Source organism: Pelmatolapia mariae, linkage group LG18 (assembly GCF_036321145.2).
Source record: "Pelmatolapia mariae isolate MD_Pm_ZW linkage group LG18, Pm_UMD_F_2, whole genome shotgun sequence".
In the NCBI taxonomy this organism is placed as follows: Eukaryota; Metazoa; Chordata; class Actinopteri; order Cichliformes; family Cichlidae; genus Pelmatolapia; species Pelmatolapia mariae.
The window spans coordinates 31,859,059-31,927,753 of NC_086243.1; the positions used below are offsets into that span (position 1 = coordinate 31,859,059).

Sequence of the window (68,695 nt, forward strand, 5' to 3'; positions counted from 1 at the left end):
GAATTTGTCTGGATGATCCAAAAAGGATTGTTGTTGATTCATTAAAGTTACTCTTCTGTTACCCTCTGATAATAACAGCTGTTTGTGTGCTGTGTTTGGATCCAGTGTGATTTTGCATAAATATTTTAAGAATTGAGATCTGATCTTTGGCTCTGGTGGATCTGACACTAAAACATCCACTAATGGGGTGTGGGGAGGCACTACGCGAGGGGGGTGAAATGCACCCACAGGGCGTCTCTCCTGACTAGGTAATAAAACATCGTCTTCAGTGACTGTAAGTGAGATGTTTGTCCAGTCCTCTCTCAGAATGTCCTGTAGTTTATCTCTGACCTCTGACACAGCTGCTGTCACATCCTCAAAGTAGCTCACAGGACGGATATTGATGCTGGATGAGTCTGTAGACTCACTGAGTGCTGACAGTGAGGGGTAGTTGTGTAGAAACTGGATGTGATCCTCTGTGTGTGAGAGCTGCTTCAGCTCAGCATCTTTCCTCTTCAGCTCAGTGATCTCCTGCTCCAGCTTCTCCTCAAGCTCTTTGACTCGACTCACTTCAGTTTCCTGCTGGGATCTGATCTGCTGCTTCACATCAGAGCTTCTTTTCTGGATGAGATGGATCAGCTCAGTGAAGATCTTCTCACTGTGCTCCACTGTTTGATCAGCAGACTGATTGATGGCCTCCACCTCCTGTTGAAGCAGCTTCACATCTTTCTCTCTGTCCTGGATTCTCTGCTGGATGTTTTGTCGACTCACCTCCAGCTCTCTCTGCCTCTCAGTCCTTTCTGCTGCAGCTGAGACTGTGTCGTGGCCTTTATGTTCATCCACAGGGCAGAGATAACAGATAATCTGCTGATCAGTACGGCAGAACATCTTCATCACCTCATCATGACGAGAGCAGATGTTCTCCTGGAGCTTCTTGGAGGGCTCCACCAGCTTGTGTTTCTTTAATGGAGCCAAATCATAATGAGGTTGAAGGTGTTTCTCACAGTAAGAAACCAAACACATCAAACAAGATTTCACGGCTTTTAGTTTCCTTTCAGCACAGAAATCACAGGCCACATCTTCAGGTCCAGCATAGCAGTGATCAGCAGGAGCAGCTTGGAGTCCAGTCTTCTTCAACTCCTCCACTAAAACTGCTAACATGGTGTTTTTCACCAGGACAGGTCTCGGTGTGAAAGTCTGTCTGCACTGAGGGCAGCTGTAGATTTTCTTCTCCTCCTCTCCATCCCAAAAGTCATTAATACAGTTCATACAGTAGTTGTGTCCACAGGGAATAGTCACTGGCTCCTTCAGTAGATCCAAACAGACTGAACAAGAGAAGGTTTCGTGGTCCAGCTGAACTCCTTTCTGCGCCATTTCTCCTCTCAGTATCAGTGACTTTGTGAGTTTCACTTTCTTTTAGCTGAAATTAGTCTGAGCTCTGATCTAAACAACCAGAATTTTTTTTTTTTTACAGTGAATCATTCCTGTCACGTCTTCTGCGTCACTGCACGTTGGTTACAGCCATGTTCAAAGTGCAGACCTGAAGGGGAGGGAAGAAGGAAATATATGGACAGACAGTAGGTGCTGAGTCAGAGCAGGAAGAGGAGGGAGGATCATCAGGCAATGATTAATTCTAAGAAGAGGAAAAATGTGTGATTAGTACTTCTTATAACAGAGCTCGTTTCTCATTTTAAACTGTTTTAAACAGTGTGTTTTAAAACCTCTTTTAAATAATCTAAGTCTGCTAAATTAATTCATCTTTTTATTAATTTCAGTCATTCAAATACTGCATAAAAAGAGAGAGAGAGAGAAAATACTGAATAACTTGTCAAAACTGAGCTGAGAGAAAATACAGACCATATATTTTTAGTTACAAAAGAGAAAATTCTAATTGCTCCTAAAAGAAAACTGAACAACAATAACAGAGATTTATAAAGTCTTTTCCTTTGTCCCCTGTTTGTTGTTCAAGTTCCTTGTGACAGTTAGTTCTTATATTAACAAATCTTGTCTCATGTGTGAGAATATAGAGCTCATGCCTTTATTGTTCATAGCAGGAGGTGTTTAAATTTTCCCTCTCTGACTTGGCCTCAGGATGTCTAGAGACAATAATCAAGTGCACTCAAAGGAACTTTGCGTCAGTGACCATGCCCTTAGCACACAGGGGAAATTAGTAAGGGAGCAGTTGAAGAGTATTGCAGCTCTCACGCAGTTTCATATGATGTGCATTAATGAATCAGTAAGTGTTATTTCATTGGCAGGTTAAGTAGCATGATACTGGTTGTAACTGTTAAAATTCTATGTCTCATCTATAGATTATTCCAAACTTTTCATACTGTGTTGGTAAATAAAATTATTTAGCACTAATTTAATAGCAGCAGCTGTACTCTCCTGTGACAATTACACCCAGCTGTATTAGGAATTAAGTTAAAGGACTGTTCTGCTTTTTAGTTTAACTGTTGCTAGTTTTGCCGTATTTGTGCCTTACTATTAGCAAATTTGCGAGCCATAAGCTATGAGGCGAATTTATTGTGTACACTGACCCCTTGTGGACATTGTGAAACATTGTTTCTGCTTTCAGAAAACCCCACTTTGTGAGTCTTTTAATGTCAACCACACTGACTAAACTAGTACAGAGGGGATCGGTGCAAAAGTCTACAGTCACTGCAGACAATTAGGTGCTCTGATTTTCACAGAATCTACAGTCTGTTCATACAGTTTAAGTCTGTTATTTAGTACCACTGAGCTTACTGTACATATTGTAAATAGTTTTCTGTAATTGTTGACAGTTTATTTCTTATAACATATCTGACTATCAAGCTGAGACTAATTTTATCCACTAACATAATCTTAGAGAAAGAATGTGTCTCTAAATGTTACTTAAAGGGATATAATTTGTTGAACTGTGAGTATTTTTTTTTATATTTCAATTACATATAATTGTTAACCATACTTTTGTAGTTATGTGCTCAGGTTATATGCTATTTATCCAATAAAGAAGTAAATATTTAATTAACAGTGAATTTTATTAGTATTCTCCATTCATCACTTATAAGTACAACACTGATGTTTATATGTTTTAACAATAAATGGGGGCACAGAAATGGAGTTCGATTAGTTTCAGTTAAGGATATTTGCAAGAATTAACTTCTTTTTGCTATCCCCCCAATACTGCTAAGGACCTTCAGAATGACACAAATGATAAGCGTCAGTAAATGTAAATTAGAAAAAGACAAAGCATTCTGTCACATATTTGATTGATTGTGGTTGATGATTCTATTGCGTTATACATAATATTTTTTGACTAAACAGACTCAAACACCATTACTCAGTGAGACAAGAGATCTTAACCAGAGCAGTGACATAAAGACAAGAAAAATCAAGAAAAACACCTGTTGGTAAAGAGTTTGTGTACCTTGTGCCTTTGGAAAAGCTTCAGTGTTTCAAGGTATTCATTCTGCCAGTGTCTTAAAATCTAAACAAGAAATTAATACTATTTTTTAACATATATTACCTCATTTTGTGTTTTGATATAGTGGTGAGAGCACTTTCTTTTATGTTAGCACAACATGTGCCAGAGGTGTTCAGCTGGGTTGAGCTCTGGTTACGGTTATAGCCATCATTGTTAGACTCATCAAATATTCAGTGACCCCACTTCAGTCCAGGCCGTCAAGATCAAGATCGATCAAGATCGAGCAAGCAGCAGTTCTCTTGATGAAAATGTTTAGTTGATGTCAGAGGTCAAAGGAGAATGGCCAAACTACTTTGAACAGTTAAAAAGGCAACAATAACCACTCATTACAAATGAAGGTATGCAGGAGAGCATCTCTAAACACAAGATGTTCATGCTTGAAGCTGATGAGCTACAACTCACTTGAGCTCACCAAAATTGGACAACAAAAGATTAGAAAAACATTGCCTGGCCTGATGATTTTTAATTTTTGCTTTAGCATTTAAATGGTAGGGTCAGAGTTTTCCCTAAACAACATGAGAGCATGGATCCATCCTGCCTTGTGCCAATGGCTTAGGTTCATGGTGGTGTCATGTTGTAGGGGGAGTTTAAAAAACGCTTTGGATTAGTACTGTTAAATACCCCAATTCTTTGATCTTCGGACTGAAGGAAGAACAACACTCAGTGTATAATGCGTAATCAACAATCTCTTTAATAATTTCACAATTTCTAAATCAGAAGTATAATGCAACCTAAAACAAGGTAATGATTCTACAACATAGAAATCAACAACCTTTGTCTCTCAAAACTAGGTGCCTGCTGATTCCTCTTTATCTCCTGCCTCCCTATCTCGTGTCCTTGCTGCCCACTTCTTCGCACACTATGTTCTCCTTGCTTTGGCTTACCAACACCTTATCCCACTAACGGCAGCTTAATGTCGCTTCTGCTTCTTACATACACCTCTGACCTATTCCCCCAACTCTCTGTGTGTGCTCTATCTGTGAATGTTTAGCAGCTTAACCTATGACCTACTTAAATGAATAATGAATATAATGTTTTACTATGGCTAATACAACTAAATCCCTAATACTACGATAATCTATTCTTACAGTACCAATTGTCATGGGTTTAATTCTGTATGCTAGTATTTGTGTCCGATTTTATGTAGGTGGTGATATTTGTTTTGATCATCCATAATGATATTTGATGGTAATGACACCAGGAAATCTCCCCAATATAACATGAAGTTTTTAAAATAACATTCCATGAATTGACAACAGCATAATTGTTATTGTGCTATATTAGTAATATTTAAAAAGAATGACTATAATTTGTAGAGTGTTTTGTAGTTCCTACATTTTCAGCAGATACTGAAAGTCATGTGATTTCTAAAAGTATACACTGTGAAGCAGATCTCAGCACTAAGCCTTTCTTATCATGATGAGTAGGGATGGGAACTGATAAGACTTTACAGATTCCGAATCCTTTATGAGTGTCACTTATTGATTTGATTACTTATCGATTCTCATTTGGTTCTCACTGGCTTCTCTTTGAGATACACCACCGTCGTTAAGCAGCATAATAAAGAGATTACATTCATGAAATTAACTGCAGGTATTTGCCCTCTTTGTTGTGATAAGTGTTAAGGTCATTACTCCAAAAATAAGACTGACAGCTGATCTCTGTGCAGATCAGAGATGTCACAACAATTATAGAGAAACACAGAAAGAAAATAAAATGGAAACAAAAAACAGATTTAAACCCACAACAATATGAAAGAATTCAGTCTATTTCAGTTTAATGAACTCAGCAATATCTCCATAATTATTGTAAAGCCTCAGTCCAGCATAGAGTGGCCGAGTGAATGTGGTCTGGACTCTGTGGAGGAGAGTCATGGTTTCAGATACTCTATAGAAGGACAAAATACCTGCTCTGTGATCCAGGTACACTCCTACTCTGGAGGACCCATGACCTGAAACTGCAGTTTCCATGTTGTTATGGCAAAATGTGTAACTGTTTATGGAACAATCTAATGCCCAAGATTTGTCATTACGACCGAATCCACACACTTTTCCACACCCTGCTCTGCAGATCTTCTTGTATGCGACTGCTACATAAACTCGCCCTTTCCTCACAACCTCCCAGTAACAACGTCCAGTCAGACGCTCTCTACCCAGGACTTGACAACAATGAATCTGTCTAGATGATCAGGATAAGACTGCTGATATTTCACAAATGTAACTTTTTTGTTCCCCTCTGATAATAACAGCTGTGTGTTTGCTGTGTTTGGATCCAGTGTGATGTCACGGGAATAGTTTAAGAATTCAGCTCTGGTCTTTGGCTCTGGTGGATCTGACAGTAAAACATCCACTTCAGTGACTGTCAGTGAGATGTTTGTCCATTCCTCTCTCAGAATGTCCTGTAGTTTATCTCTGACCTCTGACACAGCTGCTGTCACATCCTCAAAGTAGCTCACAGGACGGATATTGATGCTGGATGAGTCTGTAGACTCACTGAGTGCTGACAGTGAGGGGTAGTTGTGTAGAAACTGGATGTGATCCTCTGTGTGTGAGAGCTGCTTCAGCTCAGCATCTTTCCTCTTCAGCTCAGTGATCTCCTGCTCCAGCTTCTCCTCAAGCTCTTTGACTCGACTCACTTCAGTTTCTGCTGGGATCTGATCTGCTGCTTCACATCAGAGCTTCTTTTCTGGATGAGATGGATCAGCTCAGTGAAGATCTTCTCACTGTGCTCCACTGTTTGATCAGCAGACTGATTGATGGCTTCCACCTCCTGTTGAAGCAGCTTCACATCTTTCTCTCTGTCCTGGATTCTCTGCTGGATGTTTTGTCGACTCACCTCCAGCTCTCTCTGCCTCTCAGTCCTTTCTGCTGCAGCTGAGACTGTGTCGTGGCCTTTATGTTCATCCACAGAGCAGAGATAACAGATACTCTGCTGATCAGTACGGCAGAACATCTTCATCACCTCATCATGACGAGAGCAGATGTTCTCCTGAAGCTTCTTGGAGGGCTCCACCAGCTTGTGTTTCTTTAATGGAGCCAAATCATAATGAGGCTGAAGGTGTTTCTCACAGTAAGAAACCAAACACATCAAACAAGATTTCACAGCTTTTAGTTTCCTTTCAGCACAGAAATCACAGGCCACATCTTCAGGTCCAGCATAGCAGTGATCATCAGGAGCAGCTTGGAGTCCAGTCTTCTTCAGCTGCTCCACTAAATCTGCTAACATGGCGTTTTTCACCAGGACAGGCCTCGGTGTGAAAGTCTGTCTGCACTGAGGGCAGCTGTAGATTTTCTTCTCCTCCTCTCCATCCCAAAAGCCAATAATGCAGTTCATGCAGTAGCTGTGTCCACAGGGAATAGTCACCGGATCGTTCAGTAGATCCAAAGAAATCGAACAAGAGAAGGTTTCTTGGGTCAGCTGAACTCATTTCTGCGCCATTTCTCCTCTTAGTGTCAGTGACTTTGTGAGTTTCACTTCCGTATGACTGACACTAGTCTGAGCTCTGATGTAAACAGCATGTATCTGTAGTGAATCGGGTCTGTGAGCTCTTCCACGTCACCACGTTTGTCACACTCATCTTCAAACTGCAGATCTAAAGGGGAGGGAACACGGAAACATGTTGACAGAGAGGAAGTCTTGAGTTAGAGAGCAGGAAGAAGACGAAGGGTCTTTAGGCTGTGATTCGTTTCAGGAAGAGGAGAGATGCTTGTTGAACACTTTGTAACAGTCACAATGGTGTGGTGTCCCTTTAAGACACTCAAGTCGAGGGTTGATGGTGTCATCAGTTTGTGCCACTACTCTCTCTCTCTGGGATTATGAGGACACGTGCCTGCACGCGGACGGATTTATGTTTTCTTCTCCAGATTTTTTTTTTGTTTGCAACGCTTGGGTTGTATGAGCGCTGGGCGTTATGTTGTTGAGCCGCAGCCGTTCAGCCGGGCTTTTATATGGTTGTTGAAGAAGGCGTATTAAAGAACCACCGTGGATTACCGATACCAGCGTGGGTGTGCGTTCTTCCGACTAGCCTGCTAGGTGTTTTGCCGCCTCCTCTCAACCACGCAACACAACCCAACGTTACAACTTCTTATAACAGAGCTTGTTTCACATTTAAAAAAAAAAAAAAAAAAACTTTTCAAAACTTGTTTAAGTCTGCTAAAATAATTTAAGCTTCTTTTCCTTCATCCCAGTGCAGACATCACTGGTCTTTTTCTGTTCACTCCTGTGTGTCATTCATATAAAAGGTAACTTTTGACAGAAATAGACCATGTCTCATGTGAGAATATAGCGCCCATGCTTTGATTGCACGTAAATGTAATATAAAAAAAAAAAAAAAAAACAGGCACATGACCAAACAGGCTCAGACGCCATTATTCAGAAAGTTATCGGAACCGGAGCAGTGAGATACAGACAGGTGACAAATTAAAGGAAAAAACCTTAGTGAGGTTTTTGTGTACCATGGCCCTCAGAACAGCTTCAGTGTTTCATGGTATTGATTCTGCAAGTCTCTTAAAATCTACAGACGAAATGAAATCGATTACAAAATATATACTTTTTAGAGTTTTGATGAAGTTGTTAAGATCGCTTTATTTTATGTCATTCAAAAGATAATGATGAAATCATGAATCATGAGATGTTCAGCTTGGTTGAGACTGCCTGGCTTTGATGGCCAAAGCGCATGATTCACACCATTTTCATACTCCTGAAATATTCTATGATCCTGCTTCAGTCCAGTCCCATCAATATAAAAATGTTTCACATAATCTGTTACTGTTACTATTTTTACCATTTCTTCTTGGAGCAACTGTAACTCACATAATTTCCTTAGGGATTAATAAAGTATTCTGAATATGATTCTGATTGTTTCAGGATGACCTGCCATTATCCAATGACACATCTGCTTACCTGTATCTTTTGCTTGTTTCTCCTCCTCTTCTTTTCTCTTTTTTCTAAACTGAGCACCTGATGTCTTGATGCATTCTCAATCATCCAGGAAAGTAAATCTCCAAAAGTTGAATCTGTTCATCTGGACGTAGCGTTTTGTGGGAGAAACGTTTCGTCACTCATCCAAGTGACTTCTTCAGTCTCAGCTGACTGCAGGTTTCCCCAATCTTATAAACAGTACATTTGCATAATGACTGAAACCAGCTCACTGAAGGAACAATGGGCTGTGAGGTCAGTTCCTTAATCATAATTATGCAAATTCCCATGACTGCTGCCCAAGCGAAAACCTGTAGTGATCCCGTATGTGTCAGGAGTATCGGAGCAGTCGAGACGCATTTTTTCTAAACACCGGGTCTCTGTGGCTTTTAAACCCCAAAATACGCTGCGCCAAAAACTGGTCCACCCCAAGGATTGCGTCCCCCGACACAAACAGAGTAACATAGTGTACGCTGTTAAGTGCCAGGAGGATTGCCAGGATTTATACATCGGGGAAACCAAACAACCTCTAGCGAAGCGGATGGCACAACACAGAAGAGCCACCTCGTCAGGCCAGGACTCTGCAGTCTATTTACACCTACAGGCCAGTGGACACTCTTTCAATGATGAGGATGTACACATCCTGGACAGGGAGGAACGCTGGTTTGAGCGCGGAGTCAAGGAGGCCATTTATGTGAAAAGGGAAAGACCATCTCTGAATCGAGGAGGGGTCCTAAGGGTACATCTTTCGCCATCTTACAATGCTGTGATTGCAGCCATTCCCCAATTCTCTGTGAATGGTACTCATGGCCATTGATCAGTGTTCTTTGATCAGTGGGTTTTGGTCAGTAATTGTTGGTCAACGGTCATGGGAATTTGCATAATTATGATTAAGGAACTGACCTCACAGCCCATTGTTCCTTCAGTGGGCTGGTTTCAGTCATTATGCAAATGTACTGTTTATAAGGTTGGGGAAACCTGCAGTCAGCTGAGACTGAAGAAGTCACTTGGATGAGTGACGAAACGTTTCTCCCACAAAACGCTACATCCAGATGAACAGATTCAACTTTTGGTGAGCACCTGATGGCTTTGAACTTTTCTTGTCCATCTTCCATTGGTTTTAATTTTGCACTCCAGTATGAACACCCATCCCCCAACCCGAGGATCATTACAGCATAACCTAATAGACCTACACCTTAGTTCACAGATTCACTTTGTCTAAGGTGTATTTCTGGGATTTCGCACAACCCAGGATTCAAATCATGAATACATAATGAGCTTGGATTTACAACATTATGAATGAAATGTGCTCTATTTGGAAGCAGCCGGCCCCTCGCCTTTCGACGGGTTGTGTGTGAGACATTAAATCATCAATCTGTAAATTATAAATTTTAAATTGTTGTTGATCCCTTTACCCCTCGTCTTGCAGTGTATATTTATTTTCTTACTCTTCTTATATTTATTGTTTGTTTACTTGCACTGCTGTAACTGGAGCCTCGTCGTCTCGTCTCTCTACATACGGGACTGTATGTAGCGGAGATGACAAAGTTTACTTTGACTTCAGCAGCGAGCAGGCGCACCGAGGGCTCTCGCGCTCACTTTTCGCGTTTAGAATTTCGAAAAAAAAACATCGGTGCAGATTATAAGTCTGTATCATAATGTCTGGTGTTTTCGTGTTTGTTGGTTTGTTTTTATTTTGTTTTATTTTGCGAGTTGGTTATTAGATGCCGCTCCAGCCCCGCCCTCTCCTCCCTGTGCCGCAAGCAGCAGGCGCACCTCGCAAACGGAGGGCGCCCTTACCCCCAGCAAATGGGCGATAGAAAACCGATCGGTGCCTATGCAATTTCCAATATGCGCTGGCATGACGTCGGGGCAGCATGAGTACGAGCAATTTTTTTAATTTTTTTATTTTTTTTGGCCGATGCCCGTGATGCTGCCCCCACCACGATGCCGCCCTGGGCAACCGCCCATGCCGCCCGTATCAAAAACCGCTACTGGTTATGTCCATATCCACTCTTTAGACTGCACCCTATTTTCCTCATCTGGCACAAAAACTGTAGCAAGTGTAAGTGAAACTGATAAGCAGAATCAACAGGCAAGGAGATTACCAAATCCAAGGAATTTAACTGTTGGGAACCAGTTCGTGACTCCCATCCCTAATGATGACAGATTTCATTTACAGAAAGTAAAACACAAGCGAAGTGAAATCAATCAAAAAGGTTCAAAAGTATTAAAAAAAAATACAGATTTTTTGTTCAAAGGCCGAACTTTTTAGTGAGTCTGGATGTGTGGGGGCTGTTTTACACAACTAACTTATACTTAGCAAAATCCTAAAATATTCCAGAGCTTTGTACAATTCAGATTTTAAAAGATAGCTCAGTTTAGGATTATGGAAAACCAACATCTCATGTCTGTGTCGTTTGAAAACTAAAGGGAAGCCAATACAAATTTTTGTGGGAAGATGATAAAGTGTTGTAATGATTACCACAAACACCACTGGTGTTATTCATTGTGGATGTAATGAAGAAAAAGACAAGAGGGTTGGCATAACTGAAGAGGATGCTAGAAACTGTGTGAGATATTGGAAGATGAGTCACTCTGGTGACCCCTAAAGGGAGCAGTTAAAAGAAAAAAGAAAATGATTTAAATCATTTTCTTTTTTTTATTATGTTGTTGTTGTAATTTTCCTCCCAAGAGCTGACATACTGGTTTAATGATGCTGACGTGTCTCCTGTAGTTTCCATCAGTATTTCTGTCAAACACTCTCAGATTTTAATAATATAATGTCAAAACTCTAAAACGAATTTCACCCAAATCTGTAAAACTAAAACAAATAAAAAGAAATTGAGCAGATTAAAAAATGAAGCAAAGGACGAAAAATCCATTCATTAACTTAGCTGATTAACTACAGTAGGTAAATTTATTTACATAGCACTTTTCACAGACATGTAATCACAAAGTACTGCACAACAAAATTGATAAACTATTAAAAAAAATAAACAAAAATGAAAAATACAGTAGAAAATTAAAATAGAGGTAAAACAAAGCCAGTTACCAGTATTGTGCAAATGTATTGAGCACACCTCTTTTCTTTACATTTTACTTTCAAGGAGCCAGAGAGTAATTTTTGACAGTTGGACAGGTAATCCATTTCTTCCACTTTTCTGGGTATTGGTCACAGTGGCAAGTATATCAGCAGGCATAAGCAGAGATACCCAGAGTTGAATTTTTCCAGCCATCTCCTCCCAGCTTTTCCTAAGGGACACCAATGAGTTCCCAAACCAGCTGAGAAATATAATCTCTCCATTGTTTCTCCTGGGGCCACATCCTGCAGTGCCCAGAACACTTCACACTGGACACTTTCTGGTTATATGCCCAAAATCACCTGAAACAGTCCATTCAGAGTCAGTGTCCCTAGCTTTCATCAGAATGCTGTTAAAGCTCTCATAGTTGAAGATCTTGTGAACTGGAACCTCTACCAGGTGCTTTCAGCACATCTACAGAATGGATATGCTAGGTCGTTCTGGCATCCTTCCCCACCACGTCCTCCAACTCACCACTAGCTAATGTTTAACTGACAACTGTGCTCCTCTCATAACCTGACAGTTCAGAACATACAGCTGCAGACCTGACTATATGATTACAAAATTGATCAGCAATCTATGGCTCAGGTGCGATGTGCACTCATAGACACACTTGTTCGAACATGGTGTTGATTATGAATAAAGTATGATTATCACAGAAGCCCGACAGAAGTACTGCTTGGATTTAGACTGGACAGGCCATTCCCTTCAATCACACCCCTGCAGGTTTTGCTTCACTTCTTATGTTGAGTGTTGGGGACCCTAAGTAACCCAGGTACATGTTGAATAGTTCTTGGATAGTATTCGGCATGTAAGCACAGACATCAGCCAGGAAATGTTTGCCAACCCAAAGGTGCAGGGAACAAACTGTTTTGTTCATTGGAAAAAAACATCCAGAACAACTGTTGAACCAGAAGGAAACAAGTATACCTGGAAAACTCCAGAGTAGAGTAGTAGAGTAGTACTTTCCCAGAGACTGGTTGCACAACCCAAGCTGTGCATTGAGGGGAGCCCAACTATATCTAGAGGTATATCTTGACCTCAACCACCAGCTCAGGATTCTTCCCCACCACATGTACCCAGTCAATCCAGTACTATCTTCAGTCAATTACTCATCATAAACTTGGAAAAAGTTTATGTTGCATCCTGCCTACTTCACATTAACAGCAGTTATGTCACTTTCTATGTTCTCTGGTCACCACGTCACATTTTATTTTATTTTTTTAAAAAGTAAAATAAAATAAAAGGCTCCCATCATAACAATAAGCCAAATAAACAATTCTGAGAGTTCTGTACATGTCTCAACCTGAATATGAGGTCACATTTTCCATTAGCTGTTGCAGTGATTTGGTTTGTCACCAGTGTGGGCTCTATCATCAGCACACTGCCATGTCTGACAGCTCTCACTCATTTGTAATCTTTAACCAGTATGAATTCCCATGTGTCGTTTCAGGTTTGCCATCTGACTAAATCTTTTCCCACAGATCGCACAAGAATGTGGCTTCTCACCTGTGTGGATTCTTACATGAGTTTCCAGTGTTGATTTCTGACTGAATCTTTTACCACAGGTGCTACACGAATGCGGCCTCTCACCTGTATGAATTCTGATGTGAGTTTTCAAGTGTATCATACGACTGAATCTTTTCCCGCAGGTGCTACAAGAATGCGGCTTGTCACCTGTGTGATTTTGCACGTGAGTTTTCAAAGTTATCATGTGACTGAATCTCTTCCCACAGGTGTTACAAGAATGTGGCTTCTCGCCCGTGTGAATTCTCATGTGTGTTTTCAAGTTTGCCATCTGACTAAATCCTTTTCCACAGATGCTACAGGAATGTGGCTTTTCACCTGTGTGCGTTCTCAGATGTTTAGTCAGGTTGGATTTACACTGAAAGGTTTTTCCACAAGTGTCACATTTTACAGACTTTTTACTTGTATCAGTTTTACACTGGCTCTCTAAAGCCTGAGAGTCATTTACTCTGCTAATATGACTTCTGTCTATTTGATGTCTCAACAGATCTGCACATCTAGTCGATCCTGAGTCCACAAACTTGCTTTCTTCCTCGCCTCGGCTCTCTAGTTCAGGACAGTTGTGAGAAAGGAGCTGGTCACGGTTTGGTTCACTTTCCTCATAAGTAGAAGTCACCATAAAGGTATCAGTCTCCTCTTTCAGTATAAGGTGCTCTCCCTCTTGACTGGTGTAGAGTTCCTCTGGTTCCTCTTTAATCTCTGGATGCACTGGGTCCTCCTGATCAAGACTGGAGTTCCTCTCTGGGATGCAGACCTGCTGGAGGAGACCCTCCTCTTCCTTACACTCATGTTGTTGTGGGATTGCTGAAGGAACAAAAGGACACAAGAAAAAAATAAGGTTTCTAATGTTATGACAGTGTGAGTACAAGAAAATTATTAGAATGTAATGTGTTAAATTTGTTTAGATTAGATGAATAGGAAAGGATTTGTCTCTGTGTTTCAGTTTGGCTTAGCTGTAGGCCAGAGAGTGTGTAACTGTTTAGGGAGAAAGGAATTTATTGACACTGGGGGTCTGCTGTCATAAAAGGAGACAGGAAGCTACAGTTGGGGGTTGCTGATGCTGATGCTTGTACCTTTAATAAAAACTCATAATTGCCATAACTTAGAAGCAGGCTTGCAGGAGACTCTCCACCTTATCTGTAAATGTAAGACAATGGCCCAGTGGATGCAGAGTGGGAGTCTCAGTGTTTGTAATATGTTAACTCTGTTTTCTATGTTGTGTAGATGAATTTGGTTTAACTTGGGTGAGGAGATTACTTTTATGGCCCCTAGGAAGAGACACACACCCACAGTGTTTTAACTGATACACTCACACATCCACATGCACACTCACTCACGTGCACTCACACATACACACGGGAACGCACACACATAGGCACTTACGTGCTCGTGCATACACACAGAGACAGAGTTTGCAGCACACTGTGGGGGATTTATGATAGGGTTGCCTCTATAAAGCTGGCTGTGACTAACAAAGGGGTGAAGATTGTTGCAGAGGGACACCGGCCTCGTCTTCCCTTCTAGAAGTGCATGCTTAAATGAAGATGAATAAAGATGAATAAAGATTTTGTAAAAATGACTACTGAGTTCCGGTGCCATTTCTGGATCCCTCGACGAATAAAAAGAACCGGGGCAAAACTGATTTCGTAACAACAGGAAAACACTAAAACAGTATGGTATGTCTTTCAAAATATTAAGCCTGACCTGTTTGCTTCAAAAGTCAATCCTATTAATTCCAGTTTGCATAAGTCATTTTTTGTTTCCAGTTTAGAAGTCAACTGCATGTGATCTTAATGTTCTGGATCTTGAGACCTGGCTATTTCAAATTTGACAAAAAACAGAGTAGCGCGCACTGTAAATTGTGCCGAAAGCAAGTCTGGAAATACAATAAACCGGTGCATGCTCAATCTCTGACTGAAAGCGCTAATTCGTCATTCGGCTTTTGTCAGACTAAAGTAACTGTTAAAACTGTTTGAAAAGCTAAGCTATACAACAAGGAGAGACTGAGAATTTCCTTTTAGTTCTCAGTTTATTTGATATTGACAAAAGTTAGTCAATTTTGTCTGTTCTTCTGTAAAACAAACTAAGATTTATTTTTAGAATTAATATTTTGTTTCTAAGTGGAATTGATAATTTAGTAGTCTGTTTTGTTTGTTCTATTTTGGAACTTAAACGCTTTAGCGGCTGCCTTTTGTGTAGTTTGCAATATTTGCCTTTATTTATCTGAAAAAGTCTCATGTTCCTTAAGTACATCTACCCTGTTGAACTTATTATGGGAAATAAATATTTAAATCAAAACAAGCTGCTGATTATTTCACATTTTACTTGTGAGCAACGGCACATTTCAATCTTACAAATATAGTTATTTGGCTTATATCGTGATATATATCGTTATCGCCTGAAATGAAAAAAACATATCGTGATATGAAAAAATCTTATTGTAGCTGACGCTGAAATGTTTGTGTTGGTTGCCATGACAACACCAGTAGCGCATCTGAGATCGTTATGTTGTTTTCTGTTTGTTTTCGTTATTTGGTACTCATGTTTGTGTACATTGCAGTAGGAAAAAGATCATCTGTCAATCCAGTAATACATCCTGCTTATAAGAAACGTTTTTGTTAAAATTATTGTGAAGTAGTCACTTCCTGTGAGTCGCGGGAACCGGAAGTTGTGCGCGGGAGAGACAAGACAGAGCGGTAACACGGCGGACTTTTTGGAATGTACATCTTTTCTACTGCTGGTTTACGAGGCGTACACGGTAAAAAACATTATGCTGTTATTTGTTTAACACTTGTGCACTTTGTGAAAGGAAATAAGTGGCTGAGATGAATATCATATGTGCTATTGATATTATTTTACTTGTTTCTAGTTTTCACGGTGCTCCATGATTGTGAGCGGAATAAAAGTATTGTGGACATCAGTACGAAGCGTGGATTCTTTCGAGCAGAGTAGATACAGTGAAAACGTGTCCCAATCCATCTGGAGGCTTCGGTGTACAAAGCTCTTCTCATCCTGCAGCAAGCTACAGGTCTCGGTTTGCAACGCGCTTCTCTTCCTGCAGCAAGCTACAGGCTTCGGTGTGCAAAGCTCTTCTCATCCTGCAGCAAGCTACAGGTCTTGGTTGCTTCTCATCCTGCAGTGAGCTACAGGCTTCAGTGGACACGTTGCTTTGCATTTTGTAACAACCAATCAGGAACTGCAGATTCAGCGGACGCTCCAAGAAGCGGTTTCAAGAAGCGTGAGTCCTCAGGTTATATTACGAAGTTATTATGCCTCCTGTGTTGATGGATAGAACATGAGCTGCAAATTTGCTATAATGGACAAGAAATTAATAGTGTTCAAATTTCAGACTGTGTAAAGAAAAAAAAAACAAAAAAAAAAAACAGGACAATCTGTTGAAGTTCTGAAAATTATTGTTGTTTTCTTACATATTGTTGCAAGTTTTAAGAAGGCTGAAACTGAAGTTTTATTTGCTGTCATACGTAAGAATCTAAGCTAAGGTGCCTTTGTGTTAATTTTAATAATTCTCCGCCTATTGCATCCATTCCATTCTTGTAATTACCTTAGATATCTTGTCCTCTTCATAAGATACCCCTTTTAAAGTCTGAAAATGTCTAAAGATGGCCATAGTCACCCTGATGTTATGTCAGAAGTACAAGACGCAGGGGATTTGGAAGAGGAAAAAAGTGTAGTGTCTGAGAAATCTGAGACAAAAACAAGAAAATCCTCTCGTGAAAGGCGATTAACGCCAAAAATGCAGGAACTGAAAGATCAAGAGTTAACTCAAAAGGAGAAAAGGTTCAAAGCAACATATGAGAAATGGAAAAGCAACGTAAGAGACATTCGCACAAGGTTGAAGCAAGTATGCTCTGAGAGTGACACGTATGATATGATGGATGAGGCTGAGAAGCTAGAGTCTGAATTAAAGGAACAGTATGACAGAATTCGACTCCAAACCTCACCAAGTCAAGAAATTCGAAGAAAGATTGATGCATGCTCAGCCGTGACGGCCGACTTGCTGCAGCTGATGAGAGTACGTCTCACTGAAGATGAAGGTGAGTTTGACACAGTGGCAGAAAGATCAAGGTTACGCATGCTACTTGATAATGAATATGCTAGGTCCATATATGGATCCACAGCCTCCAGAGTCACCTAGCATTTCAGCTATGAGGGCGGAAGCGGCTGCTCAGCTGGCTGCAAAGAGAACCGAAATTGATATGGAAGCTGCCATCGAAGCTCAGCGTCAGCAGTTGAGAAAACTTGAAAATCAGAGGGACATTGATGTCATTCAGGCAAAGCTAAATGTCTACACTGAAGAAGAGGGAAGGGATGGGACACGCAGTCCTCCATTCAGCAAAGTGAGTGATGCACGCCCCTTCACTCGCCACATCCCAGATGAAGAACGGCAGGTCGAACAAAACGAGACATCATTGGTCCAATCGCTACAAGAGTCATTAGCCCTCACTCGCTTGCCAACTCCAGAACCTTCTGTATTCTCGGGTGATCCTCTGAAATTCACAGAATGGAGCATAAGCTTCAAAGCCCTTATAGAGAGACGGTGCTCTGACCCTGCAGACAGGCTATTCTACCTGCAAAAGTACATAGCAGGTGAGGCAAAATCCTCTCTTGAAGGCAGCTTCTACAGAAAAGATGAAGAAGCCTATCAACAAGCCTGGGATAGGTTAAATGCTAGATATGGCCATTCCTTTGTAGTGCAGCGGGCTTTCAGAGAGAAGCTAAATGGGTGGCCGAAGATTGGTGGAAAGGAATATCTCAAGCTAATAGAGTTCAGTGATTTCCTCCAAACATGTAGTAATGCCATGCCTCACATAAAGGGCTTACAGGTTCTTAACGACTGCGAGGAGAATCAGAAAATACTAGTCAAGCTTCCTGATTGGGTGTCATCTAGGTGGAACCGTTATGTCACAGAGCAGCTGGATCGGGGCAACGACTATCCAAGCTTTCATGAGTTTGCTTCCTTTATCTCTAAGGAGTCACGCATAGCATGCAATCCAGTGTCATCCTTACTTGCCTTAAGGCACTCTGCAGAGGCACCATCAAGAGAGATGAAGCGTTCAAAAGCAAACACGTTTGCCACAAATGTGAACCCCCCAATTCCATCAAACTCCACTGCCAAATCTGACCTTGGTGAATTCAAGTTGAGAGATGCGGAGAAACCAAAGAAATGGAACACACTAACACAAAATTCCAATAATAGCCAGTGTGTTTGCTGTGGTGAGAACCATTCCATACATAAATGCAAGAGGCTTATGGACATGTCTGTAGAGGATAAGAAAAAATGCATACTTGAAAAGAAGTTGTGTTTTGCATGTCTAAGAAAGGGTCACAATTCTAAAGACTGTAGGAACAGGGCCATGTGTGGCATATGCAGAAAGAGTCACCCAACGCCATTGCATGAAGATCGTTCTACAGCAGCATCAGCACAAGGCGCAGTTGGAGAAAGTACGTCATCATTATCATGTTGTGTGAGTGGCGGTGAAGGTGGGAGTACATCGATGATAGTCCCAGTGTGGATCTCAACACTTAGTGCTCCGGACACCGAAACCCTAGTATATGCACTATTGGACACTCAAAGCAGTCACACATTTGTTGATCAGGAGGTGTGCGAAAAGCTGCAGGCAACAATGGAACCAGTGAAACTTACACTTTCCACCATGATGGGGAGAGACTCCGTTGTGAAGAGTCAAAGAGTATGCGAGCTCAAAGTTAGAGGATTTTCCTCTAACAGGCTAAAGATGTGACTGGTTTTTGCCATCGAGTGTCTGTCAGAGAGGTGCCACCCATAACACCATTTGCTGTCATCAAGGCCCTCGAATCCGATTTTGCAGACACAAAACCTGGTGACAGAAGCATATCTCAAGAAGATATTTGCTTCCTGCAGATCTTGAAAGACAGAATCCAACAAAATAAGGATGGTCACCTGGAGATGCCTCTCCCTTTCAAAGCTCGTCCGCATCTCCCAGACAACAAAAAGCTGGCGTTAGTACGGCTGAAGCATTCTAAAGAGGAAGCTGGACAGAGATCCAAAATTCAAAATAGACTATGTGAGATTTATGGACGGCATCTTCAAGGATGGTGACGCAGAGAAAGTGGAAAACCAAGCAGAGCTGGGGAAAGTCTGGTATATCCCACATCAAGGAGTCTACCACCCCAGAAAACCAGGCAAAATCAGAGTGGTTTTCGACTGCTCTGCAAGGTATGAAGGCACCTCCTTAAACGACCATCTACTAACAGGACCCGACCTCACAAATAGCCTAACAGCTGTGCTGTGCCGCTTCCGTAAGTATCCCATCGCAATCATGTGTGATGTGGAGAAAATATTCCACAGGTTTCATGTGAGCGAGGATGATAGAGACTACTTGCGGTTTCTCTGGTGGGAAAATGGAGACACAAACTCTGAACCCAGAGAATACCACATGAAGGTTCACCTGTTTGGTGCATCATCCTCCCCTGGCTGCGCCAATTATGGGATGAAACACCTTGCCAGTGAATGTGAGAAAGAGTACCCCTCCGCAGCTAGTTTCGTCCGGAAACATTTCTACGTCGATGATGGTCTCATAAGTGTGGAGTCGGTGGGTAATGCAATTGAACTGGTCAAAGAAGCCCAAGCTGTGTGTGCTAAAGGAAAGCTGCACCTTCACAAATTTCTCTCCAACAGCCGAGAGGTCCTTGACTCTGTTGATGTTGCAGAGCGTGCTACAGAGATAAAGAATGTTGATCTTAATCACGATGATTTACCAGTCCAAAGAGTGCTAGGTATAAGATGGAACGTTGAAAATGATAGCTTCACCTTCAAGGTGTCGCTTGAGGAGAAACCAGCAATGCGTCGAGGGATTCTCTCAATTGTGGCCTCCTTGTATGACCCTTTAGGGTTTCTAGCCCCAGTCATTCTTGAAGGAAAAAGAGTGCTGCAAGAGATGTGTCAGAGAGGCACAGGGTGGGATGAGCCACTACCCAAGGACCTGAAGTTAAGGTGGGAGACTTGGATGAAGGATTTGGAGAACCTGGAAAGAATTGAGATTCCAAGATGCTTCATACCTGACAGCCTTGGTGAGATTCAGAGAGCCGAGCTTCATCATTTCTCTGATGCAAGCAGTCAAGGGTATGGCCAGTGCTCTTACATCAGAGTGGTAAGCAGAGAAAGGATATGCTGCTCCTTGGTCATGGGCAAGGCAAGGGTTGCACCAACCAAAATAGTTACCATACCGAGACTTGAGTTAACTGCTGCAGTAACCTCGGCAGCTGTGAGTAGCATGTTAAGGGAGGAGCTGGAGCTCAAGATTGACGACGAATATTTCTGGACAGACTCAAAGGTCGTGCTTGGTTACATTAATAATGAAGCAAGAAGGTTCCATGTGTTCGTGGCAAACCGCGTTCAGAGAATTCGAGAAACCACTGATGCACGGAAATGGTATTATGTTGACACAGGAGAAAACCCTGCTGATCATGCCTCTAGAGGCCTCAAAGTAGCTGACCTCATCAAGTCAAATTGGTTCTCTGGTCCCAGCTTTCTATGGGAAAGAGAGATAGCCACAAAACAGGCTACTTCAGATTTGCTGGTGGGAGACCCTGAGGTGAGGACTACTCAGGTGTTGAAGGTTGATGTAGCAAGGCAGTTTGACATCCAGAAGCATCTGCTGCGGTTCTCAAGATGGACTACAGCTGTCAACGTCATTGCTCGTATCCAGCGGCTGGCAAAGAGGATCAGGACCGCTGAGCCTTTAAACGTGGAAGAGAGAAAACAAGCTGCACAGACTCTTGTCAAGCTGGCACAACAAGATGCCTTTCAAGAGGAGTTAAACGCACTCAGCCAGAAACCAGGAAGGCTGCCTTGCAACCACCAACTCTTTCAGCTTGACCCATTCCTCCAAGATGGCATAATGAGAGTAGGAGGAAGGTTGAGGAAGGCATCTGCGCCTCTCGAGTTAAGACACCCAGTGATCCTTCCTAAGGATGGTGCTGTTACAAACCTCATCATTGCACACCATCATAGCAAGATACAACACCAAGGGAGAGGACAAACCCTCAATGCACTGAGAGCCAGTGGTTACTGGATTGCTGGTGGAAGTAAGGCTGTAGCCCAATACATCAGGCAGTGCGTACAGTGCAGGAGAGCCCGTGCACCACCAGAGGAGCAACGGATGGCAGATCTACCTAGTGACCGTGTTGATCCCACACCACCATTCACTTATTGTGGTATGGACTGCTTTGGTCCTTTTCACACCAAACAAGGTCGCAAAGATCAAAAACGGTACGGCCTCCTCTTCACATGTTTTTGCTCAAGGGCAGTGCATATAGAGATGTTGGAGGATTTGACGACTGACGCGTTCATCAATGCTTTGCGCTGCTTCATTGCCCTTCGTGGAGCTGTTAGGCACATTAGGTCCGATCAGGGAACTAACTTTATGGGGGCAAGAAACGAGATGGCAAAAGCTCTAAAAGAACTTGATAAGGAAAGAGTGACTGCATACCTAGCAGAAAATCAGTGCGACTTCCAGATGAATACGCCCCACTCTAGTCATGCTGGAGGTGCATGGGAGTGTCAAATCCGGACAGTGAGAAGCGTACTGAGCACGGTCCTTGCCTGCAGTGTGGGAAGGTTGGATGATGCCTCATTAAGAACATTCCTTTATGAAGCTATGTGCATCGTGAGTAACCGCCCACTCACTGTTGATAACATCAACGACCCCAGAAGCTTGGAGCCACTCACACCGAACCACTTGATCACCATGAAATCCTCAATCCCACTTCCACCTCCAGGTAAATTTGTCAAGGAGGACCTGTACGCCAAGAAACGGTGGAGAAGGGTCCAGTATCTGACCGAGCAATTTTGGCACAGATGGAGAAAGGAATACCTGGCCAATATTGTTCTGAGACAGCGATGGCATACACCAAGACGTAATGTGGAGGTGGGTGACATTGTGATTCTCAAAGAGGAAGATGTTCCTCGTAATGAATGGAAACTCGCTAGGGTTGTGGAAGCACATGAGGATGATGATGGACTTGTTCGGAAGGTGACAATCCAGACTGGTGATCAGAGGTTAGGAAAAGGAGGCGAACGCCTCGCCCAACCTTCCATCATTCAAAGACCCATTCAGAAATTAGTGGTCCTGGTAAAAAACAGCTAAAATTGGGAAAAATGTCATTCATTGATTACATTTTCCTTCCAAAATAGAACTTCTTGTTATGCTGTAGTTCATGCACATGTTATGGAGATGTAAATTCTACTGTTCAAATTGTTGAATTCATTTGTTGAGAAAAGAATATTGTTTATGTCAATGCAAGAGTGTTTAACAACAACAACAACATGGTGCTTGGGAATTACCATTGATTTAATGAACAATGCAAGTGTATTTACATTCACAATTGTAATAATCAAAGGTAATTGGTGGGAGTGTAGCTGACGCTGAAATGTTTGTGTTGGTTGCCATGACAACACCAGTAGCGCATCTGAGATCGTTATGTTGTTTTCTGTTTGTTTTCGTTATTTGGTACTCATGTTTGTGTACATTGCAGTAGGAAAAAGATCATCTGTCAATCCAGTAATACATCCTGCTTATAAGAAACGTTTTTGTTAAAATTATTGTGAAGTAGTCACTTCCTGTGAGTCGCGGGAACCGGAAGTTGTGCGCGGGAGAGACAAGACAGAGCGGTAACACGGCGGACTTTTTGGAATGTACATCTTTTCTACTGCTGGTTTACGAGGCGTACACGGTAAAAAACATTATGCTGTTATTTGTTTAACACTTGTGCACTTTGTGAAAGGAAATAAGTGGCTGAGATGAATATCATATGTGCTATTGATATTATTTTACTTGTTTCTAGTTTTCACGGTGCTCCATGATTGTGAGCGGAATAAAAGTATTGTGGACATCAGTACGAAGCGTGGATTCTTTCGACCAGAGTAGATACACTTATATCACCCAGCTCTATGTTATAGTGATCTCTACAAAGCTGATCTGTGTGCTGTCTAAAAGCCTGCATGTCCCGTGTTGGGAAATGAGCTAAATTTGTTGTATTTTTAGTTGTAATGAATGTTTTTTGTTTGCAAGCCCTTTTTGTGTATGTTTGGACAAACTGTGTAATTTCTCTCTATAGTTTTATCATTAATGTCCATTTTGTATCTGAGGAAGTTGGTGTTTGGATCAAAGATTTTATATTTTTGGCTCTTTCTGTGTGAAATACTACCTTTAAATATTTCAGATATCTGCTCCATGTTAGCTTTTTGCTTATTCAAACATGTTTTGTTACTCAAACCAGATGACTTATATTTTCATTAAGTTCATCAGTGTTAATTTATTTTATCTTTGCTTTGTAAAAAGCTATCATTTTATTTGTTTGTCTTGTGACCTTTTGTTTTCTGTTTGCTTGTCTTATTCATTCTGTGTTAGTTGTGTATAGTATATATTGTTCTCTTATCATTTGTTACATGAATTTTTGTTTGGCCCCCTTCAACAAAGAGATGCTACAGCTCAAGAGGTTTATCAACATATAATGAATCTGATTCAGGTGTAGAGCTGTGTGATGTCATGTCGTGTAATGAGACTTATGACTATGACTCAAACTAAATGACTAATATTAAAGAAAGAGGTGCGATATATGGTCATCTCCATAGAAGCTTCCAAAATATTATTTATTATTTGTGGTGCACTTTGTAATTTTCCACAGTTTAGTATGCAGCCAGTCTGAACCAGTTTGCTCATTGTAGCTCTTTTCATTCAGTCTCAAGGTCTGTCTTTCTTTATCAGGCAGGCTCACTCAATAAATGTCCCTCAGAGGGCAGTTCTTCGTTATCCAGCCTGCACAAAATGCTTTGTGTGTCTGTTCATGCTGGTCCTCCTGCAGCTTTAATGAAAGACTCAAAGACATTGGAAGTGGGCTTTTTCCCCCAGATTTCCACCACACAGCTGAATCATTTTAGTCTGAGTTAAAGCTGCTGCAAAAGCTTACAGCAAAATTCATAATCATGATTATTTTTGGTCACATAAACCTATTGCAGTTTCACTTATTTAACAGGGTAAATTTTGAAAATAAAACTTACATTTAAGTCGAATCGATTTGTTTGTTTAAAAGAGACGAGAGTGATGGGAGACACAGCGTCGTCTTGCAGGGAGTTTGGCCCTGATTAGGCGGTGATTTTGATCACTAAACCCATCTCAAAGGATGAAGATGGGGGGGTAGGGAGCAGAGGACTCCTGCCTCAGGACCCACTGGGTGAGGGACAGGGAGATCAAGCTGTCAGCCAGCTGTGGCACAAGTTTTGTCTCACATTTTAACCTCAAAAGTGACTTTCTCTGCGCCTTACTCAGTGTTTAATGCTAAAAGTTTACATTTGTGTCATTTATATATATATATATATATATATATATATATACATATATATGTATAGCTGCACCTTGATTTTACTCTATTAGCCTAAAACTGAGCTCTGATCAGGGTCCTACATGATCATCACTGTTATACATACCTGTTATGTGTAACTTTGTTTCGGGTTTCCGGCTGATATCCAGCAGTCTGCGCTGACGGTTGATCTCCTCCTCATACTGGACCATCGTTTTTTCAGCCTGAGAGGAGATGTCTTCAGCTGTAGCAGTTAGTCTCTCCCTGATAAACTCTCTCAAATGCTGAACTGAAGACATTGTTGCTTCAGTAACTTAAATATTTGTCAAACCTAAATCTTCCAGCTAACTGCAGACATATATGTATCACACCTGAAGATAACATCCATCAGAGCCCTTGAGTACTAAAGCGGTGTCCCAATTCAGGGGCTGCATCCTTCTCCGAGGCTGCTTTAATTGAGATCGTCTAGCCTACGACGCGCTGCTCCTGTTGCTTAGCAACCCTGACAGTAGCAGCTGAGAGCCTTTTTTACAGCATTGCTTGACGGATGTGAAAATGTCAATTGTATCTCATTTACTTAATTTTTACAGGAGATGTGATGTGCCTTACATTGAGAGAGGACCACACCCAGATGCAGTAATTTTAACATTAGGAAACAACAGTTAGGTATGTAGATAAAAGCAGAGTCATTTAATTTGACAATATTTAGTTAATAAAGGGATTCTCCTTTCTTTGCTTTATTTTAAACCTGTTCAGGTTAATTTTATTTGTTTTATTTTTAACAGATTTGGGTGAAATTATTTTTGTCCAGAAGCTCTGACTGTTATGTGTTTGCAGGAGCCAAATGCAGATTCTCAGACAAAGTGAGTCAAAAGAAAATACTTTTAATTTTATAGGTGGAAGTTCAACCTCTCTGGGTACTCCGGCATTCCTCCCACAGTCAAAACATGCAATTAGTGGGGTTAGGTTAATTGGTGATTCCAAAATATCCATAAGTGTGAATGTGAGTGTGAATGGTTATATCTCTCTCTCTCTCTCTCTCTCTCCTGTTTTGCCGGGGCGGAACTCATGGTGGGTTCACGCCCTCAGCCCACGCCTTCCTGGATTGGGAACACCTGGGTCTCATCAGACTAGGTATTTAAGAGGGAGAAGGTCTGCTGTTCGACGCTGGATTGTTGTAAAGACTCTCATTAGTACAAGTCTAGCCGAAGTTTCCCGTGCCGACATATCAGACGTTAACGTGTGTTTCTGTGTCTCTAGATTCCCCATGTTTCCCCGTGTGGAGTGTGGAGAGAGGTCGGCGTGGACGTGTGTGTGATTTCCTTTTTTCCCTGGAACCCCGCCCCTCACGTCTTGTAAATAGCACAATTCTCGCACAGCCTGTAAATACACTTGGTGAAGAAATTGTAAATAAAATTTCTCTGTTAAATCACAACCCCGGAGTCCTGCGTGTGGATCCTCAGAGCAGCCCGTGACAGTCCAGCAAGAACACCACAAAAATTCAGAAGAAAAGTGAAACAAAATCCAGACTGCAAAACAGACAAGGTCACAAAGAACAAAGGATAACTGAAATTATTTATACGAATACATGTTGTGCTTGTCATACTAATTTATACACAGAGCTAATCAGGGGAATAGGGAACGACTGAACACACAGGTGAGACTCATCAGAATTAATGACGCAGGAAGTAAAACTAAATACAAAGCATAAGAGACAAATGACCATCAAATAAAATGGGAAGTCAATGACTAACACTTAGACAAGACCCTGACACACTGAAACGTCACATAAAAGAACATGGGGGGGAAAGTTAAGAAAAATAACATAAGCAACTTTTTGCAAACTGCTTCTGAGCAACACAAACTGACCTACATAACTTATTTTTCTTCACTTGGGCACACTGGATGCTGGTTGTTATTCCACTTGCTTTCGATAGTTAAATCTTACTATAATAAACTTTTACTCGTCTATGAAAGGGCCCTAAAGTATGTTAAAGGAGCCACCTTTAGAATAAGAAACCTCTAACTGCAAGGCAAAAACTGTAGCAGCTGAACATTCCTATGCTATCAGACCTCAAGATGCTTTTATCTACCTACAATCAGGCACTTGACCTGACACAAGGACAGAAAGCAAAACAAACAGAGACAGGACTTACTTCATACAGGAGACTTCAAACACAGAGACGGGATAGGACAGACAGGACATGAAAGGAAACAATGATCATCTGATGATCATAGAAAAGAAAACTCAAAATCACTATGAAAAAATATAATACTCAAAGGACTTAAGAGAACTCTTAAATCCAAAAGAAAAAAATCACGAGCCACCAAAAATCTTAAGACTCTGGGCCAAACACACTGAACTTTGACAGTGTTCAGTGTGAGATGAGCAGTCAGAGACTAATTATTCTTAATCTTTATCCTTTGTCTCCCCACATTCTCCTCCTCTACCTCCACTCCTTCATTTTCTTTGTTCTTCTTTGTAAAAGAGGAAGACAGGGAGAAGCCGCTCTCTTTCCCCCCCACACACTCTCCCACCTCTGACTCTCCATCATTAGTTACGACCACAGGTGGACCTCTGCAAGCATGTGAAAATAAAAGGTTTTGTTTTGTACTGCATACATTAACATTAAATTCAAAGCTGATTTCAGAAAATTAATCTTTATTCAGGCTTAGCTGTATTTAGGTGGTCACTCTGCATTGACCTAAAAATATACCCAAGGAAAAGTGCAAATGGTTAGTAGCAAGTATCATCCATGAAAAAGAGAGGAGCAGAGAAAGGCCTGTGAAAAGTCCTGAAAGGGTTTCTTTATAGTGCACCTGAGCCTGACCTGCTCACGTATGTTCATCCAAAATCGGGTCAGCTCCACCTAGCAGGTACCTGAATGAGACAGAGACAGAGAACAAGAAAACAGGGTCTGGCCTGTGGCTATCACACAGTGAATACTGTAATCATTATGTCAACATTATGTGCAAACAGAAATTTACTTTTACTTTACTGCTCAGCCTTGTAAAAGGTGTAACTGTCACGAACATTTAGAAAGCTTCATATGTTTATGAGTTATTATGTAATATTTACAGAATCAGTTTTACTTTGATGCAGTATTTGAAAAGAATTCCTGGAATCCGAAGCTTTTTCTTACATGTCTGTGTGTGCATTAATTTCTCATTTCATTTATACGATGATGTGTTCAGGTTTGAGGATCTCCTGCGGCTTTTTGGAGACTTTCATTGATTCTAATATAACACTGGGTATGGACCTAATAACAGAATTAAATTCTGTATAATGTAAAAACCAAAAAATAAACCCCATATTCCAAAGGAAAACACACCCAAACTAACACCAGTCTGACGTCAAGATCCTGGAATGAAGACTGAAGAAAAGACTTTGTTCAAAAATTTATTTATTAGAAAACCCTTCAGCTGGTTCCCACATTAAACAATGAACATAATGACTAATCTCCTCATCAAGTGTAATCACAGAAACCATGTTCTGATAACACCCCATTTGTTTTTTGATTTAGGAAATAAAAACTGTGATAATGGAGCCCATGAAGTGAAGGAGAAACAACAACATACAAAAACATTAATATACATGTTAAAGAAAATTTAGATTTACATTTAGATTTAAGATTTACATTTGGAAAAATATATATGTTTAAAATGAAAATCATAAAATTATTATGAGCAGTGATAGCCTCCACGACTAAAGAGACATGGGAAGTTTCCCTTCGAAAAACTAGCAAAATTAACCAAAATTAACTAACAAAATAATCAAGGAAATAAAATATGAAATACCTACAACAAAAATAATACCAACCCATGAACAGACAAATCTAGAAGTAACACTAACAACACTCAATGGGGAGGGCTCCACAACGGAGGCGTCTCTCCTGCCTCTTTAGCTCTGATGGTGAAAGTAAAACATCCACTTCATTGAATGTCATTAGAATTTTTTTCTACTATTTTTTAACATTTTCACTTGTTTCTGGAGTTCCCTTTTTCTGAGATCTAAGAAATAATTCTTTGATTGATGCTGTACACGGGAAAACGATACACGGGGAAGCACTAATGGGGTGCAGGGAGGCACTACGCGAGGGGGGTGAAATGCACCCACAGGGCGTCTCTCCTGATTAGGTAATAAAACATCGTCTTCAGTGACTGTCAGTGAGATGTTTGTCCATTCCTCTCTCAGAATGTCCTGTAGTTTATCTCTGACCTCTGACACAGCTGCTGTCACATCCTCAAAGTACCTCAGAGGACGGATATTGATGCTGGATGAGTCTGTAGACTCACTGAGTGCTGACAGTGAGGGGTAGTTGTGTAGAAACTGGATGTGATCCTCTGTGTGTGAGAGCTGCTTCAGCTCAGCATCTTTCCTCTTCAGCTCAGTGATCTCCTGCTCCAGCTTCTCCTCAAGCTCTTTGACTCGACTCACTTCAGTTTCCTGCTGGGATCTGATCTGCTGCTTCACATCAGAGCTTCTTTTCTGGATGAGATGGATCAGCTCAGTGAAGATCATCACACTGTGCTCCACTGTTTGATCAGCAGACTGATTGATGGCCTCCACCTCCTGTTGAAGCAGCTTCACATCTTTCTCTCTGTCCTGGATTCTCTGCTGGATGTTTTGTCGACTCACCTCCAGCTCTCTCTGCCTCTCAGTCCTTTCTGCTGCAGCTGAGACTGTGTCGTGGCCTTTATGTTCATCCACAGAGCAGAGATAACAGATACTCTGCTGATCAGTACGGCAGAACATCTTCATCACCTCATCATGACGAGAGCAGATGTTCTCCTGGAGCTTCTTGGCGGGCTCCACCAGCTTGTGTTTCTTTAATTGAGCTGTTACATAATGAGGCTGAAGGTGTTTCTTACAGTAAGATGCCAGACAGACTAAACAGGACTTGAAGGCTTTCATTTTTCTTCCAGTGCAGACATCACAGGCCACATCTTCAGGTCCAGCATAGCAGTGATCAGCAGGAGCAGCTTGGAGTCCAGTCTTCTTCAGCTGCTCCACTAAATCTGCTAACATGGTGTTTTTCACCAGGACAGGCCTCGGTGTGAAAGTCTGTCTGCACTGAGGGCAGCTGTAGATTTTCTTCTTTTCCTCTTCATCCCAGAAACTTTTAATACAGTTCATGCAGTAGCTGTGTCCACAGGGAATAGTCACCGGATCCTTCAGAAGAACCAAACAGATCGAACAAGAGAAGGTTTCTTGGTCCAGCTGAACAGTTTTCTGTGCCATTTCACCTCTCAATGTCAGTGACTGTATGAGTTTCACTTCCTTATAACTGACACTTGGTTACACCTATTCACAACCTGTAAATCTGGAAACAGGTGGAAAGAGAGGAGGTGCTAAGTTAGATAGGAGGACAAAGAGGAAGGGTTATCAGGCTGTACTTAATACCAGAAAGAGTATGTGTTTAACCCTTTTTACACACTTGTCAGAGTTCTTTTTAAAATATTATTGAGTCTGACCTCCTGATGTTTCTTTTTTTTCCTTATTCAAATTGTTCAGATGAACAGAAATGGCAGACAGCTTGTCAGAGATCAATAGATCAAATAGCTGGAAATCTTTTTCTCCACATTTTAAACTTTTGGTCCAGAAAAGTAAAAGACAGAACAAGGAATGGAAGAAATTTCCAAATTTATTTTGGGTATACTAGAAAATTAACCAACACTTATTGACATTTGTAAAAATTTTCCTTTTATGTTAGGCAGACTGGATGCTACCCTGGTCCTTTTTACCCTCTGCTGTTTTGCTGTCCAATTTGCTTTTGACATTTAAACCTTACTGAAGTAAAACTTGTCTCAGCTCAACTGTATTCAGCTTAGAGTGAGGATGCACATTGAGATTTATATACAAAAAACTTTATTGTCACAGTAAAATTCATGCAGCACTCTGCCTTGTTTAGAAAGTATAGAGGTCACAATATAAAACCAATATCATCCCCAGTATAAACACTCTGGCTAGACCAAAGTTTATGGGCATTCGGGGAACATAAACAGAACTCCACATACCTAAACTGTGTCATCAGGCTCATGGATGGAGTCACCTGAGAGGCTCTAGCGCACCCTGCTATACTCCTAACATCTGTGCTCAGACTGCAGCAGTTCTGCAGCACTAAACCTGATCTTTTCCTGCTTTCTACAGTAACTTGAGCTTTCAGCCTGCTGTCTGTCTTCATAGATGGCAGCTTTAAACATCATGAGAACTGGTCCCATCCATCGATAATGAGTGCAGCAATGTTTTGTTCTGTTGGGCTGTGACCGGGTAGCACTCACAAAGCTCCTCTCTCCAGACTCCCACATGACTGCTCGCTCACCTCCTTTGAAATTCCCCTCACTCTTGTCATTCATTCCTACAGGTGCTGCTCCCAGCTTCCTCTCTGCAGTGAGTAATTATTGCACCCAGTAGGTTGTGTCTCTGAGCCTGTAGTTTGACAGTCTAGGGATTGTCCATCCTTTCTTCATAAGTAGTGTTACGGGTTCGAAATTGAGGACGAGAGTAAAACAATGATGGTCCAAAAGAGGTCGGTCAAACAATTGATTTTAATGAATGCACGCAGCGTGGAGAGGTGCAAACTGCAAAACATCAGTTGTACATCTCTACCCAAAATACACTCTAGATTACTTTTATCCCATCAGGGTATTGTAACGCCCCTTCTTGCGTTTACAAGCACATAATTTGCATGTACAGAACATTCATGTATTTTAAGAGATAACTGCAGACACAGAAGTTCCCCATCCATCCAAATATGGTGAAGATCTCAGGCCTTTGAGGTCCCCATGGACTGGACATCCTTTCGTCACCTGTAACTAAGCAAACTCAAATACCACAAGAAGCTGAATACATTCAGGCCTTTGCTCAGCTACTATTTTACTGTAACCATATACTCAGGCTCTGAGTTATGATATATATATATTAACTCAATCATTTTAAAGTAGTTATAACTGCACCTGTAATAAACATGTTAATATTTGATTATGATAACCCCTGTAATACAAATTATAACATAATGCCACCAGCTTCAATAAATGCTTTGATGAAATGATAATTAATGTAATGTTAAGGATGATGGTTATATACAGTTCAGCAGTAAACTAATTTCTTTAAATATTACAATTCCCTCTCTTGATGTCTCTCCAGAGACATCACCACACCATTTCCTTGGGTCCCTCCTCGACCCACTCTGTCACCTCTACATCCATTAATGGCCTCATGGGCCCCGAAACCACCATTCCCAGGTCCACTGCCTTCGCTCTGACCCTCTCTAGCCGTCCTCTGACTCAGCAAATCCGAAAACCACCTCATGTCCTCCAGGTGGTCCAGTAATAAAACACCAGCTCCCACTTGAAAACACTTCATGCTTAAGTGGTCTCTGCTCCTTTTCTGGGTCCCTCTCTAGTGGAAATCTTCTCCTGTAAGGGATAAAAAACAAACAGCCTTTCTCTGCTACACCTCACTAACCTACTTTGTTCATCTAATGTTCCTTTAATTATTCAAAGTTGGTTGACAATATCATGTTCTGGGCTCTATCCATTATATTAACTTTACTTAATCTCAATACTCTTTATGTGTGTGAGCAACGCTTTTAGTTCTATTAAAAACACCCCGGGTAAAATATACACCATCCCTATGTCAGCCTAAATGTCCGCTAGAAAACACACTTCAAAATTTTCTATCATCATTTACGCCTCTTTTTGCTTCAAGCATATACATAACATACAAAAGTTACTGTTAATACCAGTTAGACAAGTTTCTATTATCTACAACATTTTGTTTCACCCGGCTCAGTAGTTGCCAAGCAGAAACAAAGCAACATGTGGTCCACCTTTACCCTACAAAATAAATCCATAACATGTTTGTGTCTGTAATCATGTTTTCCATTCATTTATTACACTCCACGCCATTCCTGCAAGTTAGGAGCTGTAAATTTAAAAGCTACATAAAGTCCAGGCCTTCGGCCTGGCCTATATTTAAATCATGTGTGTTTGTAAGCGTGCATGCAATTAACCTGCTATGTTCTCATCTTCCCTCAACATGTATCACCTGGACACTCTCACCAGTGAAGCTTAAAACCCTTTTGGACGGAACATCAACTCTAAACAAGCACAGTTATGCTTTGTGTATGAAATCAACTCAACCTGTAAATAGAGACATCACTGTTATCACAAACATATTCAATACTATTAAAATTATACTGTACAACCTGTTATTAATGCAGTCATCATAAGACAGATTATATGATAGCAATAAAAGAATCTCTAAATCCCAAATCCCAACAGGTCCTGCTTTTAAATCTTCCCTTTCTCTCCCTTCAAGTTCTGCTGTCTTAGTACAATAATTAGGTCCTCCTAATCCCATTAAATCTGCCATATTGATTCCTTCATGTGTAAGTGTCAGATTTCGAGCATCTAAAACTTTACTCAGTCTCTGTTGTGCTAATGATGTCATAGTGAACGCCTGCAAGTTCACATAAGCCACCACACTATGTTAGTCAGAACTTTTAGTGAGTATTCTCTCCCTACATGTGCTGTTTCCTATATTATTTTGGCAACCCCTGCTGCATGCTGTGCGCATTTAGGGTGCCTTGCTTCTGTTGGGCTCAACCTTATGCTAACCTACATAAGTACCTGTCTTAAGAGCGACCTCTGCACAGCTCAGACGCCAGTTGCAAGATCTCTCTAACATTAAAATCATCAGCTGTGACTTATATAGTGTTATTTCGGTACTTTATACTTCACTCATTTGAATGTTGTTTATATGGGGAGTTCCTCTTTTTGTGTCTATATTTATTAATATGCCTTGTGCACTAAAACTTCCTGTTTTTCAGTCTGGCTGAGCACTTGTTTGTGAGTAAAAGGTGGCCTTGCTCTACAAGCCAGCCTTCATTATTAAAGTACATAAAACAAGATAATGAGCAGATTCATATTAAAAATATAGCTTTTATTCCTAACACCAGTCCCCGTTTTTTCATTTCTCCCCTGAGAAATGAACTAATTCCTAGTTTATGACATTTAAGTTTACTTCAATACATTCCCATTTAATTTTTTTATATAGCGCCAAATCACAACAAAAATTGTTTCAAGGTGCTTCATATATACAGAGAAAAACCCACCAATCTTGTGACCCCCTATTGAGCAAGCACTTTGGCAACAGTGGTAAGCAAAAACTCCCTTTTAACAGGAAGAAACCTCCAGCAGCACCATGCTCAGGTACGGACAGCCATCTGCTGCGACCGCTTGGCGTCAGCTAACAGAGACTTCTTTTAACAGAGAGACCTAATATTTAATAATCCACATTTCACTATTTTATTCTTCGGTTCAGATCTGGATTCTGTATTGTTCTTTATTTGTTATTATTTATGTTTAGATTGTTTATTGCTAGTCTTGGTTTGTTGTTGTCTGTTTGGGAGCTGACATAGTCTCTATGGATAAGCGTCTTTTGGTGGGGTAGCATCGGGAGAGAAGCTCCAGAGAGGCATCTTCCATGTTAAACACTAAAATATAACAAAAGAGATCTTCTCAACGTGTTGTATATTTTAATATTTCCTTATTATTTTGTCATAAAATAAATCAACCAAATAACTTAAGCTGTGTGACAGCACCTTGCGTTTACGCCGGGCTGTGAGCTGCCCTGAATCTACTTGCTACACCCCCCTTTCACCCAATTTAATTTCTCAAGAGACTTTAACTCTTCCTGACCTTCCCCTTCTCTCATCTGATCATCTCAAGTACGTCCTGTACCAAATTTGCTTCCTCTTTTCAAGTCCCACATTTAATTACAAGCTCTAACACATTTGCCCTATACGGCTGTCTCAACGTGTTTCCTGTCAACTTACAAAGATACCAAAGTTATTCTCAGAACTCAGAGCTGAGGTTCCCCTTTCCTAAGTCTGTATGTTCTACAAAAGAGCAAGTCGGTAAACAAGTTTATCATCACAAAGGTTATTAGGTAAAGGTCACGTAGACATTTGCTTAGTAACCCTAAAAGAGCACATTTCATGTAGCTAATCACCTATATACAATTTTCCTTTGACATATCTGTATGTGCACGCCTAAATTATAACCTCTTATTCTAGAAATCAAAAATAACCTGAAAATAACACTTTCTGCCTCAGTTTTACCATACCTAAATTATCAAAAACCCCAAACGTCATCAAGTAATCCTAAAACACATTTCAACTTAAACATTAAATCCTGTAACTCCCCCCCTTTTTGTGACACATCTCATGTGTTACAAACTCAAAATCCTTCACTCAGGTTAGGGAATTAAAAGAAAAGGTTAATCATATCATATTAGGTATAGATGCTCCAAGCCTTCAAACCTGTGTTTAAGGAATGAAATCAAATTAATCACCATGTCAAATCTTTTCTTGGCTCCATCCACAGCCTGCATCCTTGAAACGTCCTAGAAACAAAAACCTGTGTGTTAACCAGAACTTCACACTTCATACTCAGTTTCTCCCACTTATGATCCAACCTGTGTTATAAAAGAAAACTTAAAAGAGAACAGTTATCAGTCATATGTCCAACCTTAGTCCAGTCTTTTGTCAGTGTCCAGTCGGTCCAACCTATGGTCTGCCTGGTCGTCCATTCACCCACACATTCACTCACACGCATTAACATCGGGTATTGGTAGACTTCCGCACAAATAATCAGATTTTCCACTTTCAGCAAACTCAGTTTATTTATATACTCATTTATTTTCTTTTTTGTTGTCTCTAGTAAAATAGTTCTTTATACTTTTGGACTGGATTGACTCGCTGCAATCCTCTTAGACAGGGACCCACAATCTGACCCATTGTAATTCGGAAAAGGTCACCTTACTTTTTATTTTCCTGAGACTATTGTCGGCGCCGTTATTCATTGTTGTCTTTTGCAGGCCTGCTTAGGACAAAAATGAGAAAAAAAAGAGAGCTGAGTATTAGCTCATCAAAGTACAAAACAAAATCACCTGACAGGTTTTTTCTTTATAAGTGCACTGTTACAAAACCCCTTAAACATGTCCATGTTTATTAAAACTCCCTCTTTAAAATAAAACAACAACCTCAAAAATCTTCAACAATCTTAAATTTCACCCATAGAACACACCCAAAACGTAAAAAGCTTCACCGTTTTGTACACAACATCCCCCTTTAAGCACTTTACCATACTCAGATTCAGCCTAAGATATAAACACGTTATAACAATATGTCAACACTAATTTATAAACCTCTTAATCAAATTTGCACCTCTGAACTGTCTACTTCTCTTTCAAGGCCTCAATCACACACACACACACACAGGAAGCTCCTCTGTCGTCACTCACTCCAGCTAATTTACGTACGGAATCATATCTCCACAAGTAAACTTGGCAAGAGAAATACATGTTTAAAACTTATCACATTATTCAATTATTTTCATTTTCTTTCTATACTAATCACTTACTTTGATCCATCAGTGTAAGAGCACTCCTAAGTCACCCTTTTAACTACTTTAATCACTTCTCTTTTGTTTTTGTTTTTTGTTTTGTTTTTTCCATAACTCACTCCCTTGTCATACAGCTTCGTTTGAGTTATTCCACAACTCTATTTTATCCAAGTGTGTTTTAAGTTTATTTTCTTCAACATTCACACTTTTTAACACTCATGAAATTAGCAAGCTCATTTAATTACATATGTTTGTGTTCTTAGCCAGGTTTTAATCACTATCTATGCATTACTCTTCATGAGCTTATCTCTGTAGGGTTAATGCATTTTCTGTTTGTATGTGTGATTTTTATAAATGTTTATTCGTGATCTTTGTGATCTTGTAAATGTTTCTTTTGCAGTGTTTCAGACTCCTTTTGACAGGGTGTGTTTTCTCTCTCTGGCTCATCACTGGTCATTGTTAGTGGCATTTCCCCTTCGCCTGTACCCAGCAGCTTTACCCATTGAAGTCCCGTCTCCTCCAGTGACTCCAAGGTCACTCCGGGACTTAGGTACAAGCAATCGTGACTGCGCCTTGCCTTAGGTTGTCCCAGGGTTTCGAGGTGGGATCTTACCCGTCATGGGCTGTCCAGCCTTCCATGCTCGCCTGATACGGGGGCCAACTGGGCAAGGGTGTTATCAGGTCTGGGGGACACACTTGTTCTGGAAATTAAATGAGTGTAAACTGCTTTCTTTATTTCATGTGTGTATTAAACTTTCCAACAATAATTTCACCTGTAACAGTTTGTTTACGTGCGTTTTCACTTCATTAATGTAATTGTTAGTTCATGTATTTATTTCTCTCGGTCTGTCTCTTTTCTAAAACCTGTAATTAATATAATTTTATTACTTTATTACTTTTCTTAAAACATACATTCGCTTAATCTTCTTAGAATTTAAGGTCTGTCTATTTCTCTGGGTGCTCCCCTGACATCATCAATCACTCACACACCTTCCTCTCACACAGACAGCAGCACAGTATTTCCTGTTTCTCTTTCCTGTTTCTACAAATTAATCAAACCCTTGTTTTTTCATATTTACAGTCTACAAACCCTCTTTAGTTTTACTAAGTCTTTGTCTAAAAACAATACACCCTTATTTCATGCACACTTTTAAATATTCCAAGTTTTTTGCATTTGTCAGTTTTTGTGACATCATTCACCCAATACTTTCATAATCGTCTCACACACACTGCCTCTTCTCTCAACCTCCCACTTTTCACTCATTCAATAAAATAGGTAATTCTACTTCAGTTAAGTACACAGTTATACGATAATCATAATCTTCTTCCCTTAATTCACAGACGTAAGTCCTTCTGAACCCAGTCCCTGCAGTCAGTCATTAGCCACTCATTAGTAAACAGGAAATGTCACTCTAAATAAGTCACAGGCATGTCATTTACATAGACACAGACACACACTCTCAAAATAACCAGCTTGCTGCAGTGCCCGTGGCAGACAGAGCATATATACAAACATACAAATTATAACAACAAATTATAACACCGAGACGTCTTATAAAATATACAAATATGTACAAGGCCTGAAAGCGAACAACCTACCGAATTTAGAAAAAATTTAACCTTAACGGTCCAACCGATAAACTCCCTGAGTTTTTTGTAATCAATTATAACCAGTCTCGGCCCCGGGCCGTGGTCAGATAACTAATACTCTAAGACAATTTAAAAGCGGCAACCAACTAAACCCCTGTCGAAAAGTTATGGTAGACTTCCCCGAAGTTATAATTGTAACGTTACACGCCCGAAACCCGGTTTCTATCGACCAAAAAAGTGCAAAATACCGTCCCGGACGGTAAAGTGGTCCAACCACTAGTTATTCAGGAGTGCCCCAGGCTCCACAGTGACCAACTGACTATCCCTCAAAAGAGGACAAGATCTAAGCGTCCTTGACCTTGGCAAGCGTTACCTCTGAGCAATGCACTTCTTAGAACATTCCCAATGTTCCGTTCTATATAATTTAATTACTTTTGAAGACACCCCACAAAAACCACAAAACCAACCACATCGGTGTCCAAGCCCGGCTTTATAATCAATTATAACTGTATGACCATATACAGATTTCAAATGACCTATTTCCTAAATTCAGTAGTCCAACTACTTTAACTTGTCCTTTACCTATTTCCGTTACTTTTACCTATTCCTATTTAGTAGTCCAACTACTTTAAATTCTCTTTCCTTAGCAGTCCAACTGCATTTAAATCCTTGTAGCAGTCCAACTGCTTTTCCTTTAATCAGTACTGTCACTTAACCTTACATTATCATTACTTCAACTTCAATTCTCATGAGATTTTCACCAAAATCAAAACAGACCTTTACCAGTAATTTCAGTGAGTAGACTTTTAATTTTTTAATAGTCAATCTGGCACAGTTTGGAAATAATTCAACAGGTAGTGCCTTACCTTTCAATAAGCCGGCTTATGTCAACTCACTTCGACCACTGACTCGTGTCTGCCTGTTTGAGCACCTTGGACCCTCTCAGTCTCATTCTCCAACTTTTCTCCCTCAACCTCGGCCAATGCACCAAATGTTACGGGTTCGAAATTGAGGACGAGAGTAAAACAATGATGGTCCAAAAGAGGTCGGTCAAACAATTGATTTTAATGAATGCACGCAGCGTGGAGAGGTGCAAACTGCAAAACATCAGTTGTACATCTCTACCCAAAATACACTCTAGATTACTTTTATCCCATCAGGGTATTGTAACGCCCCTTCTTGCGTTTACAAGCACATAATTTGCATGTACAGAACATTCATGTATTTTAAGAGATAACTGCAGACACAGAAGTTCCCCATCCATCCAAATATGGTGAAGATCTCAGGCCTTTGAGGTCCCCATGGACTGGACATCCTTTCGTCACCTGTAACTAAGCAAACTCAAATACCACAAGAAGCTGAATACATTCAGGCCTTTGCTCAGCTACTATTTTACTGTAACCATATACTCAGGCTCTGAGTTATGATATATATATATTAACTCAATCATTTTAAAGTAGTTATAACTGCACCTGTAATAAACATGTTAATATTTGATTATGATAACCCCTGTAATACAAATTATAACATAATGCCACCAGCTTCAATAAATGCTTTGATGAAATGATAATTAATGTAATGTTAAGGATGATGGTTATATACAGTTCAGCAGTAAACTAATTTCTTTAAATATTACAGTAGCCTACTGAGTAGCCTAATTTAATAAGTTATTTAAATCTTTGTTTAGCCTTTTTGATTATTGAAGAAATACAGGGAAAAGCAGTGATGGCCTGTTTGAAGCTTAAGCTCCAGCACATGTGTCAAAAAAAAAAAAAAAATCAACACACTGCTTCAGAAACACTGTGCCAAGGCTTGGTTTGTCTGAACAGAGTCCCAAAGGGCTGGTCCGGACTGGCCTCACCTGGGATACACGAAAAACAGTGTGAACTCTCATGGAACAGGGAAGAGCTAGTTGTAAAGTTAGAGGGTTCAATACTGCTTGCATGGAAAAGGGACTGATAAAACATGGGGCTAACTACTTGGACTCAGTCTTTAGTGGAATGTGTTTTGCAGAGAGCTATACCTGTTGACCGACTCAGTATATGGGGGTCGGGATGCGGTGGTGATCTACCAATCTCTTGTTTTGCTCAGAAGTCCTCAATAGGGCTGCTTGGGTGGCTTGCCACGCCCGTCAGCAGCGCCGCATGTGGTGCTGGACCACCAATTCCCCTTCTGACACAGAGAGAAGCAGGGGCTGGTACCCCAGGGAGGCCTCAAACGGGGAAACTCCGGTGGCAGCTGACGTGCTAGCGTTATGGGTGTATTCAATCCAAGCCAGTTGATCACTCAGGAAGACTGGTTGGATGAAACCACACATCGTAGCATTGCTTCCAGTTCTTGGTTTGCCCGTTCCATTCGCCCATTAGTTTGAGATGGAAACCGGATGATAAGCTGACTTGAGCCCCTAGTTCCTTGCAAAACTCTCTCCAAACCCAGAACGTGAACTGGGGACCTCGATCGGAAAATATGTCTTGGGGAATATCGTGGAGACAGCACACATGCTGTATAAGAATCTGGGTGGTGTTCAGAGCTGATGGAGCTTAGGCAGAGCAATGAAATGCACAGCTTTGGAGAACCGATCGATGATGGTCAGAATAACTGTGTTACCTGAGGATGGTGGGAGACCAGTGACGAAGTCCAGCGCGATATGAGACCAGGGGCGTCTAGGAATGGGCAACGGGCGAAGGAGGCCAGCAGAAGGTGAAACCTAAACTGGAAAAAACTAACGCAACACAAAACTGAAACCTAAAATGGAGATGCAGCGAGACGACACAGAATGATGCAGGAAAAAACACAGATGAACCAGCAAGGAGCACACGAGGACACATACTATAAATACACACAGGGGGAGACATGGAATGGCAAACAAGAGGAAGACACAGCTGAACCTAATTGACTACACGAGACAGGGGAAAATGTGACCTGAACACACTAACATAAGACATGGACCTTCACAATAAAACAGGAAATGCACAGAGACACGGTACAGACACTAAATAGAGGGGAACACAGAAACCAAACTCTAAGAACTAACAAAGGCTACGTTCACACTGCAGGTGAAAGTGCATCAAATCCAACTTTTTTGACCCTATGCGACCCATATCTGATCATGGTATGACAGTGTGAACGGCACAAATCCGATATTTTCAAATCCGACCTGGGTCACTTTCATATGTGGTACTGAATCCGATACATATCCAATGTTTTAGAAAGCGACTGCTGTTTGAATGGTCAGGTCGCATTAAATCCGTCTTTTACGTCACTGACACAAGACAGACGCCAATTATCAGCGCCGGAGAAGCACCCGAGAAGACATCGCGAACGCTTCCTGGCCATCCAGTGTACATGTTAGTGAAACTGTTGGGAAGACAACGTTGGAGAAACGTGAACATTTTATTTGTACTGTATAATCTGCAGATTCTGACAGAAATCTGCAACTATCCTTTGAAGCACCGCTCCTCTCTAAAACAGCAATAAGGACCATTATTAGGTTATTTGCACTATTATGTAAATAACAAAATAACTTAAAGCAAAAATTGGGAAACGTAAAGTCCGAAGTCTTTATATTAAGGGCCATCAGTCAAACAGTATTGTTTGCTCTGGGTCTAAACAGAGCGCGTTGTGTGTGACGCCTTCTTTTGCGCATACGGGCCGCTTTGTGCGTTCACACTAGAGCGCGTTTGTTGTCGCATTTTATTTGTAGTGTGAACAAGCAGACAAAAAAAATTGGATTTGATCAAAAAATCGGAATTGAGCATTAAGACCTGCAGTGCGAACGTAGCCAAAGACACATCATGAAATCAAAGATTAATAATAAGAAACAGAAAACACTGGGTCACTGACCCAGGACCATGACACAAACATCTTCCCCTCCGGGCCTGTTCCTGGATCGGGTTCTGCATGTGAAACTCACATTTTTCTGTCTTTGCAAACAGTCGATTCTCTAGCAGGCATTGCAACATGAGCCTCACGTGGTTGATATGCTCAGCCAAGCTCTGAGAGAAAACAACGATGTCATCTAGATAAATGAAAACACAATGGTTAACACATCGTTTATCACGGCCTGTAAAACAGCTGGGGCGTTTGTGAGCCCAAACGGCATCACCAAATACTCAAAATGCCCAAAGTCCGCGTTAAAGGCCGTCTTCCACTCATCCCCCTCGTGGATCTGGATGAGAGGATAAGCATTGCGGAGGTCTAGTTTAGAGAAGATTGTTGTTCCTTGAAGGAGTTCAAACGCGGAGGCGAGTAAGGGGGTATTTATTTTTAACCATTATTTTATTTAGGCCCCGAGAGTCTATGGAAGAGCGAACCCCCGCACCAAGGGGAGACGTGGAAGGCCGGATGATGCCGCAAGTGAGTCAGTTGTGTAGCGCTCCATTGCCTCACGTTCAGGTTTGGAAATGCTATACAGTCGGCTGGTGGGCAATGGAGTGGCTGGAAGCAAGTCGATCCCACAATGGACGATGGGGGGGAGAGACTGGGCCTTTTCCATACTAAAAAAATTGGCGTAGATCATGATATTCTGCCGGAACAGTTGACAAATCGGGGGGAGCGTCAGGCTCGGAAGGACAGGTGAGTGCATGGCTAGATGTAGCTGAAAATAAGCACTGTGTTATCCTCCCCTTCTCCCAATCAATCTGTAGGTTATGGAGTTTGAGCCAGGGGTAGCCTAAAAATAGTGGAGTGTAAGGAGCCTTGAAAAGGAACAGGCTGAATTGTTCAGCGTGGTTGCCAGAGAGAGAGAGCGAGAGAGAGAGAGAGAGAGAGTTAGAACTGTAGTGCAATGAGTGATGCTAGCTAATGGAGCACCATTTAGGGTCGCCACCTGGAGGGCCTCAGGTAAAGGTTAAACAGGCAGACCTAGCTTCTGGGCCAGGGCTTCATCCAAAAAACTTTGTTTGGCTCCTGAATAAATTAAAGCACTACGTGGGACTGAAACATTAGCTTCGCAGGACAGTGAAGGTGGGGCATGATGTTAGCTGTCACACCCGTCAATATCCCCAGGCTACTGACGGGCGGGGCCTTTTACTGACTCCGGGCATTTATCTGCAAAATGTCCCTTCTTCCCGCACGCAAAGCACTCACCCCCTCGTAGTCTTCTCCGTCAGTCCACAGATCTGAAGCTGGCTCGACCGAGCTGCATGGGCTGTTCTTCCTCTGACGGGAGCTCCTCCTGCTCCCGTCTCCACTCAAGTGGTGGGGGGGGGGGAGATTTTCATTAGGCTGTTCAAGAAGACCCCCCGAAGTGCATCTTCTTGCCAGCCAGTCTCCTCCGCTAGAATCCAGTAGTGATGTGTCGGTCGCGAACGAATTGGCTCTTAGAGCCGGATCTTTGACGTGAACGACGCGAGCCAGCTCCTTATTGGGAGCCGTGGGTTTTTTTTTTCTTTCTCTCACCCTCTTTCTCGCACTTTTATTCCGCATCACTCTGCACGCCAGCCTTGTGCTTTGCGCTGGGAAGAGAGGCGGTAGTTACACTCGCAGTAGCACAGGAACAGAGCCTGAGGGAAAGAGAGAGAAAGAGAACCAGGGACAACAACGTCACATTAGAAAGGTATAGTAATCATCCACAACTATTTTCAGTTGCAGATGATAAAGGATTCAGAAAGTTTATTCATGCAGGCCCATATGACAGAGAATGTGAATCTTCTTTTTGTTTTCATATTTTAATTTATATTTAATTGTGTTGTGGTTTGCAGTGTTTTGTGTTGTTTCACTTTAAATTTGTTTAAAAGGAAAAATCTGAAAATTTAAATAGTTAAAAGTTGAAATGTAAATAGTTGGTTTTTGTATTATATGATTTATTTATTACATTTTATGTGGAGTGAATAAATAAAAGTATATTTATGGTGGCCCCTAGAGACAAAGCACATACAAACTCCAAAACACGTAAAAACTCCAAAACACGTAAAAACTCCAAAACACGTACAAAATACAACAGAAGTGCTCCAGAATGCTAGGCGCAGTGTTACCTAGTGGCTACACAAGCCAGGAAGTACCAACGACCGGATTTGGTGTGTGGTAATAAAAGGTAAATGAAAGATTTTTTTGAATTATTTGAATATATATGAGTGCTTGTGCATAAATACACAAACAATACACATATGCTTTCAATTGTGTAATTTAAGTGATCTAGGTAGCTCTGTTTTGGAAGTTCAGTTAACGCTAGAAATGTGTTTTGGAGTTTGTACGTGCTTGGTCTCTAGGGGCCACCGCATATATTTATATATAAACATATATAAGTAAAACCACTTCTTTTTTTTTTACATTAGTAATTCATTTTGTGCATAATTTTATATTATTGTTAATAATAAATTAATTAAAGCAACAAAACAACCTGAAGAGCCGGCTCTTTTTAGTGAGCCGAGCCGAAGGAGCCAGTTCTCTAAAAAGAGCCGGAAATCTCATCACTAGAATCCAGAAGTCAGTGGAGAAATCTGCCACACTCTTCTTCCTTGTTTCAGGGAAATCATGTGGTGTGCGGCACTGTCGGGGTTGGATCCCTTATCAAAAACACTACGGAATTTGCACAAAAAGTTTTTGTAACAGATAGCAGGTTGCATACTTAACACAGCCTGGGCCCAATTTAGAGCACAACCTATCATTCCACCATTAACCTAACCCTGGTCCCATCTGAGGAATAAGCATGAGGTTGCTGTCTAAAGATGAGTGAACATTGTGTCAAAAACCCTCTGCTTTTATTCAAATCCCCATTAAACTTTTCCAGGACCGGCAGTGGGTACTCACGCTGTGGTGGGGGTGGAGAAGGGGGCAGAGGACAGGCAGCATCAGAGCTAAGAGACCCTTTAATTCAGCGACCAACTGCCGCAGCTCAGCTTGTTCCTTCACAACATGTTTCATCAACATCCAACATCTCACCTTGAATCGAGAGTTCCCGCTGGACCGGGACAGTGTCCGCTGGATCCATGTTGTCGGCTGGAATATTCTGTCAGGGCTGGTGAGTTAGCTGACCCAGACGTGGACCTATCGGTTGAGTAGATCAGTGCTTTTATTTACAGTGCTTCAATTTACTATTTATTTACCCTCTCCCTTTTCCTGTGGTGCATGGCTCCGGGGAGAGAGAGGAAAACACAGGAGAAGAACATAACAACACAAAAACACACACAATGGCAGGTCGGCCGGTGGGAGCCACCCGATCATGACACAACATCTTATAAGATTGGGTTGTACATGGTTAAATATAGTGTTGTTTTTTGTTGTTGTTGTTGTAGTTTTATTAGTAAAAAAACATCTTTAAGTCACAAGCAAAAGGAGAACACACAATGGCACATGTTTAATGCAATTCAATTCAATTTTATTTATATAGCGCCAAATCACAACAAAAGTCGCCTCAAGGCGCTTAGTCGCCTCAAGGCTTCCAAGTTTACACATGGAAGATTTATTCATGTAAATGATTTATTATTAAAAATAGACATATTAAAATAGACATAACAGAATTTTTTCACCCCCAAAAAATACATGTTCAAAGCACCATATCTGTGTTGAAAAGTTTCAACCGTTTTTAAACACAAACTTCAGAAAGTTTAATTTGGCCATGACTACAAAAAAGCCAGCCAGCTAAGTTCTGCAACTTGGTTATTCTTTTTAAAGCACATTGTGACAGGTTCTAGTCTTAAAAAGTGCTATATAATCAAACTTCACTTTCTAGCCAACCAACAAATTTGTAATCCCTCCACTCATGCTCGTTAAACAGTTGTTATGTGATATATTATAGAAATTAACTTGTCAAAACAGTAATAAGATGATAACATGACAAAAAATAGTGGGAGAAACAGACAATATAAACACAAGAGGGAGGACACACCTGGGGAACACAGCTGAACAGTATCAACCTGAGTAGAGAGGGGAAGCAAAACTCACATGACACGCACAAGACGAGGGACTGTCAAAATAAAACAGGAAGTAATTAACCATGGGACACAGGAACACAAAATTGTCACAGAGAATACAGAAGGACAGGGGGAAGAACCTATGGAATAAGCAGTAATTATGAAAAATAGAAACCCTCCCCAGGTGCTAATTAAACCTTCTGTTTTTAAGGGGCAGTCAATCAGAAGATAGTTAGCTTAAAACTGGACTGAAAGTAAGAGGAGCTGAAATGGTCCTTTTCAACAGTATGATGTTTTTTTTTAATGTTAATCATCAAAGCTATTTTTATTCTTGGAATCCAAGAATAAAAATATGGATTTGGAAATAATCACAAGATTTTTTATTCTTTTTAATCAAGGTACTACAATACATTTAAAATTAAATTAAATTAAAATCTTTGACACTTTTTATCTGTCTTTGAAAGACAAAAGTCAAAATTTACAGGAAAATCTTAGTTTTTTGTTGCCTGCTTCACTGCATCTCTTTTATAAGTGCAAGAGTACAGATATGCAATAATAGACCGTGGGTCATACAATATGCAAATTAGGGAAAATTTACATCAAATTAAATATGAGTAATGGCTGATTTGATGACCAAAATCAATGATGATACTTAGAAACACATTACATTACACATTACATTTTCATGCAGTTAGAAGTTTGAACATGCAGCTTTATTAAATTAACACCTGGTATCCAACAAGAGTTTAGTTTAAACTAAACTTTAGGAACAAAAAAGTAAGAATCAACAGAATTAAACAAAGAACCGACAGCACAGAAAAGTTTAATCTTCATGAAAAACACATGGAGTGACTTCAACGTCCACAATAACACAATGTGTTTGGGCTTATGTGTGTCAGTTTCCAGCTTTAATCTTATGTAACAAGACCTCTTTATAAGTCAATAGAGGAATGAAGTCATTGTTGAACTACAGCTTGTGTGTGTGTCACTTCTACAACCTAAAACAATAAAATATGATCTTAGAGTAATGTAAATTCAGAATTCTTTGTAAATCATACGAATAATCACCAAAAAATTAAACAAACAAGTGATATGGGAGTAAAATATACCATACTAATGTGAATAGGAGGTCATCTTTTCCCTCGGCTGTTAGGGTACCTGGGTCGGTGACCCAGTGTTTTGTGTTTATGGTTTTTTGAGTCTTGTTTAATCATTATTCTGTTCTCTGTGTATCTTATGTTTCCTAGTTATGTTTGCTTATGCCCTTGAATTTATTCAGTATTTGTTGTTTAGGTTGTCTTGGTTAGTATTTGGTCCCGTTCATGTCTTTGTCTCATGTCTTCTCTCGTCCCTTGCTCTCTGTCCTTTTTGCTCTGCTGCAAACAGAAGCAGAGAAAACTGGAGCTTCTGGTCTTGCCCAGATCTCTTTTGAAAAAGACATTTTAAAGTCAATGAGACTTTTTACCAGATAAATAAATAAAGAATATAAAAGTCTTCTACTTTATGATGGAAATGTTCTTTCTGGCTCAAAATGACATCATTTATGAGGAAAAAATTAAAACTGGCAAATACCAACCTGCTTCCACCTCAAGACGTCTGCGATTTTATCTGAATCTGTAGAAGAAGAAACAATCTCGGAAAGTCACTTTACTCTGTGTCTCACTGGATGTTCAAAGTTTTTAACAAAAGAGAAAAAGAGAAGCATTCTTAGATTTTAGTCTGTTAGCCCACAAGCTGAGTTTTGATCAGAGTCCTGCATGAGTCAGTGTTATTTCACTGAGACCATCACAGTTTTACACACCTGTTCTGTATGACTTTGTCTCAGGTTTGCGGTGATATCCAGCACTCTGAGCTGATGGCAGATCTGGTCGATCGCATCTTCTCTGAGAAGATTTCAGTCCACAGTAGCTTCAACCACTAAATTATCTCTAACACATCACCAAACCAAAGTCTTCCAGCTAAGAGTACATCAAAGGTGAAAAGTGAGCCTAGAATGTCATCATTTCTGCTCTCCTCTTTCTTCTTCTTCTTCTTCTACTTCTGGAACGCACACATCTGTCGCTGCCCTACTCAGGTCGATCTAATGAAAATCAGCCAGAAATAATAATCAGAAATCCAAATGTAGAATTTATAGTTCCCCATTGATCCAATTTGGGTATTAAATTTAAGAAGCAGTCTGTAATGCTCACCCCAGCATAGTTGAAGCAGATCATCAAAGCATGCTGAACACTTTCTACCATTCCACATGTGCATTTTCTATCCGGGTACTCAACAGCACCAAACCATAATTTTGAATCCATGGCTTTAATCTGGTGAAAATCACCCTATCCCTACTGTTCATTTTTACACACAACAGATGGTGTTTCTGTATCTTAATATATGACTGAATGAAAAGTAATGACAACCATTATTTTCAATCTTCCATTGCTTCTACCTGTTGTTTCTCTGTATTATTGTCGGATCTTTACCTTCCAATAAAGTGCCTCCAATATAAACTGCCTTGAGGCAATTTGTTGTAATTTGGTGTTTTATGAAGAAAATTGAATTGAACTATTGTGGCAGAAAAGTTGGATGCAAACCAAGACTAAAAGTCCTCAGGCAGGAGTCATAGCTGGGCTTTAGCATCTGGGTCACCCACTTTACCCAGGGAGCTAAACCAGCATCTCATTTGAATCAGTTGGTGATTTGTTTGTCTGGCAGTTTCAGGCTGGGAAAGCTTGTTAAACTTTAACAAAACATTATTTGGCACCAACGTGAATGATTTGGGCCATGTTTATCAAGTCTGAGTCAGGAAGCAAAGGTCACCTCCTTTATGCAGCATTACACCTTATGCCAACAGGGGAAAAAATCATGAGTTCTTAAACAAGCTGTAGGTCATGCTACTACACACATTTCAATATGTAAGCATTTCATCATGTTTTAGAGTCTCAGAGTTATTTCAGCCTCATCTTCACATATTTTCACAAATATTCACATTATCTCCAAGATCCAGTTGTGAATTTTTTTCCCTCAGTGTAATCGATTGCAACATAACAAATGACTGACCAGTGATTAGTGTTTTACACAGTGATTACGACAGAAAGCCTGTTTCTGCCACTGGTGCAAAGCATTTGCTCTTTTCGGCTTGTTCAATTGTGGAGGTTTTTACATTCTTTACCTTACAATATAAAGCACCTTGAGGCAACTGTTGTTTTTTTGGCACTATATAAATATAAATGAATTGAACTGATAGCAACTTTATGAATGAGAAAATGAAAACAAGTGTCAGTCAGCTGGTTCATGTCCAGCAGGAGGGGAGGAATCAGTGAGTCTGTTACTCCAGTTACTCACTCAGAGGTAAAGTTAAAGAAAACGAGCTTCCTTCATCTCACTAAACCTGTCTTCTGGAACAAGACCCTGAATGAACCCATATGTAAAGGACTGTAGGTTTAAAGCAGGCTCAGGTAATGTTAACACAATAGATGAGGAAAGGAGGGGAACTCTGACGACATCTAGTGGACATCTTGAAGATGACAGGTCTGAACAGAGAGCAGAAGGTCTGTGGAGAAGATCGCAGCACATTGTGAAATATGAACTATGAATAATATCTACATCTGTAACGATGTAATCAAAATAAGCGCCACATAGTTTAAGTTCGGTTACTGTACTTATGAAGCAAACTGCACACACAGAGTTAGCAAACAATGAGTTTACTTGCATTTAGGCAAAATGATATAAACACTTATCATGAGCCAATATAGCACATTTAACTGCTTTTATTTAGCAGGGATTACACAATAGACAAAATTAGTCACAAAAAATTTTAATCAAATCTTGCAACACGTTGCTAAGAAGGACCAGGACAACCAGGTCAAAGCCATATTGAAGTATAACCTTCATTAAAATAAATCACAAAGAAAACATATTTAAATAAAAATTGTATACTTGTCTTGAACTTTTTTTAAAGTCTTTATTCATGTGTATTAAAACTTATTTATTGGCTGATAAAGAGGAATCACATCATGGTTGTTACAAGGAACAAGTGATGAAAAACTCATTTTCATGTTTGTTTTCTTCTATACTGAAGAAGAAATACAAGTTTCTGTGGTAAATATTAAAAGAGCATCCATGTTCAATAAATATTTGTGTCACCTTTAAAGACCAATAAAAAAAATATCAAACTTAGAGAAACATAAAGTCGGGGCTGGAATAAACAATATAGAGTGCTCTTTACTGCTGTGGACAGAAAATGTACCATGACTTGGAGCATGAGGTCATTTTCTACCTCAGGTGCTGCAGTGATTTGGTTTCTCACTCGGGTGGATCCTTAGATGAAAATTCAGTCCTGATTTCCAACTGAATCTTTCCCCACAGGAGCTACAAATATATGGTTTCTCACCTGTGTGGATCCTCCTGTGACTTTTCATAGTCGACAAGTCTCTAAATGCTTTCCTACAGACGTTGCAAGAATACGGTTTCTCACCGGTGTGGATTCTCAAATGAGTTTCTAGTCCTGATTTCTTACCAAATCTTTTCCCACAGGTGCTACAGAAATACGGCTTCTCACCTGTGTGGATTCTCACGTGACTTTCAAATCCGGATTTCTTATTAAATCTTTTCCCACAGGTGATGCAAAAATATGGCTTCTCGCCTGTGTGGATCCTTACGTGAGTTTCCAATCCTGATTTCCAAATGAATCTTTTCCCACAGGTGCTACAAGAATGTGGCTTCTCACTTGTGTGAACTCTCACGTGTCTCGTCAGGTTGGATTTACACTGAAAAGTTTTTCCACAAGTGTCACAGCTTACAGATTTTTTACTTGTATCAGTTTCACTCCGAGACTTATCTGTTCTGTTTCTGTGACGTCTCCTTTTCTTCAGCTCCGCATTTCTAGTTGATCCCGAGTCCACATGCTGGTTTTCTTCCTGTTCCACAAGCTCTGGTTCAGGAAAGTTAAGAGCAAGGAGCTGGTCATCGTTTGGTTCTGATTCACTGAGGTCACTTTCCTCAAAACTAGAAGTCACCATAAAACTATTGATCTCCTGCTTCAGTACAATCTCCTTCAGCTCCAGACTGGTGCAGAGTTCCTCCTGTTCCTCTTTAATCTGTGGAGGATCTGGGTCCTCCTGGTCCAGACTTGAGTTCCTCTCCTGCTGATTGGCGACAAACTCCTCCTCCTTACAGGTAGTTTGCTGGTGGAGGTCTAAAAGAACAATAAAAAAAAATGTAATTATAGAAAAACCCTTCTGAGAAGATAAAATAAAGTTTTAGTTAAAGTCTGTAATGAGGGCATGTTGCTCACATTTGCAGGTGAAATTAAAAGTGTGTAAAAATGAAGTTATTTGTGCACGCTGATGCAAATGAGAACTTGAGTTCTGACATTTTTCAGCAACATTAAGAGTAAAAAAAACCTTTAAAACAAAAAACAACTCACTTATTACTGACTGACTGATGATCTATTTTGGAGTTGATCTAGAAACTGATCTACATCTTGATATTTTTCAAAATAATCTTCACTATTGGGGGTGGCTGTAGCTCAGGCGGTAGAGCAGATCATCTACTGATTGGTTTGATTCCCGGCTTCACCTAGTCTGCATTTCAAATATCCTTGGGCAAGATACTAACTCCAAGTTGCCTCAAGTTGCTCTTTGATCTGTGGAATGTGTGTCTGAATGTTGGTAGAAAGCACTAAGAAAAATGTGCTTGTGCAAATGGGAGTGAATGGGTGAATGCACAAGTTTTGTAAAGCGCTTTGAGTGCTCAAGATTGAGTAGAAAAGCGCTATATAAGAACCAGTCCATTTAAAATTCCCTGTCATGTTTTCACGAATACACATTAAATAGATTCGACTGATACAAACTGTAGGTTTAATATTAAAGTTAACACTTCAGAAAAGCGATTACAGTTTTACCGGTGGTCTGTAAAGCTTTCTCAGGTTTCCAGATGTTATGCAGCTGTCTGAGCCGCTCTTCCCCGGTCCAGACGACGATGCCTTCATCCTCATGTTTCACTACAAGCTGTTCTCCCTCCTGACTGATGCAGAGTTCCTCCTGTTCCGCTTTGATCTGTGGAGGATCTGTGTCCTCCTGGTCCAGATTGAAGTTCCTCTCCTGGTTCCAGACCTGCTGGCCAGCCAGATCTTCCTCCTCCTTACACTTCATGTTGATGTGGGACTTGAGGAACAAAGTAAAAAGAAAAAGATTAGACAGGTAAAGGTGCAGCCTCAATCAGCAGGGCTGTACACTGTGAGCATGTTGCTCACATATGTGAGAGAAGTTTGTACAAATGTTTCAGAAGCACCATGTGACTCACTCTCTTTTTTGGAGAGTCTTATTAATTCACTTTATAACTATTACTTTGAAGATAAATTTCTACTATCACAAAGATATTATGACCTCTTTAAAAACAAACAACAGCAACTACATGACTTAAATTCCATGTTTAGATGAAGGTAAAGGGCAATGCCTTTTGACAGGGGAAAAACCTCCACACAGAAGAATCTTAATTGGCTGAATCATAAATTATTCACCACGATTAAAACTGCAGATGAGCAATAATCTGCATTTTATTTTAGCCAAAGAAGAATGTTTCTGTTTGTCTGTGATCTGACTTTTTCTGCTGGGTCCAAATTTCATTTTATCCTGTGTAAGTTTGTTTCTCTTCCTGTTAACTAGCGAAGTCAAATCACCTTGATTAATTTAAGTTTAATTAAATTATAAATGTAATAATTTTATTGAACAATTAATTTCATTTCAATGAAAAACAATTACTTAAAAGAAAGAGATAAGTTGGAGAGAGACATATGGCCATCTTTTAGTGAGTTAGACCCTGATTAAGGGGTATTTTTAAAAGTAAAGCCCATCTCTCAAAGGGAACCCGCGGTCCCAGCCGGCCTGCCTCCACCTCGGGAAGTCTGTGGGTGCAGACGGAGGTAAGGAACACCACAGGCGGCAGAGAACTGTCTGTAGCCCCGGAGTGAGGCATCGTGAACCGAAGCAGACAGCGAACTGTGGCACAGTGCAGAAAACCGAAGCTTTCCCTCCCTGTTTGATTTTGATGTGTCTCATGAATGTCTATTGTTAAAAGTTTACCTTTTAAAAAAAGAGACGCACTTGTTTGATTAGCTGCTCCCTGATTTTAGCCTGTTAGCTTACAGACTGAGCTCAGATCATTCCTGTGTTAGTTCATTGAGAACATCACAATTTTACATACCTGCTGCGTGACTTAATCTCGGGTCTCCGGCTGATATACAGCAGTCTGAGCCAATGGCTGATCTCATCATACTGGACGACTGTTTTTAATGTTTTTAACCACGGAGATTTCTTCAGCATCAGTCAGTCTCTCATTGTTACACTCCCCCAGAAACTGAAGACAGTTGTGCGGTACGAGTTGTGTCATTTCCGTGCTTCTTGTTCTTCTATTGAATAGACGGCAGACTACACATGTCCAAGGGTAATACTGTCCTCCTCAGGCCATTGGCATCAAATCCTTAAAGTCTGGTACTTTGCACATGGTAATTTTTTACGAACAGCAGAATCAGAAGACAAAGCGTGCCAATGTTTATACTTTTAACTGTGACTGCGAAATAGATGAAAAAGTAGATGTTAAAAAACAACGTAATAGTTTTGTCATTGGGCTGGTCGAATGCTATGAGTTTCTGTCCCTTTGTCTGACCTTAGAGACTTATTTTAAAAGGAAACATTACAATCCTTTAAAGCAAGTATTTTCACCTCTGTTCCCCCCTCTGTACTTAGCTTTTTTGTTGTCATGTCAGTAATTGTCCAGTTGGCTCCCTTGGATCACAAGCCTCTCTGATGAGTCCAAGTGAATATATTCTTAATAAACTGCTTTGAAGAATTTGTGACCAACTTTGTTTAATTCGGAACATCATCATCATGAGTCAAACTCACTCTTGGATCTACAAAATATTTAACAAAAACAAACATCATTGAACCATGTAAGGTATTTGCTCCAACTCTTAGTCCAGAAACACATGAGTGAACTAGATCAGCTGCTCCTCCAGTTCAGCTGTGGATTTATATAATTATTTATGTCTGTAAAGTGGGTATGCAGGGTTTTTCAGTACTAATATAAGCATTTTATATCATCACTTTATTGACAGATGTTTTTTAAAAAAGGTTTTCACGGTCAGGTATCAGTTTGAAAAAAATCAAACACACTGAGTTGAACTTGAACTTCCTATTGACAGAAACTAAAATTGGTGCAAAAATAACCAGAACATATAAGAAACATCCTGGAGGTGCTGCAGACAAGTAAGGACCAAAAACATGTCAACAGGAAATCCTTTTTACTATTTTTTTTTTTTTTTAGATTTTTACTCTCCATTTTAAGCCATGATGTTTGCTGATACTGTGTTCCTACTGTTTGTTGTCATTAATAGTCCTGTTCTGTTTTTAACATTCTGTGGTGAAGCTGGAGGAAATGTTTCTACAGTGTTAGATGATACAGCTCCAAACTAAATAAGTGACTAACTAATGATGCTTTAATACACTTTACTATAAATTATGATATAGTGCACTTTCTTAAAATTTCTTATTGCTCTGTAATTAATTGTTTTCTTTATAAATGTACAAAGTAATAAGAATAAAATCTGTGTGATAAAGGAAGGTCTGTAGACTTCTCTGTTAAGATCAGTGAAGAGAAACAACAACATACAAATACCTAAAAAATTATTCAGTAAACATTTAGAGGATAGAGAAGTGTATGTTTTCATGTGGAGAAATTTTTTTAAATAAAAATTATTCGTAAGCATTGATAGTCTCAATGGCTAAACAGACACAGGAAAGAGCTCCACCTATAAAACGTAAAAACATCAAGACAACATCTTGAAGATGTCGAGGTACCGCCCATAATGTTTGGCTGACATCTGGTTTATGTGCAGCACATAAATTCCACAATAATGATAGAGAGAAACTAAAAGGCAACTAAAATACAGATTTAAACTCACAACAATATGAAAGACTTCAGCCTATTTCACTTTAATGAACTCAGCAGTGTCTCCAATCCAAAGTCCAGCATAGAGCGGCTGAGTGAATGTGGTCTGGACTCTGTGGAGGAGAGTCATGATTTCAGAGACGCTGTAGAAGGACAAAATACCTGCTCTGTGATCCAGGTACACTCCTACTCTGGAGGACTGAGGACCTGAGACAGGAGTTTTGATGTCATTGCACCAAAATGTATAACTGTTGTTGATACATTCTAATGCCCAAGATTTGTCATTATGTCCAAGCCAACATTCATTTCCACTCCCTGCTCTGATGATATTCTTGTATGCAACTGCTACAAAAACTTGCCCACTCAACTGCACCTCCCAGTAACAACATCCAGTTAGACTCTGTCTGCTCAGGACCTGCCACCAATAAGTAAATCTGTCTGGATGATCAGAATAAGACTGTTGTTGCCTCACATATGTTGCTTTTCTGTTCCCCTCTGATAATAACAGCCGTTTGTTTGCTGTGTTTGGATCCAGTGTGATTTGACATGAATATTTTAAGAATCCTTCTCTGGTCTTTGGCTCTGTGTGTAAATCTGACAGTAAAACATCCACTTCAGTGACTGTCAGTGAGATGTTTGTCCATTCCTCTCTCAGAATGTCCTGTAGTTTATCTCTGACCTCTGACACAGCTGCTGTCACATCCTCAAAGTACCTCAGAGGACGGATATTGATGCTGGATGAGTCTGTAGACTCACTGAGTGCTGACAGTGAGGGGTAGTTGTGTAGAAACTGGATGTGATCCTCTGTGTGTGAGAGCTGCTTCAGCTCAGCATCTTTCCTCTTCAGCTCAGTGATCTCCTGCTCCAGCTTCTCCTCAAGCTCTTTGACTCGACTCACTTCAGTTTCCTGCTGGGATCTGATCTGCTGCTTCACATCAGAGCTTCTTTTCTGGATGAGATGGATCAGCTCAGTGAAGATCTTCTCACTGTGCTCCACTGTTTGATCAGCAGACTGATTGATGGCCTCCACCTCCTGTTGAAGCAGCTTCACATCTTTCTCTCTGTCCTGGATTCTCTGCTGGATGTTTTGTCGACTCACCTCCAGCTCTCTCTGCCTCTCAGTCCTTTCTGCTGCAGCTGAGACTGTGTCGTGGCCTTTATGTTCATCCACAGAGCAGAGATAACAGATACTCTGCTGATCAGTACGGCAGAACATCTTCATCACCTCATCATGACGAGAGCAGATGTTCTCCTGGAGCTCCTTGGAGGGCTCCACCAGCTTGTGTTTCTTGAATGGAGCCACATCATAATGAGGCTGAAGGTGTTTCTCACAGTAAGAAACCAAACACATCAAACAGGACTTCATTGCTTTGATTTTTCTTCCAGTGCAGACATCACAGGCCACATCTTCAGGTCCAGCATAGCAGTGATCAGCAGGAGCAGCTTGGAGTCCAGTCTTCTTCAGCTCCTCCAGTAAAACTGATAACATGGTGTTTTTCACCAGGACAGGCCTCGGTGTGAAAGTCTGTCTGCACTGAGGGCAGCTGTAGATTTTCTTCTCTCCCTCTTCATCCCAGAAGCTTTTAATACAGTTCATGCAGTAGCTGTGTCCACAGGGAATAGCCACCGGATTCTTCAGTAGATCCAAACAGATCGAACAAGAGAAGGTTTCTCGGTCCAGCTGAACTCCTTTCTGCGCCATTTCTTCTCTCAGTGTCAGTGACTGTGTGAGTTTCTGTTCCTCATAACTGAAACTGGTCTTGATCTCTGATCTAAACAACATAGGTTTCTGTAGTGAATGGGACCCGTCAGCTCTTATATGTCACAACATGTTGGTTGCACCCATCTTCAAACTGCAGATCAGAAGGGGAGGGAACAAGGGAACATGTGGACAGAGAGGAGGTGCTGAGTTAGAGAGCAGGAAGAGGGAGGGCTATCAGACACTAATTCAATCCTGGAACATGTGAGCCCGTGTATGTTTAACCCTTTTGAAACAGAGCTTGTTTTTCATTTAAAAATAGCACTCCTCAGCCTTTAAAGTTGTTAAATAAACTTAACATTTAAAAGACAATCTTTTTATGTAAATTTGTTTACATTATCATTTTAGTCATTACAGGATATCAAATACTGCAGTTGAACTGAGAAATTGTTGTAGAAAAAAGTAATAAAAGGCCGTTCTCCCTCTGTCCCCTCCTGGTCACCTGTGCCTCAATTTTATTCCACAACCTAGACATCCACATTACTCACACTCTCATAACACATACATATAGGGCCTTGGGATCGGGCATGTTATACGGTGTCCAGAGGACGGTCTTTTGTATTCAACCTCACCTCTGGCGCCGGTGCCCACCTCTCAATTTTAAATGCATGTAGACATTGAGGGTTCTCGGAAGGGGCTGTGCTGTACAGTACATGTACAGTGTCCATTTGTGTCTGTCTCCACGTTGGATGAGCGCCGAGTATTTGTTTATGTGTGCATGAGGGTGGGAATGCATGTTTGGGTCTGTGTGTGCCTATTCGTCTGTGTCTATATGTCAGGTCGGGTCTTAGACTCCACCCCCTTGGAACATCTCAGGCCCTCCAAGGTATGGAGGCCTATTTCCCCTCACCACACTCCCTGCTGGTGGCTGATGTCCTCAGACATCGGTGCGTTCTTGGTGTCCGGGGCTGGGCGCTCAGGTCTGTACCAGCTCACTGCTGGTACGGCTGCTTGGTGGGGCCTGGTGCCTGTGGCTCGGTCGGGCCCCTTCCGGGGGCTTGTTTCACTCTGGTGCAGCTGGCTGCCGGCAGAGCCCGCGTGTACGTCACTGCAGCCCCCTCTGGCTTCTGCTCTGTGGCTGCTGGGTGACCCCTCATCTGGGGCTCTCCTCAGCTCTTCCCAGGAAGGTGGCACGGTTGCCCCTCCGGTGGTCCTCTTTGGGCACTCGCACTCTGGGGGCCTCTGGATGTCTGGGGCCTGGATCTCCTCCATGCTTGCTTCATGCCCTGGGGGACGGGGCTATGGCTCCCCACACCTTATAGCAGATCGTTACATGGAGAAGCCTTTTGAATAGAAGAGCACTCATCCACACAGGTGTTCACACAGACAAACGACACCTTTCTTGGCTGCTACCTCAAACCACATTGTGCGATGTCAATCTTGCGTGCTGCACAATCACATTCAGTATTTAGTATTTACTGTTATTTACACTTAGCTAGATTATTGCGATGGTGTTGTGTTATTATGTTGCTCTCTTTTTTGCTTGTTTTCTCTTATTTTCTTCTCTCAACAGGTGATCCGGGAGATTTTTTTAAGTGCCCTTTCTCACTGTCCCTCTTCTTTCTTTTTCTTTCTTTCTTTCTTTCTTTCTTTCTTTCTTTCTTTCTTTCTTTCTTTCTGTCTTTCTGTCTTTCTTTCTTTCCTATCCCCCAGTCATATCTGTCCTGTCTGTAACAACTGAAAATAAATTAAAATAAATAAATAATAACAAAGGTTGATCAAATGGACCAATATGGCAAGGCCGTGATGGTCCATTTGGTAAATTAAGTCAGTTGGGCATCTTTTTTGGCCTTCAGACAATAATTCTGATGGCTAAAAAACGAAACGGGACAACAACAAGGAAAGAAAGAAAGAAAGAAAAAGAAAAAAGTAATAAAAAATTTATCTAAAACATCTTTTAAGACGAATCTTTTTATGATTGGGTAAAAAAAAATGCTAAAATTAGAATGCAGTGTCGAGTAAAATGGTTTTATTAAAATGTAATTGACCCTTTGAAATTATTTGTTGGAATTCTTAAATCCCACTGAACAGGGGAAGAGAAAGAGACAGAGACACAAAGATAGCAACACAGAGGTAAATAAACATGGAGACAAGACACTGAGAATAAGACAGAAGGGGAAATGCCCAAGGTCCCATATCTCTGACAAGTTAAGTCACTTTTATTCATAAAAAACCCCCAGAACTTAAATATAATTATAAACCCCACATAAACATAATCATAGAACAATTAAAAGTAAAACATACCAAAAACACATAAAATGGAGAGTGAAGCAAATATTATTAATAACAATAAATGCACATATTAATAATATAAACCAAAATCCTCAGGTTGAAATAATAATGAAAACATATCTCCAAAAGTTGATTCTGTTCATCTGGACATAGCGTTTTGTGGGAGAAACATTTCGTCACTCATCCAAGTGACTTCTTCAGTCTTTAGACTGACAGAAACAACAATTTGAAACAGCAATAAGAAAACAGTGAAAGTGACTACAGATATAGACCTTCCTAGGGAGGCCTGAAGTGCAAACATACCCTCTACACTCCCTTCATAAAACAGGGGACCATCACTACCACCATAGTTGGCCGGTCTGAAGGCACTGACCTCAACTTCCATACAATGTTTGAGCAGGACAACCAGGACAGACCCACAACATACAGAGCCTTAAGTGACCCCAGGCAAATTTCATCCAGCCCACCACCACAGTGATGGGCAAGTTTCCCTGCCCACTGTACAAATGTGCTTCACAGACGTTGTTTCATGTTGTAGAGATTGTGCCTTAAAAAATACCCATAAGAAGTTTTATAGAAATCTTTATTTCACTTTTAAGACACATAACCAACACCAACATACGAATCAACAGGATGAGCACATGCTGAAATTCAATCTTCATGAAAATCAAGATTAAATCACAAAATGTTTGGTCTCATGTGTGTTTCTTTCCACCTTTGACTCCATGTAGTAAAACCTCTCCACTAAACAAAAAAATAAAACATCTCAGCAAATTCTTTTGTCTTTTTTTGTCACCTCCACAGCTCAACACGATACAAATATCACATCAAATGAATGTAAATACGTGTTTCATCTTCATTACAGTTTTTAATGGAATATGCAACAAACAGAATTAGGGCTGTGACATATCATATGATCTGTAATAATACTGGTATAAATGTTTACAAAAAAGTGTGTTTAGAGGAACATCATGTGTTTGCATTCACCACAATGAGTCAACCCCAGTCATGTCTCACAGCCAGAGCCATATGTCAGGCTCCAGTCACAGTTTGGTAGCTGAACGCTTCGCAAAATATGCAAGAAAACTTTTCCCACTGAAAATGAAAAAAGCAAACCTGTTACAACACTTTAAACAAAAACACACTTGAGTACAACCGGGCTGTGAAGGCACGTGAGCAGGAGATACTAGCAGCAGTGATGTGCAACCCAAAGGTAAACAAATGATTCAACCATGCATCACTGGAGCACTCGTGAGTTACACTTCATATAACAGCAAGAGCAGTCAGTGGATGTAAATTACTGATGTGCTACACGGTGGAAAAGCAGAGCTGGTTAAAAAGCTCGACCCAAGATAAAACAAACCAGGTAGAATTTTTTTTTTTATATGACAGAATTGTGCAGGCTCCTTAAGCTTTACAAGGTTGTTTTAGATATTGTTAAAGTAGAGTGTAAGCACTTGTAATACACTTAAAACTTCCAGGAAAAACATCACTGAGGACACTTCTGTGCTCATATTTCATGTATGCCGTGTCACTAACATTGCACTATAATGTTGTTCATAGAGTATTTAAAGGTAGACTGGGAGGCAGAGCCTTCAGCTTTCAGGCCCTCTTCTGTAGAACCAGCTTCCAGTTGGGAGACAGACACTAGCTATACTTTTAAGATTAGACTTAAAACTTTCCATGTTGCAGATGGGGGCCCCTCCCTGAGCCTGGTTCTGCTGGAGGTTTCTTCCTGTTAAAAAGGAGTTTTTCCTTCCCACTGTCACCAAAACGCTTGCTAATAGGGGGTCATATGACTGTTTGGGTTTTCTCTGTTTTCATTGTATTATTATTGGGTCTTTACCTTACAATATCAAGCACCTTGAGGTGGCCACATTTTCACACTTTGAATTAGCTAAGCTGTCATCAGTGACAGTAGCTCACTGGAAAAGAAAGATGGAAAATCCTTCATTTACTTACACATATAAATGCTGCTGCCTGCTGAGCTGATAAAATGTACATTATTTTTTTAAATGTAAGTTTCTTGAAATATTATTTTGAGGCTATATCTCTCACCCCTACATACAATTAACAATATGGAGAGTTTTTTAATGAAGGAGGTCATCTGATCTGCTCTGATCTGGCTTCTCAGTGGACTGCTTCATCTGACAGTTCTCCCACTTTTAACTAGTGTGAATCCTCATGTGTCTTTGTAACTGTATCCTCTGAATGAAGCTTTTCCCACAGGTGCTACATGAATGAGGCTTCTCACCTGTGTGAATTCTCATGTGAGTTTTCAAGTTTATCATCTGACTGAATTCCCTCCCACAGGTGCCGCAGGAGTGCAGCTTCTCACCTGTGTGGCTTCTCTGGTGTCTCTCCAGTGTTGGTTTCTGACTGAAGCTTTTCCCGCAGGTGCTACAAGAATAAGGCTTCTCACCTGTGTGAACTGTCATGTGCTTTTTGAACGTTGATTGGTCTCTAAATTCTTTCCCGCAGATGCCACAAGAATACGGCTTCTCACCTGTGTGGATTCTCATGTGAGTTTTCAAGTTTATCATCAGGCTGAATCTTTTTCCGCAGGTGCTGCAAGAATGTGGCTTCTCACCTGTGTGAACTCTCATATGTCTCGTTAGTTTGGATCGATACTCAAAGGTTTTTCCACAAATCTCACATTTTACAAACTTTTTACTTGTGTCAGTTTTACGCTGACTCTCTGACACGGGAAAGTTGTCTTGCTGATCTCTGCTCTCTGGTTCAGGAGAGCTGTAAGAAAGGAGATGTTCACTGTCCAGCTCTGGCTCACTTTCCTCATAAGTAGGAGCCACCATGAAGATAATAATGCCTTCAGTCTCCTGCTTCACTACAAGCTGATCTACGTCCTGACTGGTGCAAGGTTCCTCCTGTTCCTCTTTTATCTGTGGAAGCTCTGGATCCTCCTGGTCGAGGCTGAAGTTTCTCTCCTGGTCCCCAAAAACCAGTTCCTCCTCACATTCATGCTGTTGTGGGAAAGCTGAGGAGACAAATGGACAAAAGTACTTGTCTTAGATAAATATAGAGGTATAACAAGAATGACTACTCGGCAATGGTGTCTACAGCTGTCCATTTCCATCTCTACAACAGAGTTTAATCAAAATATCATCATATCATTTACCCAGACCTGGAAACTGTTAAAATAAGATTTTATGCACTCACTTCTAACACGTTAGTAAATTTCTATGCACCAATTTTTACAGTTTGTCCACCAATTACTGTTGGAAACATGTTTATGTAAATGATAAGACAAACATCAGACAGAAGGGGAAATTTAAAAGTAGGATTAAAATATGGGGATAAAAAGCAGCGAAGCTCTCAGAAAACCTCATCAGCTGAGTTTATTTAAACACTGGCCTTGAAAAACTCTAATGTGTTTCCAAAATATCTTTATTGAATTAATTCATTAAAGTCATATTAATTTTTAGGTAAGACCATTACGGTTTTACATACCCCTGCTGTGTAAGTTCATTTCAGGTTTCCAGATGTTATCCAGCTGTCTGAGCTGCTCTTCTTCAGTCCAGATGAGGCCTTCGTCCTCCTGTTTGAGTACAATCTTTTCTACGTCGTCACTGATGCAGAGTTCCTCCTCTTCCTCTTTGATCTGTGGAGGATCTGGGTCCTCCTGGTCCAGACTGGAGTTCCTCTCCTGGTTGGAGACCTGCTGGTCATACAGGCCCTCCTCTTCCTCACACTTCATATTGCTGCAGGAGATCTTGAGGAACAGAGGGACACTGAGGAAAAAGGTTACTAATGTGATGACAGGAAAACACATCTGAGCAAATATAGTCCACTCTGAGCATGTCCTCATATGTGAGTGAAATTTAAACTGTACAAATGTGAAAAATGAAAGTGTAAGTTACTCTCGAGCTCTTATTAGGAAAGTTCAGAGTACAAATCATTCAGGTAGCTGCTGCCAGCTTCACGCTGCAAGTAAATGTTTGTCATTGTTGTAGATTAAACTGAAAATCTTTGGTCACTGTTCAACTGTAATTTATTGTTTTATAAATCATTTAGGAAAATCTTATCAATAGTTCTTTACAGGCTGGCGTTTTCCCTGTTTCTCTGAGATGTACTGTAATCAGAAGAAAAGTAACAGTCATATATATATATATATGATCTGTCCTGTATATAGGTTTTTATGAACAACTGAACACCTTTCATCTCACAGTACCATAGCAGATAAATACCAGTCAGGTTTCACAGCCAGTCATTGCACAGAAACAACCCAACTAAAGTCATCAGTGATCTGAAGATTATTAGGGACTCAGAGTTTCAGTCTTAGTTCTACTTGATCTCATTGCTGCCTTTGACACTGTTGATCATGACATTTTAATTCAAAGGTTTCATGATTTAGTTGGTTTAACAGGGCAGTTCTCAATTGGCTCTTGACCTTTGACCCAGTTAAACCTCTCAGGTCATGAGGTTCAGATCTTTTAACTGTTCCCAAAATCAGATGTAAATGTGCTAAGAGTGCTTTCAGTTACTGTGCTCCTGTTCTTTGAAGCATGCAGCCATAGTTTGCCTGCTGTGGCTGCGTTCAAAACTAATAACTATGTTTCCATGCTTTGTGAATAACACTGACATCTGTGAGATTTGAGCTGCATTTAGTTCGAGTTAAGACTGTTTATTAGAAAAGTAGAAGTCCTTATAATCTAATTTCAGTTATTTTACAAAGTTATTTTAAAAACTTCATAATTTTCTTGAACCCAAATATAATTCAGTTGAAAAATATATATTTTTAAAAAGAGGTGAGCATGGTGGGGGAGTCACGATGGTCTTGTAGGGAGTTAGACCCTGATTAAGGGGTATTTTTGAAAGTAAAGCCCATCTCTCAAAAAGAACCGGCGGTCCCTGCCGGCCTGCCTCCACCTCGGGGAGCCTGTGGGTGCAGACGGAGATGAGGAGCACCACAGGCGGCAGAGGACTGTCTGTAGTGCGGGACAGAGAGCCGAAGCAGACAGCGAACTGTGGCACAGTGCAGAAAACAGAAGCTTTCCCTCCCTGCCTCCTTTATCTTAATCTTCTAAATAAATCTTTTGTAAAGGCACTTTCTCTCGGTCTCAAGGTTTGTTTAATTTAAAAGTTTACCGTAAAAAAAAGAGACGCACTTGTGTGATTAGCCGCTCCTTGATTTCAGTATGTTAGCCTACAAGCTGAGCTCTGATCAGGTCCTACATGAGTTGTATTCTTGTGTTAGTCCACTGAGACCATCGCAGTTTTACCTGTTATGCGTAACTTTATCTCGGGTTTCCGGCTGATATCCAGCAGTCTCTGCTGAAGGTTGATCTCATACTGGACGATCAGACGTTCTGTTAACCTCAGAGCAGATTTCTTCTGCAGCAGTCAGTCAGTCTCTCCTCGATAAACTCTCCACTATTGCTTCAGACCCTGAAATGTTTCTCAGTCGTAGCACCAAACTAAACTCTTCCAGCTAACAGGCCATCACACATGAAGCTAGCATCCATCAGATCCTGTGAGCAGCACGAAGCAGTGCCCCACTTCAGCAGCTGCATCCTTCGTAGGCCGTGAAGGCCGAACCGAGCGGCTTTAAATGGGACGGCCTCGCTTACGTCGCGTTGCTCCTGTTGCCTAGCAACCGCCACAGAAACCGAGAGACGTTCACGGACAGGTACAAGGTCGTTAAGCTTGGTGCTTGTAGCCTAAATGAACGTTAACAAGAACTACCGATAGTTTGACTTGCATGTTTGCATGAAAAATATATCAAAAAGTAGAATTAAAATAAAAAATATTTATTCATTTTCATTTCATTTATGCCTTTAATTCTACTACATCTCTGAGACAAATATTCCTCTTTAAATATACTGCACCAACTACAATCGTTTGAAACCTTTAGTTACCTATATTTAATTGTAATATCAGATAATTGTACGCATGTCCAGAGGTAATTTTGAATGCTTCTGACAAAATTAAGGTACCATTTGATGAGATTTTTACTGTTAATGTTAAACCATAGTGTTTGCTGATACTCTGTTCCTACTGTTTGTTCTCATCAATAGTCCTGTTCTGTTTTTTAACACTGTGTGCTGAAGGGAATATTTCAACAGTGTTAGATGATAGAGCTCCAAACTAAATAACTGACTAACTAATGATGCTTTGATCCAGTTTACCATGATCTATGACACAATGCACTTTATGATTAAGGGTTTATTCAGCCTAAAAACATGGCAGAATATAAAACTGTCATGATCCTGGGCCATTTTGACGCAGCATTTTGAGTTTTAGTTTATTTCTATGTTTAAGTCCTTAGGTTTTCTAAGTTCATTTCTATCATACCTAGGTTGTTATTATAGTATTATAGTTAGTCTGTGTGTTTTCACTCATTTTTCCTCAGATCGTCTGTGTGTTTCCATGCCATGTCTCCAGGATTATGAATTCACGCCAGGTTTCTATGTCTATGTCCAAGTCCATGTCCATCTTCCAGGGTTTTGTTATGTTTAGCTCACCCAGTTTAGGTTACGATAGTTTTGCCTGTGCCCATTGTTTTGTATTCTAAGATCAGCCATTAATAAACGGTTTGTTTCAGTTAATAATAAGTTTTGTTTATTTTGTGTGTCTGCATTTGGCTTCTCTTCTTCACTGCATACAGTCTGCCTTTGCCAGACTGTGACATAAACAGGTGGACAAACTGAGCTGAAGTACTTTAACCTCCTCTACATCCCTGTTAGCAGGATGAAGGCGCCCTCTTGTGTTGTGCATCAGTTTCAGATTTCATTTGTTAACCTTCAGGAAGACAAAATTATACTGAGCATTCAGCAGCTTCAACATCATCAGCAAAGACAGATTTAAATATGTGTAATATCACACTGTGTCAGTTTGTTCACAGGAGTCACAACCTGTAACACTGATGCTGCATTCAAGGACCATGGAAAGATGGGAGAGAAGAGTTTTGAGTTTACGAATATCACAGATCACTTCAGAGTTGGAAACTGTGGAGCAACTTTACCGGTGATTGTTTAATGCATCAAAAATGTCTTTAATTAGATAGTAAAACAAAACTAATTTCTTTGTAATGTAAAGATGTTTTAGTGAAGAAAGTTGAATCTGCCGTAACATTGAGCTCTGAACCCGTGGTGTTTCAGGAGAAAACCTAAAGGAGGAGAAAGAAAACTTCAGTTATTTTCTCAGGTTAGTTTAACATTTTGTTTGTCAGATTTGAGTGAGAGTGAGTGAGAAAAAAAAAAGTGTTCAAAGTTTTATTTATAAGAAAAATTGTTCCAGCATTTAACAACATTTAACGAATTATCTGCTCATTAATTATAATTATGATAATTACAATTTTTTAACACCTCTGATAGCATATTGTGAAAATAACAAAATACTTGTCTTGCTAAACAGAAAAATGTAAATGTAATTATAGATTTAAAAAACACACACACAAATGTACAAATTCTCCAGTCCCATGAAGTGGAAGAGAAAAAACAAAACACAAATACATCAAAACAAATATTTTCAACAAACATTTAAAGGACAGATAAGTTTAGATTTTTATATAGAGAAATAGTTTTTGTAAATAAAAATGATAATGAGCAGTGATAGCCGGCATGGCTAAAAAGTCACAGGAAAGATCTCCAAGTAAAATACAGATTTGAACCCACGACAATATGAAGAACTTCAGTCTATTTCACTTTAATCAACTCAACAGTGTCTCCATAATTGTAAACCCCTAGTCCAGCATAGAGCGGCTGAGTGAATGTGGTCTGGACTCTGTGGAGGAGAGTCATGGTTTCAGAGACGCTGTAGAAGGACAAAATACCTGCTCTGTGATCCAGGTACACTCCTACTCTGGAGGAACGAGGACCTGAGACAAGAGTTTCAATGTTGTTGTACAAAAATGTATAACTGTTGTTGTTACAATCTAATGCCCAAGATTTATCATTACGCCCAAGCCAGCATTCATTCCCTGTCCCTACTCTGCTGATATTCTTGTACGCGACTGCTACATAAACTCTCCCTCTCCACTCCACCTCCCAGTAACAATGTTCAGTGAGACTCTCTCTACTCAGGACCTGACACCATTCAGTGAATCTGTCTGGAGGATTAAAATAAGACTGTGGGTGTCCCATTCGTGTTGCTTTTCTGTTCCCCTCTGATAATAACACATGTTTGTTTGCTGTGTTTGGATCCAGTGTGATTTCACGTGAATATTTTAAGAATCCAGCTCTGGTCTTTGGCTCTGGTGGATCTGACAGTAAAACATCCACTTCAGTGACTGTCAGTGAGATGTTTGTCCATTCCTCTCTCAGAATGTCCTGTAGTTTATCTCTGACCTCTGACACAGCTGCTGTCACATCCTCAAAGTAGCTCAGAGGACGGATATTGATGCTGGATGAGTCTGTAGACTCACTGAGTGCTGACAGTGAGGGGTAGTTGTGTAGAAACTGGATGTGATCCTCTGTGTGTGAGAGCTGCTTCAGCTCAGCATCTTTCCTCTTCAGCTCAGTGATCTCCTGCTCCAGCTTCTCCTCAAGCTCTTTGACTCGACTCACTTCAGTTTCCTGCTGGGATCTGATCTGCTGCTTCACATCAGAGCTTCTTTTCTGGATGAGATGGATCAGCTCAGTGAAGATCTTCTCACTGTGCTCCACTGTTTGATCAGCAGACTGATTGATGGCCTCCACCTCCTGTTGAAGCAGCTTCACATCTTTCTCTCTGTCCTGGATTCTCTGCTGGATGTTTTGTCGACTCACCTCCAGCTCTCTCTGCCTCTCAGTCCTTTCTGCTGCAGCTGAGACTGTGTCGTGGCCTTTATGTTCATCCACAGGGCAGAGATAACAGATACTCTGCTGATCAGTACGGCAGAACATCTTCATCACCTCATCATGACGAGAGCAGATGTTCTCCTGGAGCTTCTTGGAGGGCTCCACCAGCTTGTGTTTCTTTAATGGAAACACAAACCACATCATAATGAGGCTGAAGGTGTTTCTCACAGTAAGAGACCAAACAGACCAAACATGTTTTTAAAGCCTTTAGCTTTATGCCAGTGCAGAAATCACAGGCCACATCTTCAGGTCCAGCATAGCAGTGATCAGCAGGAGCAGCTTGGAGTCCAGTCTTCTTCAGCTCCTCCACTAAAACTGATAACATGGTGCTTTTCTCTAACAGAGGCCTCTGGGTGAACCTCCTCCGGCACTGTGGACAGCTGTAGATTTTCTTCTCTTCCTCTTCATTCCAGAAACTTTTAATACAGTTCATGCAGTAGCTGTGTCCACAGGGAATAGTCACCGGATCCTTCAGTAGATCCAAACAGATCGAACAAGAGAAGGTTTCTCTGTCCAACTGCGCCATTTCTCCTCTCAGTGTCAGTGACTGTGTGAGTTTCACTTCCTCATAAATGAAACTAATCTGAGCTCTGATCTAAACAGCATGTATCTACAGTGAATAGTGCTTGTCGGCTCTTATACATCACCACATGTCGGTTACACCCATCTTTAAACTGCAAATCTGGAGGGGAGGGAACAAGAAAACGTGTGGACACAGAGGAGGTGCTGAGTCAGAGAACAGAAAGAAGAGGGAGGGTTATCAGCTTGATTCGTTCTACATCAAAGATTGTTTCACAATTAAAAAGACTCTTCAGTCTTTTTTTTTCTAAATAATCTCACACTTCCTAGTTTGTCATTTAAATGTGCTAAATAACTTTTTCTGTTCCTTAGAACAATTCAAATAATCCAGATGAACAGAAAATATCGTCAGGACACAGATTGTTTTTAAGTTTGTTTTGTTGTAAAAAGAAGATATTTCCAAACTATTTCTATAAAATAAAGCCAAACATATACACTAAGACATATATTAATACATATATGCATATATTGCATATATTAATATAACATAACATAGGATCTAATATAATATTCTCTGTATTAGATTGGATTAGGTATATTTATGTCATAATGTAATCTCCCAGTCTGTGAGATCTTCAACGCACACCTCCAGCAGAGCTTCAGCACCATTCAGAGGGAGATTGAGGACACTGAGTCTGAATGAACCATGTTCAGCACCTCCATTGCTGAAGCCGCTGCACTGAGCTGCGGTCGCACAATGGTTGGTGCCTGTCGTGATGGTAACCCCCGAACCAAATGGTGGACACCAGAGGTGAAGGGAGCCACCAGGCTGAAGGAGTCCTATAGGGCAGCGGTCCCCAACCACCAGGCCACGGACCGGTACTGGTCGATGAGTCGTTTGGTAACGGGCTGCAAGAGTTAAGGCTCGGGTGTGAAATTCATGGTTTTCAGGGTTTTTATCGTTAACTCGATTTCTCTGGGTCTTTTACCATGTTGTAGTTTTGTGTCTTATTTTGAAAGAAACATTTACGCATTACCATAGCGACCAGAGAGCATTAAAGGGCAGAGAGGAGGATGTTACTCTCAATGTTGTTGCCGCATTTCAGGAGGACGCTGCTAATAAAGTTACACAATTTCACAGTGAATTTGTGTTTATTATTATATTTACAAAATACCACAGTTTTTGTTTTGGTCCTATCTTTTTTTTTGTTGTATTTATCTGCGACACCTTAAAGGCCGGTCCATGAAAATATTGTCTGATA

General features: G+C 40.6%; 3 protein-coding genes and 3 pseudogenes across 3 annotated transcripts in view; all 6 read right to left on the bottom strand.

The window, feature by feature from the left end:
- LOC134617154 (tripartite motif-containing protein 16-like) overlaps window positions 1–1,353 on the bottom strand; it is a 1,761-nt gene extending 408 nt beyond the window's left edge. The window contains exons 1-2 of the mRNA XM_063462349.1: window positions 246–1,353; window positions 1–161 (exon numbers count right to left, since the gene is read on the bottom strand). The exon at window positions 1–161 is cut by the window's left edge and continues 408 nt beyond it. Coding sequence (XP_063318419.1) covers window positions 1–161; window positions 246–1,353 — 1,269 coding nt within the window. The remainder of the gene's footprint in view (window positions 162–245) is intronic.
- Window positions 1,354–5,214: 3,861 nt separating this feature from the next.
- On the bottom strand, window positions 5,215–6,886 carry LOC135932202 (tripartite motif-containing protein 16-like; annotated as a pseudogene).
- Window positions 6,887–28,500: 21,614 nt separating this feature from the next.
- On the bottom strand, window positions 28,501–29,578 carry LOC134616993 (E3 ubiquitin/ISG15 ligase TRIM25-like; annotated as a pseudogene).
- A 19,356-nt stretch (window positions 29,579–48,934) lies between these two features.
- LOC134616957 (zinc finger protein OZF-like) lies at window positions 48,935–52,627 on the bottom strand. Its single transcript, XM_063462079.1, has 3 exons — window positions 52,383–52,627; window positions 51,082–51,343; window positions 48,935–50,373 (listed from the first exon to the last, which is right to left on the bottom strand). Exons 2-3 carry the CDS (start codon window positions 51,329–51,331, stop codon window positions 49,457–49,459), a joined length of 1,167 nt encoding a protein of 388 aa, XP_063318149.1. The 5' UTR covers window positions 51,332–51,343; window positions 52,383–52,627; the 3' UTR covers window positions 48,935–49,456.
- A 439-nt stretch (window positions 52,628–53,066) lies between these two features.
- Window positions 53,067–55,828, bottom strand: LOC134616974 (tripartite motif-containing protein 16-like). The gene has a single exon (XM_063462109.1). The coding sequence runs from the start codon at window positions 55,825–55,827 to the stop codon at window positions 54,160–54,162; it is 1,668 nt and encodes a 555-aa protein (XP_063318179.1). The 5' UTR covers window position 55,828; the 3' UTR covers window positions 53,067–54,159.
- A 9,801-nt stretch (window positions 55,829–65,629) lies between these two features.
- On the bottom strand, window positions 65,630–67,440 carry LOC134616973 (tripartite motif-containing protein 16-like; annotated as a pseudogene).
- Between the last annotated feature and the right edge of the window lie 1,255 nt (window positions 67,441–68,695).

Bases quoted from the DNA above. Each gene is read 5' to 3' on its own strand.
- LOC134616974 (XM_063462109.1), bottom strand. From the start codon at position 55,827: ATGGCGCAGAAAGGAGTTCAGCTGGACCGAGAAACCTTCTCTTGTTCG.
- LOC134616957 (XM_063462079.1), bottom strand. From the start codon at position 51,331: ATGAAGTGTAAGGAGGAGGAAGATCTGGCTGGCCAGCAGGTCTGGAAC. The intron at 50,374-51,081 runs GTAAAACTGTAA...TTGTTCTTTTAG, and splicing joins GAAAGCTTTACAGACCACCG to ACCTCCACCAGCAAACTACC.